The 60,948-nt window shown below is 44.6% G+C and overlaps 1 protein-coding gene across 1 annotated transcript; it reads right to left on the bottom strand.

Annotated features, from left to right (window-relative positions):
* Positions 1–656: 656 nt before the first annotated feature.
* LOC132833429 (immunoglobulin J chain-like) lies at positions 657–25,548 on the bottom strand. Its single transcript, XM_060851689.1, has 4 exons — positions 25,430–25,548; positions 20,175–20,301; positions 18,851–18,931; positions 657–1,064 (listed from the first exon to the last, which is right to left on the bottom strand). Exons 1-4 carry the CDS (start codon positions 25,494–25,496, stop codon positions 842–844), a joined length of 498 nt encoding a protein of 165 aa, XP_060707672.1. The 5' UTR covers positions 25,497–25,548; the 3' UTR covers positions 657–841.
* Between the last annotated feature and the right edge of the window lie 35,400 nt (positions 25,549–60,948).

The raw sequence follows: 60,948 nt of genomic DNA, 5'->3' as shown, positions 1-60,948 counted from the left end.
CACCTGTTGCTTCAGCACTCTCCTCATTGACCTTCTGTGATTCAACTGAACTTGTCTTTTGAATACTGACACCCACTCATTTATCACTGTTGTTTGTGCTGATCACTGATAGCTTCCTGCCTTCCATGCTTTGGTGTCAAAATCGTCTACCTCCCTCACTCATTTCTCCATGACCGTGCCCTATGCCTTAGAAACTCTGTTCTTTTGACTCTGGCGTACGCTGTCATCCTTCCCTCCATTTTCAGCTGCTGTGGTTTTCTGTTCCTGAATTCTTTTCTTTCAACCTTCCCATGTTGTTGCACCTCTCTCCACCTTCGTCTGACCTAGAAATAAAGTTGAGTGCTTCACGTGTAAGTACAATTGGAGTAAAGCTAATCCTGTGAGGAAACTAGCGCTTCTGACAATTATATGCTTGAACTCCATTGCTGGAAAGGAGAAGATTTGCTGACCCAATTGTTTCACAGCAGTCTCAATAGTTTGGATGAAGGTCTTGTCAGAAAGGATTGCATAGGGTCATGGAGGAAATGTGGTTGTTTGATGAACCAAATTGTTTAGTTCTTTTCTGAAAACATTCTTTACTATAGTTTTATATGTTTTAATTGTTGTAACATAGTTTTGTAGAAAACAATATTTAGTGCTATCATTTTCGCATTGTCTCAATTTTGTTTTGTTTCTGTGAAACAAACCATGATACATTTATACAGATGTTACATGATACAGAAAGCAGTGTTTATTATGAAGCCAGAGCTCAAGCTGTTATTTTCTGTTGGATGAAGGCATTATGGCAAAGGGAGGGCTGGAAAGAAACAGGAGCAATTATTTGTTACATCTTTAGAACAATTTATGGAGCATCTGAAAAAGAATTTGGATCAATTGTTGCATGAAGAGGCATCTCCGTAGGCTTCTGAGTCCAGCGTTCCTTGAAGTGTTGAACAGGTCCGAAGTGACGCCGATAATCACTGCATGATTTGTCATCATGGGCATAGCATTCATCTGTGGGCGGAGGTTTGGGTTTGCACTGGGGCTGTTCTGGAGATTGTTGTTTTTGACCACAATTCTTGCAGCTGTAACAAGATATTTATTAGAGATACAACTGTTATCAAATACATAGTAGTGACGGTGCACTATCATTAAATGTGCAAGAAAGACCAAATATGCAGTCAATATTTTTTCATATTAATATTCCAATTCATTTAGCATGTGCCAATACTCTTATATTAAGGAGGGGAAACATCCACAGCTAAGAGATGAATTTAGAGATAATATAAAGTCAAAAACTAAAGGATATCCTATTATAAAGGTAAGTGAAAGGCTGGAAGAATGGGAAACTTTGAAAGATCAACAAAGGGATCCCAAAAAAAGAGAAAAACAGAAGTAAATTATGAAAGAAAACAAGCACAAAATATGAAAATGGACAGCAAACACTTTTGTATATATGCTAAAGTCTATGTTGGTTCCTTGCAGGATAAGACTGGGGAGTTAATAGTAGGGAACACAAAAGGACAAAGTAACAAAATCAATATTTTTCCTCAGCTTTCATAGTGAAGCCAACCCAACGATAACAGGTAATACAGAGGTTATACAGAGTGAGACCTTGGAATGATCATCATCACTAGGGAAAGTGTACTGAGCAATCTATTGTGATTGAAGGTAGACAGATTCCCAAGGCTTGCAGGTTGACATCTTACAGTCTTAAAGGAAGTGGCAGCAGACATAGTGGGTCCATTGGTTATAAAATTCCAAAATTCCCTGGATGCATGAAAGGCTCCAGTGGAGTGGAAAAGTGCTAATAAAACACCTTATAGCAGAACATAGGAAACGACACACCAGTTGGTCATTGAGAAATCATTAGAATCCATTACTAACGAAGTAATAACAGCACATTTGGCAAGTCAAAATCCAATCCATTGAAGTCAGTGTGGCATTATGAAGGGTAAATCATGCTTGACTAATTTTCTAGAGTTCTTCGAAGATGTAACAAGCAAGGTGGATAATGGGGATCCTGTAGATGTAGCATATTTGGATTTCCAGAAACCATTTGTTAAGGTACTGCACAAGGTAAGATCAAATGGAGTTAGGGATAATTTACTACCTTGGAAAGAGGAATGGCTAACCAATTAAGTCAGAACGTTAGGATAAAAGGTTATTTTCTAGTCAGTAAGATGTAACTATTGAGGCACCACAGGTTTTGGTCTTTGTGCCCTTAGCTGTTTATGATCTATATTAATGATGCTGGATGTAGGTTTGCTCGCTGAGCTGGAAGGTTCATTTTCATTAATGACTCAGATGCAGGGATAGAAGATACACTAGCAATATTACATATGATGCTAAAATAGGTGGGAACGTAAGCTGCAATAAAGAAATAAGGAATTTACAAATGGATGTGGAGAGGTTAGGTCAATGGGCCAAAACCTGTTAGACTATAACCTGGTGCTGTGTGATTTCTAACTTTCTCCACCACCGGCATCTCCAAGACATAACACAGAGAGGTTTTTTTTAGATTCCCTACAGTGTGGAAACAGGCCCTTCAGCCCATCAAGTCCACACCCACCCTCCGAAGAGCAACCCACCCAACCCATTCCCCTACATTCACCCCTGACTAATGCACCTAAGACTATGGGCAATTTAGCACGGCCACTTCACCTGATCTGCACATCTTTGGACTGTGGGAAGAAACCGGAGCACCCGGAGGAAACCCACGCAGACACGGGGAGAACGTGCAAACTCCACACAGAGAGTTGCCCAAGGCTGGAATTGAACGCGGGTCCCTGGTACTGTGAGGCAGCAGTGCTAACCACTGAGCCACTGTGCCGCCCCAAGAAAAGCTCATTTTTCATTCCCTGGCTGAGGTTATCTATTTTGGTAGGAGGCAAATATTAGCTAAATGAAGAGAAACTTCAGAATGCTTCGGGTATCCACGTATAAGAACTATAGGAAACGTGTATGTAGAGACAGCAGGTAATAAGGAAGGCAAACAGAACTTTGGCATTTCGTGCTGAAAGGAGAGAGTATTTGAGTAGAATCACAGAATCCCTACAGGCCAATCGGCCCTACATGCCCACACTGACCCTCCGAAGAGTAACCCACCCAGATCCATTCCCCTACCCTATTACTCTACATTTACCCCTGACTAATACACATCCCTGAACACTATGGGCAATTTCGCATGGCCAATTCACCCTAACCTCCACATTTTTAGATTGTGGAAGGGAACCCACACAGACACAGGGAGAACATGCAAACTCCACACAGACAGTCGCCCAAGGCTGGAATTGAACCTGGGTCCCTGGTGCTGTGAGGTTGCAGTGCTAACCACTAAGCCACCATGCTACCCTATAAAGTAGGGAAATGTTGCAACAACTGTTCAGGGTATTAATGAGACTGCATCTGGAATATTGTGTCCTTTTACTTGAGGAAGGATGCAGTTGTATTGGAGGCAGTTCAGAGGAGATTTGCTAGGTTGATTCCAAAGTTGAGAGGGTTTGTCTTATGAAGAGAGAGTGAGCAATTAATGCCAGCACTCTCTGGAGCTTAAAGAATGAGAAGAGATGTAACAGAGGCATATAAGATGCTAAAGGAGATTGACAAAGTAGACATGGAAAGGATGTTTCCTCATGTAGGCACTCTACATAAGAACATAAGAAATAGGAGCAGGAGTAGGCCATCTGGCTATTTGGAGTGTTCCATGATTCAATTAGAGCTGATCTTTTCATTGACTCAGCTCCACTTACCCATCTAGAAAAAGAACAAGATCATCTAGAACACGAGTTAATAATTTAATAAGGTGTGGCAGATTTAAAACAGAGATCAAGGCACATTATTTCTCTCAAAAGAATCTGGAATTCTCTACCCCAGAATTCAGCGATCGCTGGACCATTGGAGTAAACTTGAGGAGGAGATAGATAGATTTTTAATTAGTAATGGTGAAAATTTGGGGAGAGGAAATGTTGATGTCGAGATGAGATCAGCCATGATCGTACTGAATGGTGGAACAGGCTTGATGGGCTGAATTGCCTGCTCCTGCTCTCGGTTCTTTCAATTTGTTATGAATTGAGGAGGGCAATCAGGTTACTGTCATCCACATGGTCCAAGCTAGAAAGTGGCTCACTGATACCAGCTTCCCAATGACAGCCAATGACAATACTGGCAGGAAAGTGATTCGAGAGAATCTATCAACATCTTTCCATTGGGAGAAGTGGCTGAAAGTCCAACTTCTATAGCTCTTTGGGCTCTGGCCAAATTCTCTAAAAATGATTCCATTGCTTTTCAGATCTTTCACTGTTGGCCTTCAGCTGATACAAGGCAGATCATGAGGGAACCCAGTTGTGATGGGGATTGAGTGCTGCTACTGCCTTTGATGGCATCTCTGAGTGATGCAGCTGGGAAAGACGAATGAATGGCACAGCAAGGACAACAGGCAAATCGAGTGAAGGAAAGGTGGGGGGGGGCAGGAATAACAGGTAGAAAGGAGACTAACTGATACTGAAAGTAAAAAGACACTTAATAACAACCACTTGTATTTTTATATTGTGCCTTTAAATTTATCAAATATCCCAAGGTGCTTCTTGTGACAGGTATAAGGTAAAACCCAGACAGCCAAAAGGAAATCATCGAGCTTTGAACTTTAGCAACTGAAGGCAATGGCGACCAATGGCAGAGTGATTTAAACTGGGGATGGTCAAGGTATCAGAACTAGAGGGGAGCAGGTATATTTGCAAGTTGTAGAGCTGAAGGAGATCGCAGAGATTGGGAAGGACAAGGCTTTAAAGGAAATCGAGAACAACAAAGAGAATTGTGAATTAAAGGTCGCTTATCCAGAGCCAATGCAAGCCAGCGAGCACACTATTAATGAGTGAACGAGAGTAAGGTCCCAAGCAGTATAGATTTGAATGATGTTGGATGGTGTGCAGTGTAAGATCAATCAGAAGTGCATTGGAGTAGTGAGGTCTTCAAATAAAGGGATGGATAAAGATTTTTAGCAACAGATGAGCTGAGGCAAAGCAGACTGAGCTGATGTTGGGAGCAGGGGATGGAATCAGTGTTGGGCAGGTAAGATGTCAGAAGCTCATCACAGATTCAAAGTTATGAACAGTTTTATTTAGCCTCAGAGAGGGCTAGGTTTGGAGCTAAGAAATGAAGCATGTAGTCAGGACTGAAAAGATCAGCTTTGGTTGCCCGGATTTGGAGGAAATATTTCCTCATTTAGCTCAGGATGTTGGACAAGCAGTTTAATAACTTCGCAGTAGTGAAGGAGTAGAGTGAGCTATTGGTGGGATAGAGCTGAAGTGTACAAGTGAAAACTAACACTGCATAGAAGAGCAACATGCACAAAAAAGGACAGGGGCAAGGACTGAACTTTGGACAACATCAGAGGTATCAGTGTGGGAGCAGTAAGAGAAACCTCTTTAAGTGATGCTCTGGCTCTGATAACATAGGTAAGGCTGGAGCCAAGCTGGTGTAATTTCATCGAGCTGTACTACAGCAGAGAGACATTGGAGGAGGGTGGTGTGGTTCATTATATCAAAGCTGCTGAGAAGTTGAGTAAGACCATAAAATGTAGGAGCAGGATTAGGCCATTTAGCCCCTCAGGCCCACTCTGCCATTCAATCATGGCTGATATGTTTTTCAACTCTAATCTCCTGCCTTGTCCTAGTAACCCTTGATCCCCTCACCAATCAAGAATCTATCCATCTCTATCATAAAGACACTCAAGGACTTGGCCTTCTGTGGCAATGCATTTCACAGCTTCACAAACCTCAGGCTGCAGAAATTCCTCCTCATCTCAGTTCTAAAAGATCATCCCTTCACTCTGAGGCTGTGCCCTCAGGCCCTAATCTCTCTTACATTTGGGAACATCTTTTCCACATTTATTCTATTCAGGTCTCTCAGTAATTTTTTTAGTTTCAGTGAAATTAAGTACAGACCCAGAGTCCTCAACCGCTCTACATATCGGGGCCCTTCATCCCCTGGATCATGACCGGAAAGCTGTGCTGGGTCCTCTCCAATGCCAGACATCATTCCTTAGATACCAGGGTCCAAAACTGCTCACAATATTCCAAATGTAGTCTGACCAGAGCCTTATGCAGCTTCAGCTGGACATTTTTGCCCTTGTATTTTGACCCTCTTGGTATGAATGTTAACAGAATGCATTTGTCTTTCATCTGCTGACTGAACTTGCACGTTAACTTTAAGAGGATCCTGAACCAAGACAAATTCCTTTGTGCTTCAGATTTATGTAGCCATTCCACATTTAGAAAATAGTATATGCTTCTATTCTTCCTACCAAAGTGCACAACCTCACTCGATCCCACACTGTATTCCATCTGCCTCTTTTTGCCCACTCTCAGAGTCTGTCCAAGTCCTTGTGCAGCCTGCCTGTTTCCTCAGCTCTCCCTGCCCATCCCCTATCCTTGTGCCATCTGCAAACATGGCAGCTATGCACTCAATTCCTACATTAATTCATAATGTGAATAGTTTTCCCAACACTGATGACTGCGGAACTTCTCCAGTCACTGTTTGCTATTCTGAAAAGACCCTGTTATCCCGACTTTCTGCCCTCTGCCAGGTAGCCAATCCTCTATCCACGCCCCTTGCCTCAAAACCATGGGCCCTTCGCTTATTTAGCAGCCTCCTGTGCAGAGGCTTATCCAAGGCTTTCTGGAAATCCACATAGAGCATGTTCATTAGCTCACCTTTGTCTAACTTGCTCAACACCAAGACAAGAAGGGAAAGTTTGCACTTGTCATTTTTACACAATATACCATTTATGATTTTGATAAGCACTGTCTTGTTAAGATGGCTCAGGCATAAACCCGATCAGGTTGATTCAACAGGATGTTCTGGAAAAGGTGAGGATGGATTTGGAGGTGATAACATAGGTGCTATGTTCCAGTTTCAGAGGTGGTGGGTTTGGATGTGAGAAGAACACTTAATTAGGTGGATGGTCTCTCGATAGGCATCAGATTGTGCAACACTGATGGACTGGACCTGGAGTAGGATGATTGCAGCTGAGAACCACCCTCTTGCCCTTGTTTCTGACACCCCCTGTATTCCTCTCTCCCTGATTCCCTACCCCAGAAACCACTCCCAAACATTTCCCTTATGGATCTTCCATCCTGGGAGTCCAGGAGATTTTTTCTGGTGTCAGCTACTGCCTTTGCTGAGTTGTCATTGAGTTCTGGAGTTGGCGGGCTCTGATTCGTCGGCTCCTCCAGTCAGGTGGGACTTCCTGATTCTGGCATAAAGCCTTATGGCAGCCAATCAGCTGCCTGCTTTCTGAAAAAAACCAACAGCCTTTGTCACCTTAGTAAGTCATGGATCTCCCTCTCGGAAGCTCTCCCAGTTTTTAATCTAGTCCAAAAGTACAAACACTTCAGCAAGTGTTCAGGAATTATAGAGCTAACAGGGAGAAAACAGGGAGATAGTTTGGAATGGTGGAGACGCAAAAAGATTGAATTTTTTGGTGAGAGTGGTGATAGGGCGGCATGGTGCCTCAGTGGTGCTCTGGTTTCCTCCCACAGTCCAAAGATGTGTAGGTCAGGTGAATTGGCCATGCTAAATTGCCCATAGTGTGAGGTGCATTAGTCAGAGGGAAATGGGTCTGGGTGGGTTACTCTTCGCTGGGTCGGTGTGGACTTGTTGGGCTGAAGGGCCTGTTTCCACACTGTAGGGAATCTAATCTAATGATGGAAGGTAAAAAGGAGGAACATACAGTACCTGAAGACAGAGAACAGTTAATTAGGATCAAGAGTCATCAGTTTATGAGAATAGGATTGAGGGAACCAGGAGTGATCTTTTGGCTATAAAAAGCAAAAACTACCAGAAAATAAACATTACATAGCAGATTAGTGATCAAAAATATTGCCATATTGTGTACAAAAGTCAACTAATCACACATGTGCAATCTTTTAGTGTCTGTCTTCCATGTACCATTACGTCTTAAAGCTCCCATGCAGTACTAATAGAAGTAACTAGTAGAAGTACTATCTAGTCGAAGTTGACAGCCCCAACCTCTTGCACAGCAAGTGTATTAGTAGTCACAGATAGATTGCTGCATCAGTCTCAGGTCGCCAAGTGTGTGACTACAATGGGCCATCACTGCCACGCTGGAAAGGATGGCCTCAGAAATCTGTGCAGGACCCTGCAATTTGCTGGTGTCTGACTCCATGCTCCTTGCCAATAGCTGTAACCTTTCAAGCAGGTTTCTTAAATCACCAGACATTTTGTTGGTCACTCCCAACAACATTCTCCAACTGAAAGCTCATCCCTTCAGCAGAGCACCCGAGTGACCTGTCCCTCTGCGGAGCTGCCATCTGCGTTCTCTTTGCCCCCTCACCCACTTACCCCTGATGTCTCACAACATGCAGTTCCCGCCTCAGGGTGCTTTCCTCGAAATGATGCACTCGGTCACTATCTGAGCTGCGAGTGTGAAATACTGATGATATGCCTTCACCATCATTTCTTTTTTGCTCTTTGTCTAACGTCTGCCTTGATCACGTTTTTTGAGTCTCAGAGAGAAGAAAACCAGAAGAGTGAAGTCATAGTCTGGGAGAAAGTAACAGCTACGTCTGGCAGGTCGTCATACAGAGGAAATTGAAGATCGAGGGGCCAGTGAGAAGTATTCAGTGAGGATACTTTCATCTTCAGTGCTTTCAACTCATCCTCTCTCCAGGGTCGCTGCTATGAAGCAGTCAGCTATCACCTCCAGGAGAATTAAAACTTGCAGATTTCCATGTTCCTTTCCGGTTAGCTCCTGGTACCTCTGGTTTCATTCCATCTTGTCCTGCTGGAGAGAGGAAGAGTGTTTGTGAGTGTGGTGCAGTTTATTTGGTTGATGTGGTTGTCATGCTTGAACAGTTGGCAGTTTGTGCCAGTTGTGAGATGTATACCTGAGGCTGGCTGCAGTGTTAAATGTATGAGGATGTGGTGCAGTGTATGAATGTCAGGATTGAGCCCTCAGTTACAGAGACTGTGTTGGTGGTGTGACAGACCAAACATTATTTGAGACAGGTGTGCAGCGTACAGGATAAGTCATTTGAAAATGCATGCATTGACATTGATCTCTTTTGTGAAATTTTGTGGTATAGCATCCATGTCCCTGAAAATGACTATTTAACTTTGATCCATGCCTACCTGTTCCCACTTCCTTCTGAGTACAATAGAACTTTGGTTACCCGAACGTCAATTATCTGAATTTTGGATTGTCCTAACAAGATCTCAAGATTGTAAAAATGCCATTAGACAACTCAGCATTCAGTAATCAGTCAAACGGCATTAAGGACTGCATTGTCTGATAACCGAGATATAGTGGGATAACCTAGAAATGAATAGGAAAACTGGCATTAAAATTACTGCTTGTTTCCAGTTATTCAACGATCAATTATCTGAACAAAATACTCCAAAGCCGTCTCGTTCAGATAACCGAGGGCCTACTGTATGTGTCTGGAGGGCACTGCAGACTAGCTTTAAACACTGCAGGCTGGCGTTAAACACTGCAGGCTAGTGTTAAACACTGCAGACTAGCGTTAAACACTGCAGGCTGGCTTTAAACACTGCAGGCTGGCTTTAAACACTGCAGACTAGTGTTAAACACTGCAGACTAGTGTTAAACACTGCAGACGAGCGTTAAACAATGCAGGCTAGTGTTAAACACTGCAGACTAGCGTTAAACAATGCAGGCTAGTGTTAAACACTGCAGACTAGTGTTAAACACTGCAGACGAGCGTTAAACACTGCAGGCTAGTGTTAAACACTGCAGGCTGGCTTTAAACACTGCAGGCTAGTGTTAAGCACTGCAGGCTAGAGTTAAACACTGCAGACTAGCGTTAAACACTGCAGACTAGTGTTAAACACTGCAGACTAGCGTTAAACAATGCAGGCTAGTGTTAAACACTGCAGACTAGCGTTAAACACTGCAGGCTAGTGTTAAACACTGCAGGCTAGTGTTAAACACTGCAGACTAGTGTTAAACACTGCAGACTAACGTTAAACACTGCAGACTAGTGTTAAACACTGCAGACTAGCGTTAAACAATGCAGGCTAGTGTTAAACACTGCAGGCTAGTGTTAAACACTGCAGGCTAGTGTTAAACACTGCAGACTAGTGTTAAACACTGCAGACTAGCGTTAAACAATGCAGGCTAGTGTTAAACACTGCAGACTAGCGTTAAACACTGCAGGCTCATGTTAAACACTGCAGACTAGCGTTAAACACTGCAGGCTAGTGTTAAACACTGCAGGCTAGTGTTAAACACTGCAGACTAGTGTTAAACACTGCAGACTAGCGTTAAACAATGCAGGCTAGAGTTAAACACTGCAGACTAGTGTTAAACACTGCAGGCTCATGTTAAACACTGCAGACGAGCTTTAAACACTGCAGGCTAACGTTACACAATACAGGCTAGTGTTAACCACTGCAGATTAGCGTTAAACACTGCAGGCTAGAGTTAAACACTGCAGACTAGTGTTAAACACTGCAGGCTCATGTTAAACACTGCAGGCTAGCTATAAACACTGCAGGCTAACGTTACACAATACAGGCTAGTGTTAAACACTGCAGATTAGCGTTAAACACTGCAGGCTAGCGATAAACACTTCAGACTGGCGTTAAACACTGCTGGCTAGCTTTAAACACTGCAGGCTAGCGTTAAACACTGCAGGCTGGCTTTAAACACTGCAGACTAGTGTTAAACACTGCAGGCTAGCAATAAACACTGCAGACTAGCTTTAAACGCTGCAGGCTAGCGTTAAACACTGCAGGCTAGCGTGAAACACTGCAGATTAGCGTTAAACACTGCAGACTAGTGTTAAACACTGCAGACTAGTGTTAAACACTGCAGGCTAGCGTTAAACGCTGCAGATTTGCTTTAAACACTGCAGACTAGCTTTAAACACTGCAGACTAGCTTTAAACACTGCAGGCTAGTGTTAAACACTGCAGATTAGCGTTAAACACTGCAGGCTAGTGTTAAACACTGCAGATTAGCGTTAAACACTGCAGTCTAGCGTTAAACACTGCAGACTAGCGTTAAACACTGCAGTCTAGCGTTAAACACTGCAGACTAGCTTTAAACACTGCAGACTAGCGTTAAACACTGCAGTCTAGCGTTAAACACTGCAGGCTAGTGTTAAACACTGCAGGCTAGCAATAAACACTGCAGAGTAGTGTTAAACACTGCAGGCTAGCGTTAAACGCTGCAGATTTGCTTTAAACACTGCAGGCTAGTGTTAAACACTGCAGGCTAGAAATAAACACTGCAGAGTAGTGTTAAACACTGCAGGCTAGCGTTAAACTCTGCAGATTTGCTTTAAACACTGCAGGCTAGTGTTAAACACTGCAGGCTCGCTTTAAACACTGCAGACTAGCTTTAAACACTGCAGATTAGCGTTAAACACTGCAGTCTAGCGTTAAACACTGCAGACTAGCTTTAAACACTGCAGGCTAGCAATAAACACTGCAGAGTAGTGTTAAACACTGCAGGCTAGCGTTAAACACTGCAGGCTAGTGTTAAACACTGCAGACTAGTGTTAAACACTGCAGGCTAGCGTTAAACGCTGCAGATTTGCTTTAAACACTGCAGACTAGCTTTAAACACTGCAGACTAGCTTTAAACACTGCAGGCTAGTGTTAAACACTGCAGATTAGCGTTAAACACTGCAGTCTAGCGTTAAACACTGCAGACTAGCGTTAAACACTGCAGTCTAGCGTTAAACACTGCAGACTAGCTTTAAACACTGCAGACTAGTGTTAAACACTGCAGTCTAGCGTTAAACACTGCAGACTAGCTTTAAACACTGCAGACTAGCGTTAAACACTGCAGTCTAGCGTTAAACACTGCAGACTAGCTTTAAACACTGCAGGCTAGCAATAAACACTGCAGAGTAGTGTTAAACACTGCAGGCTAGCGTTAAACGCTGCAGATTTGCTTTAAACACTGCAGGCTAGCGTTAAACACTGCAGGCTAGTGTTAAACACTGCAGGCTAGTGTTAAACACTGCAGACTAGTGTTAAACACTGCAGACTAACGTTAAACACTGCAGACTAGTGTTAAACACTGCAGACTAGCGTTAAACAATGCAGGCTAGTGTTAAACACTGCAGGCTAGTGTTAAACACTGCAGGCTAGTGTTAAACACTGCAGACTAGTGTTAAACACTGCAGACTAGCGTTAAACAATGCAGGCTAGTGTTAAACACTGCAGACTAGCGTTAAACACTGCAGGCTCATGTTAAACACTGCAGACTAGCGTTAAACACTGCAGGCTAGTGTTAAACACTGCAGGCTAGTGTTAAACACTGCAGACTAGTGTTAAACACTGCAGACTAGCGTTAAACAATGCAGGCTAGAGTTAAACACTGCAGACTAGTGTTAAACACTGCAGGCTCATGTTAAACACTGCAGACGAGCTTTAAACACTGCAGGCTAACGTTACACAATACAGGCTAGTGTTAACCACTGCAGATTAGCGTTAAACACTGCAGGCTAGAGTTAAACACTGCAGACTAGTGTTAAACACTGCAGGCTCATGTTAAACACTGCAGGCTAGCTATAAACACTGCAGGCTAACGTTACACAATACAGGCTAGTGTTAAACACTGCAGATTAGCGTTAAACACTGCAGGCTAGCGATAAACACTTCAGACTGGCGTTAAACACTGCTGGCTAGCTTTAAACACTGCAGGCTAGCGTTAAACACTGCAGGCTGGCTTTAAACACTGCAGACTAGTGTTAAACACTGCAGGCTAGCAATAAACACTGCAGACTAGCTTTAAACGCTGCAGGCTAGCGTTAAACACTGCAGGCTAGCGTGAAACACTGCAGATTAGCGTTAAACACTGCAGACTAGTGTTAAACACTGCAGACTAGTGTTAAACACTGCAGGCTAGCGTTAAACGCTGCAGATTTGCTTTAAACACTGCAGACTAGCTTTAAACACTGCAGACTAGCTTTAAACACTGCAGGCTAGTGTTAAACACTGCAGATTAGCGTTAAACACTGCAGGCTAGTGTTAAACACTGCAGATTAGCGTTAAACACTGCAGTCTAGCGTTAAACACTGCAGACTAGCGTTAAACACTGCAGTCTAGCGTTAAACACTGCAGACTAGCTTTAAACACTGCAGACTAGCGTTAAACACTGCAGTCTAGCGTTAAACACTGCAGACTAGTGTTAAACACTGCAGGCTAGCAATAAACACTGCAGAGTAGTGTTAAACACTGCAGGCTAGCGTTAAACGCTGCAGATTTGCTTTAAACACTGCAGGCTAGTGTTAAACACTGCAGGCTAGCAATAAACACTGCAGAGTAGTGTTAAACACTGCAGGCTAGCGTTAAACGCTGCAGATTTGCTTTAAACACTGCAGGCTAGTGTTAAACACTGCAGGCTAGCAATAAACACTGCAGAGTAGTGTTAAACACTGCAGGCTAGCGTTAAACTCTGCAGATTTGCTTTAAACACTGCAGGCTAGTGTTAAACACTGCAGGCTCGCTTTAAACACTGCAGACTAGCTTTAAACACTGCAGATTAGCGTTAAACACTGCAGTCTAGCGTTAAACACTGCAGACTAGCTTTAAACACTGCAGGCTAGCAATAAACACTGCAGAGTAGTGTTAAACACTGCAGGCTAGCGTTAAACACTGCAGGCTAGTGTTAAACACTGCAGACTAGTGTTAAACACTGCAGGCTAGCGTTAAACGCTGCAGATTTGCTTTAAACACTGCAGACTAGCTTTAAACACTGCAGACTAGCTTTAAACACTGCAGGCTAGTGTTAAACACTGCAGATTAGCGTTAAACACTGCAGGCTAGTGTTAAACACTGCAGATTAGCGTTAAACACTGCAGTCTAGCGTTAAACACTGCAGACTAGCGTTAAACACTGCAGTCTAGCGTTAAACACTGCAGACTAGCTTTAAACACTGCAGACTAGTGTTAAACACTGCAGTCTAGCGTTAAACACTGCAGACTAGCTTTAAACACTGCAGACTAGCGTTAAACACTGCAGTCTAGCGTTAAACACTGCAGACTAGCTTTAAACACTGCAGGCTAGCAATAAACACTGCAGAGTAGTGTTAAACACTGCAGGCTAGCGTTAAACGCTGCAGATTTGCTTTAAACACTGCAGGCTAGTGTTAAACACTGCAGGCTAGCAATAAACACTGCAGAGTAGTGTTAAACACTGCAGGCTAGCGTTAAACGCTGCAGATTTGCTTTAAACACTGCAGGCTAGTGTTAAACACTGCAGGCTCGCTTTAAACACTGCAGACTAGCTTTAAACACTGCAGATTAGCGTTAAACACTGCAGTCTAGCGTTAAACACTGCAGACTAGCTTTAAACACTGCAGGCTAGCAATAAACACTGCAGAGTAGTGTTAAACACTGCAGGCTAGTGTTAAACACTGCAGGCTAGTGTTAAACATTGCAGACTAGCGTTAAACACTGCAGGCTAGTGTTAAAGACTGCAGGCTAGTGTTAAACACTGCAGGCTAGTGTTAAACACTGCAGGCTGGTGTTAAACATTGCAGACTAGCGTTAAACACTGCAGGCTAGCTATAAACACTGCAGGCTAACGTTACACAATACAGGCTAGTGTTAAACACTGCAGATTAGCGTTAAACACTGCAGGCTAGCGATAAACACTTCAGACTGGCGTTAAACACTGCAGGCTAATGTTAAACACTGCTGGCTCGCTTTAAACACTGCAGGCTAGCGATAAACACTGCAGGCTAGTGTTAAACACTGCAGATTAGCGATAAACAATGCAAGCTAGCGTTAAACACTGCAGACTAGTGTTAAACACTGCAGGCTAGCGTTAAGCACTGCAGGCTAGCGATAAACACTTCAGACTGGCGTTAAACACTGCAGGCTAATGTTAAACACTGCTGGCTCGCTTTAAACACTGCAGGCTAGCGATAAACACTGCAGGCTAGTGTTAAACACTGCAGACTAGTGTTAAACACTGCAGGCTAGCAATAAACACTGCAGACTAGCTTTAAACGCTGCAGGCTAGTGTTAAACACTGCAGGCTAGCGTTAAACGCTGCAGATTAGCGTTAAACACTGCAGGCTAGTGTTAAACACTGCAGACTAGTGTTAAACACTGCAGGCTAGCGTTAAACGCTGCAGATTTGCTTTAAACACTGCAGACTAGCTTTAAACACTGCAGACTAGCTTTAAACACTGCAGGCTAGTGTTAAACACTGCAGATTAGAGTTAAACACTGCAGGCTAGCATTAAACACTGCAGACTAGCGTTAAACACTGCAGTCTAGCGTTAAACACTGCAGACTAGCTTTAAACACTGCAGGCTAGCGTTAAACACTGCAGTCTAGCGTTAAACACTGCAGACTAGCTTTAAACACTGCAGACTAGCGTTAAACACTGCAGTCTAGCGTTAAACACTGCAGACTAGCTTTAAACACTGCAGGCTAGCAATAAACACTGCAGAGTAGTGTTAAACACTGCAGGCTAGCGTTAAACGCTGCAGATTTGCTTTAAACACTGCAGGCTAGTGTTAAACACTGCAGGTTAGCAATAAACACTGCAGAGTAGTGTTAAACACTGCAGGCTAGCGTTAAACACTGCAGATTTGCTTTAAACACTGCAGGCTAGTGTTAAACACTGCAGGCTCGCTTTAAACACTGCAGACTAGCTTTAAACACTGCAGAGTAGTGTTAAACACTGCAGGCTAGTGTTAAACACTGCTGGCTGGTGTTAAACATTGCAGACTAGCGTTAAACACTGCAGGCTAGTGTTAAACACTGCAGGCTAGTGTTAAACACTGCTGGCTGGTGTTAAACATTGCAGACTAGCGTTAAACACTGCAGGCTAGCTTTAAACACTGCAGGCTAACGTTACACAATACAGGCTAGTGTTAAACACTGCAGATTAGCGTTAAACACTGCAGGCTAGCAATAAACACTTCAGACTGGCGTTAAACACTGCAGGCTAATGTTAAACACTGCTGGCTCGCTTTAAACACTGCAGGCTAGCGATAAACACTGCAGGCTAGCTTTAAACACTGCAGGCTAATGTTACACAATACAGGCTAGTGTTAAACACTGCAGATTAGCGTTAAACACTGCAGGCTAGCGATAAACACTTCAGACTGGCGTTAAACACTGCAGGCTAATGTTAAACACTGCTGGCTCGCTTTAAACACTGCAGGCTAGTGTTAAACACTGCAGACTAGCTTTAAACACTGCAGGCTAGCGATAAACACTGCAAGCTAGCGTTAAACACTGCAGACTAGTGTTAAACACTGCAGGCTAGCGTTAAACACTGCAGACTAGCTTTAAACGCTGCAGGCTAGCGATGAACACTGCAGGCTAGCGTTAACCACTGCAGACTAGCTTTAAACACTGCAGGCTAGCAATAAACACTGCAGACTAGTGTTAAACACTGCAGGCTAGCGTTAAAAGCTGCAGATTTGCTTTAAACACTGCAGACTAGCGTTAAACACTGCAGGCTGGCTTTAAACACTGCAGGCTAGCGTTAAACACTGCTGGCTAGTGTTAAACACTGCAGGCTAGTGTTAAACACTGCAGGCTGGCTTTAAACATTGCAGGCTAGTGTTAAACACTGCAGGCTAGAGTTAAACACTGCAGACTAGCTTCAAACACTGCAGATTAGCGTTAAACACTGCAGGCTGGCGTTAAACACTGCAGACTAGCTTTAAACACTGCAGGCTTGTGTTAAACACTGCAGGCTAGCGTTAAACACTGCTGGCTATTGTTAAACACTGCAGGCCGGCGTTAAACACTGCAGGCTAGCGTTAAACACTGCAGACTAGTGTTAAACACTGCAGGCTAGCGTTAAACACTGCAGGCTAGCGTTAAACACTGCAGACTAGCGTTAAACACTGCTGGCTAGCGTTAAACACTGCAGGCTAGCGTTAAACACTGCAAACTGGTGTTAAACACTGCAGGCTAACATTAAACACTGCAGACTAGCTTTAAACACTGCAGACTTGCGTTAAACACTGCAGATTAGCTTTAAGCACTGCTGTCTCGCTTTAAACACTGCAGTCTGACGTTAAACACTGCAGGCTAGTGTTAAACACTGCAGGCTAGCGTTAAACACTGCAGCCTAGCGATAAACACTGCAGGCTAGCGATAAACACTGCAGACTTGCGTTAAACTCTGCAGATTAGCTTTAAACACTGCTGGCTCGCTTTAAACACTGCAGGCTAGCGTTAAACACTGCAGGCTAGTGTTAAACACTGCAGGCTGGCGTTAAACACTGCAGGCTGGCGTTAAACACTGCAGACCAATGTTAAGTGGTGTCAGCTTCTCGTGTTATTTCCCTTTCTAATGCATCTGATCAATCAATTACATGATAAGCTGAGCATGATAATAATGAAACCATTGAACTCGCCAGGCAGTGCAACTTTGATCTGTTACATTGCAATTGCCAGGCGTGGGTTCCTCACGCAATCTGATTCCCTCTGCAGTTTATGGTTGCTCCAGGATGTAGTATCCCTAATGTACTACTCCACCTATAACCGATGCAGTTTTAATTTCCCACTGAACAATCTCGACAAGCTGGGAAAGCCATGATACAATCATACAGCTGCAGACAGTCTCTCTTCAGGCAATAGCTCTGTGGCGGCTGTCAGATGTTTGTTGTCTCCTACTTTCTCCCCTGGAATTCTTTTTAAGTTGCGCAGTGGCTGACCTCTTATTTATTATTTTCCAGGTTTCCCAAGTGCTTTTCTTTCTCATTTTCTCCAGCGCTTCCATTTTTCAGGCTTTTAAAACTGAATTTCTTCTGAAAGGTAAAGTCGCTGAAAATGTCCCAATCCCAGCAGGTGAACAGGGTCTCTGCCCCACCTCCAGCAAAGTTGCATCAATCGAGTTACAGTAAGAGCAGGTTTGAGGAGAATCCTGGCATTTTTGTCACCACTACTTCTTCATTCTTCAATCCTATTTCTCCTCTTCAATATTATCAGCTTGGCCCTCCATTAAACCAACATCCGAATATAGTAAATCATGGGCCGAATGGCCTGTGCTATATGAACCTATCACACTCTTTTGAAGTGTTGTCAAATTTCTTCGCATGGCTCAGTACTTTTTTCTATGACTTTAAAAATTAAGCTTCTTCAAGGACATGTGCAGTAGTTATTTTTGTTCCTGAGGAATCCGATTCCAGTGCCTTTGTTCAGATCTTAAAATCCTTGTGTGGAGAAATTTCTTCTGATTTCCTCTCTAGTTATTAATTAGATTAGATTACTTACAGTGTGGAAACAGGCCCTTCGGCCCAACAAGTCCACACCGACCCGCCGAAGTGCAACAAACCCATACCCCTACATTTACCCCTTACCTAACACTACGGGCGATTTAGCATGGCCAATTCACTAACCTGCACATCTTTGTGGGAGGAAACCGGAGCACCCGGAGGAAACCCACTCAGACACGGGGAGGACGTGCAAACTCCACACAGTCAGTCGCCTGAGTCGGGAATTGAACCCGGGTCTAAGGCGCTGTGAGACAGCAGTGCTAACCACTGTGCCACCGTGCCGCCCACTTTTGCAAATGGTTTGAAATCTATGATTTTCGGTTGCACTCTCCGATCAAGGCAGTTTCTCTCTATAGATTCTGTCAAAATACCTTTTCTTTTTCTTTACATTTCATCTCTCCCTAACCTTCCACAAAAAATACCCCATTAGAGCAATCATACAGTTATTTCTGAATGGTCTGACCCATTTGAAACTGGTAAAATTACTCCAAATAGCTATTGGTAGATTTTTGAATTGTTTTGTACACAATATGCATAACGTACAGCAAAGTCTGAATTGTTATGATGATCTCAACTCTATACAATCACACATTGCAAAAGTCACAAAAAAGAAGCAGTCATACAAATCTGAAATCTTGTAGACAAAATGGGTCCGAAGGGGGGATGTTGGATCTGAAATGTTCTGTCTGGTTCTCAAAGGAACTCTGCAATGAAAAAGCAATTAATATTCACTAAAGATTACCAGAAACTTTCAGTATATACTCCGAGAACAATAAAGGGTGAATATCTTTGTTTGCTGATGAGATTTTATCCCGGCATTTATTACAATCAATCTTTTAACATTTCTTAACAGTGAAGCACTGAAACAGAGAGGGGGCTGGATAATTAATAAAATGTAAGGTTAATTACAATTATATTACATTTACGTAATTTCACATTTCTCAATGTGTGGTGTAACTCAAACTGAACCAAAGTCAGTGGTTTTTTTCTTTCTGGCAAAGACTAAGAAGGTAGTTTTAAACCAACGGGACGACACATCACACAATTGAAACTGATTGACTGTGTAATTCTATGACTCAAAGCAGGCATTATAATATTAAAGAAAATGAATATATTTTGAATAATGTATTGAGGGAAAGAACTCTGTGCTGTCATAGGATGGATCAAACAGAGATATGCTGAATTGCTATCAACTGCCAGCAGAAGGTTTTTCCATGGTCTGGTATGTCTTAGAGTCACTACATCTTCCACACAGTGCTCATATAGCACCTGGACAATCATTAAATCAGCAAAGGCAATTGCGTACTTGCTTTTTATAGAAAAATTGAATCCCTGCAGTGTGGAAAGTGGCCATTCAGCCCATCTCATCCACACTAATCCTTTAAAGAGCATCCCCTCCCCCCCAAAACCAGCCTCCTACCCTATCCCCATATTTCAACTATCTAGCCTGTACACTACAGATATTTTACCATCACCAATCCACCTAAACCGCATATCTTTGGAAAGTGGGAGGAAACTGGAGTAAACACACACAGAAACAGGGAGAACGTGCAAACTCCACCTAGATAGTCAGCCGAGGGTGGAATCCAACCGAGGTCCCTCGTGCTGTGAGGTCACTGGTGCTAACCACTTAACCACCAGCCGCTCTATGTTCCAGGTTTTCCAAATGAAACTTTTTAACCAGGCAGTAAGATCGCCCAAGAATTTTAACTTTATTTTTGTATGAATAGAAGTAGAAATATAGGAGTAAATTTGACAGGTGTGTTTTGGCCTGCACAGGTTTGTGTGAAACAGGGCAGTGGGATGGTTTGTGTCCAATTTCCTATGTCCCTGACAGGAGACTCATGGCATCCAATCTGACTGATGTATACTTCCTACAATCAGTTCCTAACAGTAACTTATTTGACTGTATGGTGAATATAATCACAAATCAACAGTAACACTTACATAATTTTTATATCTCTCGCCAGTTGTTCCACTTTTTCACCGTTGGGCTGTTCAGTGATAATCATCTTGGATGACACCTCCAAAAGCTTACATTTCGACGAAACTAGAAGATTCGTTTCTGAATTAGCTGTAATGATAGAGATGGTTACAAACTCTCCAAATCTGAAGTACTAATCATTAAAAATGAGGAACTAGTGTTTCCTGTATTGGCAGCCCAGATGTAAGTTCAGTCAGATGTTAATCGCCAAAAACTGCAAATATTAATTTGTGAAAATCAGATAGCTCTGGGGTAGCAAATGCACATCACAAACCTCTCGTTATCCAAGTGAATCAGGAAGGAATACAACTATTTAATAGCTGCTGGTCTGGGGATAATGTCGTCAATGCACCAACAAAAGGGTCAGGGAGGAAAAGCAGCTGACCAGTGCTCTGCAAATACCAAGCCCCCTTGGTTTTATCAGCAACCTTAACAGGGAATTTGCTTTCGTTGAAGTTGCTGCGGTTCTAGAGTTACCTCACATTATCATCATGTCACAGGAGAAAAAATATACTAAGCTACATGAGATTAAAATTATAAACTTGTAACTAACTGATTTATCATTAAATTATTGTATCCTTCACAATCAAGACAACTGCAGTGTTGCTTAAGAAGAAGGTTAAAACCTTAAGAACCATGGAAGAAGTGAAATATTGGGCTTGTTATTAGCAGCAGCATATTGAAAGGATGCAATGTAAAATCACCAGGGTGTTGTTTGGTTTGAGGAAATACAAATTGTATAAAAGAAACATTTTGATTTAGCCACCTTGTTCTAAAGTGGGCGACATCACTACCGCTCACTTTGAACTCCATAAGCTTTGTCCACTCATCAATGTCCCTTTCTAACTTCCTATTGCCATCGATGTAACATGCCCTCTAACTTTCTGTAAACATTCTCCTTATGTTTTCATCTAAGTCCCTTCTTTATCTGAAATGAGTAATGCTTTGGCTTCAAAGTAAGCCTTAATTGAGATCTCTGGGCTATACCATTTGTTACCTCCACTTCGAGAATTTTTTTTTATTGCTACTCACAATGAACAACAAGTACACATTTATACAATATTTTATTCTAAAAACATGCAATTTTCCTCATAATTTCTTCCAGATAGACTAATCAGATGTTTTCTGGAAATTTAAATAAACCATCCCCATGGGTATCCTTCTAACCAGCACGTGGGCTTGCAATGTTCTCAAAAAAAAATTAACTGCTTTGTTCAATATAGCTTACAATTTATTATTGTTCCCAAGTGCCAGGTTTGGTGGTGGGGTTATTTAATCAGGTAGGAGGTTGGCAGATCGAGATCACATACCCTTCCCACTTCAACTATGATTATGTCTGCAGTAGGGGGGCTGTGAACAGTCTTTCCACCTTGTCACCAATTAAGGCCCTTCAGGAGGCAAATAATGCACCATTGACGAACCTCATTGCACTGCTCCTGGTATGAACCCAGCAGTACGCTGACCAGACGGAGAGTACATCAAGCAAATCGCCTGTGAGTTGCCATTGAGGGAAATGGTATGGAAGTCCTTTGTTTAAAGGAACTTGGTGCTATCAAGGGATTTAGCAGTAGGAAGCTTCTCCGCAACCAGCACAACGTTTAAACAATTCTCTTCAAAGAAACAACATAAATTGAATTTATTTTCAAGAACCGATACTTATTTATTCCACAATAAAAGAAAATAAAACGTAGCTTCTCTAAATGTGAACTAAAAACAGAAAGTGCTGGAAATACTCAGTAGCTATAGCAACATCTGTTAGAGAGAAACAGAATTAATGTTTCGAGTCGAATACTACCGTTCTTCAGAACTTTCTTATACTTTCTTATGCTCTGGACTCTCATGCTTTGGATTTACTGAATTGTATTTGTTTCCTTAACCTTAGAGAGACAACTTTGTTTTTTTTTACAGTTGTTTTATATGTAGCTTTAAAATCCAGTATTTTAGTTATGTGCGTTTCACTAAAAACTTGGGTTTTTTTAGTTTAATTCTGTGCACTTAAACCATTTTCCTTATTTTATTATCATTTCCTGATTTTTTTCACAAACCTTGATGGGGATTTTGTTGAAAGCCTTTTTTTAAAAAATGCTTTCATTTCGGTAAATTTGTATTAACCTTTCACTTCATCACCCTCATTTTAATTGCGACTTGTTAGAAATATTAGTTTGAATAGTTAATCATGAACATTGTGCTTTTATATCTAGAATTGCTCTTAAACTCAACTGAGCAGTTTTTATTCCATCACCAAATCACCCATGGCATTTTTAAAATCTATTAACTACCACCAGTAAGTCACTCACGTGTAAAAATAATTCTATATTTTATCATTAAAGATGTGTAAAAAGAATTAGTTCCTGAGCGTGTACCTTGCTCACGACAACTAGTTTTAAAGGCAATTGACTTGCCTGGACTGTAAGGAATTATGTTTTGGTCATATTTCTGTTGTCTTATCCTCCCATGTTTTGAGCAAACCACATAATCATGGTTGATCTTCGAGAATAGAATAGACATTTATTGTCACACGTACTTTTACAGTGAAAAGTTTTATAAGTCACCACACCATCAATGACAGAAGTAAACTTTAGACAAAGTTCATCGCAGTTCAATTGATGACTCCTGGGCCAGAGGGAAAGCCAATTAAGGAATAATGGAATAGACATCCTGAAGAGAGACCAGGGATGAGATTGCTGGGCCACGGGAATACAAAGGAGGAAACCACCGTCTCAGAAGACCATGGGGCTGAGACCATCCCTCTTGTATGAGACCACCTGCCGGGCTGCTGGAATAGCTGGTCACTGAAACAAAGGAAACCTTCACGCTGGAATAAGACTGCACATCTGCTCTTCTGCAAAGGCTCCATTTTTTTACCACAATCTCCCTGTTTTATCAATCCTGAAGAGATTAACAATCTATCCAGCCCTGAATATACCCAATAGTTCCAAACATTCACCACTCTCTGCATTTAGATATTTCTCCTTATCTAAATCCGAAATGATTGATCCTTTATCTTGAAACCGTATCCTGTGTTCAGGAGTACCCAACCATGGGACATAAAAATGCCAATGTCTACTTAGTCAAACCCTTCAAATGCTCTTTTAAAGTCTTGTATGCTTCAATGACATCTCCTCTGCTTCTTTCAGAGATAGGCTTAAAGGTATACTGCCTCTCTGACTAATGCACCTAACACTATGGGCAATTTAGCATGGCCAATTCACCTGACCTGCACATCTTTGGACTGTGGAGGAAACCGGAGCACCCGGAGGAAACCCACGCAGACACGGGGAGAACGTGCAAACTCCACACAGATAGCTCTTCTCAGAAATCCTCACATCCCAAGAATCAAACTTTGTCGCATTGCCTCCAAGACAAGTATATTCTTCCTGTGATTTTGAGACCAAAATGGCAAATAGTGTTCTCCAGATGTGATCTGACCAAAGTCCGAAGAAGTTATAACATGGTTTTATTATTCCTGTGCTCTAATCCCATCTTGATAGATGTTGAGAGTGTGGTGCTGGAAAAGCACAGCTAGTCAGGCAGCATCGAGGAGCAGGAAAATCGATGTTTCAGGCATAAGCCCTTCAAGTTTGAAATGTTGATGCTGCCTGAGCTGCTGTGCTTTTCCAGCTCCACACTCTCGACTCTGATCTCCAGCATCTGCAGTCTTCACTTCCAAGCATTTTGATAGATGCCAGAATGCCATTTTGCCTTCCTAATTACTTGCTGTTCCTGCATGCTAATTTTGTGTTTTATGCACAAGTGTACCCAGGTCTCTCAAGAGCAACATTTAAAAGTTTTTTGCTGAAGTTAAAAGAAAATGTTTTTCCACTTTCAAGGTGCTCTCCACCCAACATCTTGTGCACTCATTAAACCCTGTCCAGATCTCTTACATTAAACCCTGTCTTTATCTCTTACATTAAACCCTGTTTACATTGCTTTGCAGCGCCCATTATCTGTTTTGGGCTTTCCCAGGCCACTGCTTTTCTAGCTTGCCTTTGAGAACACAAAGAAAGAGAATGACAAGACTATTGGATAAAGTTAAAGTAACAAGTATCCTGTATTCTGATGAACTTGGCAGATTGGTCTGAGCCTACAAAAGAGATGGATGAATTTGATCACATTTGGCACATTTTGGAATTTAGGTGATTATAAACTACAATGGTTCATCAGCAGCTGTATCTTCTCTAGTTTTAAACTTTATCCAAGGCTTGGATATAGAACTGAATTAGACTATTCAGGACCTGAACTGATCATCTTGCTGGTAATTTTGTGTGATAATCAAGTGGAGGGCAATGAGTTGATGGAAGCAGTCTCCTCACATTGCAATCTTTAACTTCAGAAACTGGAGACATCCAGCAGAAGCTAAGTGTGAACCCAAAAGAGAGGGAATATCACGGAAGAACTGTACAAGCTCAGGACTACTTCTTTCATAATCGTTGTGGGTCTAAATATAACATACGCTCCTTCATTAAGAAAGTTTAAAATAATTTCAGAGCATGTCTTTTGGTGTGACCTACAATGTTGTACAAAGAGGTTCCCACTGTCATTTTCTTCTGTTGAACAGAAGTATTCTGCACTGGTTTATGCTCACAGCAGAAAAACAACTTTTTATGAAATTATTCAAAGATGAGCTGGGAGGTTTTCGCAGTGAGAAGATTAATAAGTGATATTAATATTAACCAACATCTTTGAAACAGCTCAGATATTAAAAGAATAGTTTCTACTGAAATGACTGTCCTTTTTTCTATTTTGAGATGCACAATGAAGTATAGTCACAGGAGCTTCTGCTTAATCTACACTTACTGAGCTGTGATGAAAAACTAAAATTATTTTAACAACTGGGCTAACAGATACATTTGACATGTATGTTTAGACATGGTAGAAATAGCTGTCAGGTAAATTAACAATTTTTCCTTGATGTTGTCTGCATCTTAATTACGTATAAAGGGGCCATTTTCTTTTTGCTTTCAAGAAAGCGGTCACATGATGTGATGCACCACATCGATGTTCATAGTCATTGAAAATTTAATCTGTACTGTTTATGGTGATGAGCTTTGACAAATTCCCATACAAGTATCCTTACAGCCCAAAGGTATCCTTACAGCTCAAAGATGCTGGGTGTAATTATCATATAGAAGGCTGTCCTCCTGTATCTCTGAGCTAACAAAACAGGAAGTATTTGCTCATCATAATGCCATAATTATAATGATAGTTAAAACCTTACCTGCCGAAAGAGCTGTATAAAATAGAATCGCTGTAAGTATCCTCAGCATATCCTTATTGTTCATCATGGGACTGTGGTCTGCGATGACCTTCCTTGACAGTGGCAGCTGCTCAATTGGCCTCAACAGCAGCTTAAGCAAAATGAAAGAGCAGACTGCTTTTGCCTGCCTTATGAGTTTGTTTCCTTTAATAACTCCAAGCTAGTTTCTGTTCCATTTTAAGAAATGGCTTCATTGTAGAAACAAGATGCCAGCTAACCTGTTTTTGATTGTGGACATTTTAAAAAACAAAATCTAGTATCATCCTCTCAAGTCTATTTTGTACCTTCATATCTATTTTATAACATGGAGACCAGAAATGTGCACAGGATTCAGTAAAGTGAGACTTAAATAAGCTTAATATAACTTCTCTGCTTCTCAATTTGAACCCTCAAAAAGTGAACTATTCAGAGAGGTAAACTTACTAATGATTACTAATGAGATAAATAAAGGAAACTCCATGGACCCCTACAAGGTTCTCATTGAGGATCAACAAAGAAAGGACGACAGGCAAAAATGAAAGTATGTGAAACTAGAGGCAGCCTATTAATATGGAATTAGTTCAAAGCTGTGAGGTAGAACTGTGGAGAATGGGAAAGCTGCCTATAGATTGTCAGCAATGGTGCAATGGTTCACACTCTTGCCTCTGTGATGGCATCACCATCAAACCCGCACAATTCTTCCGCCGCCTTCGCCTCCGTGCCTACTTTCACAACCAAGACTCCCGCCCACCCTCTGACGACCCCTTCTCCCGCCTCCAACACACCCCATCCACCTGGACACCCCGTGCAGGCCTCCTACCCGCCCTCGACCTCTTTATAGCCAACTGCCGCCGTGACATCAACCGACTCAACCTGTCCACCCCTCTCACCCACTCCAACCTCTCACCCTCAGAACGTGCAGCCCTCCACTCCCTCCGCTCCAATCCCAACCTCACCATCAAACCCGCAGACAAGGGAGGCGCGGTGGTAGTTTGGCGCACTGACCTGTACACCGCTGAAGCCAAACGCCAGCTCGCGGACGCCTCCTCTTATCGCCCCCTTGACCACGACCCCACCTCCCACCACCAAACCATCATCTCCCAGACCATCCAGGACCTCATCACCTCAGGGGATCTCCCATCCACCGCCTCCAACCTCATAGTCCCACAACCCCGCACCGCCCGTTTCTACCTCCTGCCCAAAATCCACAAACCTGCCTGCCCCGGCCGACCCATTGTCTCAGCCTGCTCCTGCCCCACCGAACTCATCTCCCAATACCTCGACACGGTCCTGTCCCCTTTAGTCCAAGAACTCCCCACCTACGTTCGGGACACCACCCACGCCCTCCACCTCCTCCAGGATTTTCGCTTCCCCGGTCCCCAACGCCTTATTTTCACTATGGACATCCAGTCCCTGTACACCTCCATCCCCCATCACGAAGGACTCAAAGCCCTCCGCTTCTTCCTTTCCCGCCGCACTAACCAGTACCCTTCCACTGACACCCTCCTTCGACTGACTGAACTGGTCCTCACCCTGAATAACTTCTCTTTTCAATCCTCCCACTTCCTCCAAACTAAAGGAGTTGCCATGGGCACCCGCATGGGCCCCAGCTATGCCTGCCTCTTCGTAGGATATGTGGAACAGTCCATCTTCCGCAACTACACTGGCACCACCCCCCACCTTTTCCTCCGCTACATCGATGACTGTATCGGCGCTGCCTCGTGCTCCCACGAGGAGGTTGAACAGTTCATCAACTTTACTAACACCTTCCATCCCGACCTGAAATTCACCTGGACTGTCTCAGACTCCTCCCTCCCCTTCCTAGACCTTTCCATTTCTATCTCGGGCGACCGACTCAACACAGACATCTATTATAAACCGACTGACTCCCACAGCTACCTGGACTACACCTCCTCCCACCCTGCCCCCTGTAAAAACGCCATCCCATATTCCCAATTCCTTCGTCTCCGCCGCATCTGCTCCCAGGAGGACCAATTCCAACACCGCACAACCCAGATGGCCTCCTTCTTCAAGGACCGCAGATTCCCCCCAGACGTGATCGACGATGCCCTCCACCGCATCTCCTCCACTTCCCGCTCCTCCGCCCTTGAGCCCCGCTCCTCCAACCGCCACCAAGACAGAACCCCACTGGTTCTCACCTACCACCCCACCAACCTGCGCATACAACGTATTATCCGCCGCCATTTCCGCCACCTCCAAACGGACCCCACCACCAAGGATATATTTCCCTCCCCTCCCCTATCAGCGTTCCGCAAGGACCACTCCCTCCGTGACTCCCTTGTCAGATCCACACCCCCCACCAACCCAACCTCCACCCCCGGCACCTTCCCCTGCAACCGCAGGAAATGTAAAACTTGCGCCCACACCTCCACACTCACTTCCCTCCAAGGCCCCAAGGGATCCTTCCATATCCGCCACAAGTTCACCTGTACCTCCACACACATCATCTATTGCATCCGCTGCACCCGATGTGGCCTCCTCTATATTGGTGAGACAGGCCGCTTACTTGCGGAACGCTTCAGAGAACACCTCTGGGCCGCCCGAACCAACCAACCCAATCACCCCGTGGCTCAACACTTTAACTCTCCCTCCCACTCCACCGAGGACATGCAGGTCCTTGGACTCCTCCACCGGCAGAACACAACTACACGACGGCTGGAGGAGGAGCGCCTCATCTTCCGCCTGGGAACCCTCCAACCACAAGGTATGAATTCAGATTTCTCCAGCTTCCTCATTTCCCCTCCCCCCACCTTGTCTCAGTCGGTTCCCTCAACTCAGCACCGCCCTCCTAACCTGCAATCCTCTTCCTGACCTCTCCGCCCCCACCCCACTCCGGCCTATCACCCTCACCTTGACCTCCTTCCACCTATCCCACCTCCATCGCCCCTCCCCCTAGTCCCTCCTCCCTACCTTTTATCTCAGCCTGCTTGGCTCTCTTTCTCTTATTCCTGATGAAGGGCTTATGCTCGAAACGTTGAATTCTCTATTCCTGAGATGCTGCCTAACCTGCTGTGCTTTGACCAGCAACACATTTGCATCTGTGATGGCAAGGTCCTTGGTTCAAGAACCGTTTTAAAGGCTTGAGCAGGTAGCCCAGCTAATGTTCCAGTGCAGAGGCAGGGAGCTGTTCTGCTGTGCTGTGGGAGGTACCAACCTTCAGATAGACATTAAACTGAGCTCCTATCTGCCCTTTTGTATGCGAGTAAAAATTTGCCATGGCACTATTGGGAGTAAAAGGGTAGAACGTACCCTAATGCCCTGCCCCTATCTGCTACTCAGCCAAGAGATTATGACCATATGTCTGTTTGTAGATCTGAGTATGTACAAATTGCTGGTGTGTTTCCCATATTATTCTAGTGACTACACTTCCAAGATTGTTTAGATTAGATTCCCTGTGGTGTGGAAACAGGCCCTTAGGCCCAGCCAGTCCACACCAATCCTCCAAAGAGTAACCCACCCAGACCCACTTCCCTCTGAAAGGTGCACCTAACACCATGGGCAACTCAGCATGGCCGATTCACCTGACCTGCACATCTTTGGACTGTGGGAAGAAACACAGACAGACACAGGGAGAAAGTGCAAACTCTGTGCAGACAGTCATCCAAGGCTGGAATCGAACCTGAGACCTGGTGCTGTGAGGCAGCAGTGCTAACCACTGAACCACTGTGCTGCCCTATTTAATTGGCTGCAATCTGCTTTGGGTTGTTGAGAGCTCATTGTGTTATATTAATGAAAACCTTTTCCTTCCTGCTTTCTTCAGAATGTGGTCAGTGCAGTCCCAAACAATTTGTACTGAGTCTTACTTTTTCAACTCCTGCAGCGAGAGTGGTCCTTGCTAAGCAGCTTGAGGATCAATGAGGCTCTCTGTCCACCCAGCTCCCACCGTGGGGCCTTGTGCATTGGAAAGAGACACAAACAATACGATACATTCCCGAGAAGTGGCCCTCTTCCTGATTTAGGTGGTGCCCAATCACCTAAACCCAGCAACTGTGGAGGTGATTGTTTGCCTCTGGGGATTTGAAGTTTACTAAATAATTACGTTTTAAAAGGCTGTGCATTCTGTCAATTGCTTTGCTCCTGCATCCTTTCAGCAATAGTTTGTCATCTTTCTCGTCTATATCTCTGTTAAGTGTAGTTAGCTATCTTCCTTCTATGTACCTATCTTGTGTTGTTAGCCACTTCCTTACATTTGCTAAAGATTTCACCTTCTGGTACATAACTTCCATTATGTGATTTCTTTCCAGCTCCACTACTTTATCACACATCTCATTATACCATTTCTCTTTAGAATTCCTAAAGGCTACGACAACGGATGAATGGGCACCGCACAACAATCAACAGACAGGAGGGTTCCCTCCCAGTTGGGGAACACTTCAGTGGTCCAGGACATTCGACCTCGGACCTTTGGGTGATCATCCTCCAATGTGGACTTTGGGACAGGCAACAACGAAAAGTGGCCGAGCAGAGGCTGATAGATACGTTCCATACCGATAGGGAGGGCCTCAATCGGGACCTCAGGTTCATGTCACATTACAGGTGACCACCGTTGCACTGTACACACACACACACACACGCACTCCTATACGCACACATACACACGTACATACAGACATGCACACTGATACTCACACACACTCCTACAGACATATACACTCTCACAGACACAGCCCTCTACCCCAGACACACCCACAAACACACACACTCCTACAGACACACACACTCCCACACTCATACATGCATCCTCTCACAGACTTAGACTCTTTACATACACATACACACTCTTTCTCACACTCACAATCCCCTAACTTAGACACACAGACACACACGCACACACAAACCCACATGCACACATACACAGATATGTTTGTGGGATGAATTTGTACTTGCAGAGTTATATTGTACTTTGCTCAAAAACTGCATGAAACCATGTAAGACTCTGTTAACTCACTTTTTAGATTAGAATCAGTCTAAACATTATGGCACAGACACAGGGACACCCCAAACACACACACACACACACACACACACACACACACACACACACACACACACACACACACACACACACACACACACATCCTCTCACAGACTTAGACACTTTACACTCATCCACACATATACACTCTTGCTCACAGACACCCACAACTCCCCACCTCAGACAAACAGACACCCACACACAAACACAAACAGACACACATACACATGCACACACACACACACCCACAGACACACATGCATCCTCTCACAGACTTAGACACTTTACTCTCATCGACACATATACATTCTCTCTCACAGACACCCACAACTCCCCACCTCAGACAAACACACACACACACAAACACAAACATACTCACACACACATATACACACAAAAAAAACCCTCATGCACAAATACACATATTGGTTTGTGGGATGAATTTGTACTTGCAGAGTTACATTGTACTTTGCTCAACAACTGCATGAATCCATGTAAAACTCACTTTTTAGATAAGAATCAATCTAAACATTATAGCACAGACAGGGAACACAGGGGGCTAACACGTTCAACATCTTAACCTCTTATCTGGCTGACCCCAATTGTTACAGTTAACCTGAGAATGTAACTTTTAAAATAAGTTTTGTGATTTACATATGAAAGAAGTGAAACTATCATGGTATTCGAACAGATGAGAGACTCAACAAACAACAAAGTATTTTTCAATGTATAATTTCAGTTACATCACACTGTAGACTTTTGCTATAAATCCTGTGTCTTACAATTGTATCCTCCACTATCACTTGATGAAGGAGTGTCGCTCTGAAAGCTAGTGCTTCCAACTAAACCTGTTGGACTATAACCTGGTGTTGTGTGATTTTTAACTTTGTACACCCCAATCCAACACCGGCATCTCCAAATCATGATATTTATATTTGTCATTCTCTTTTCAATTTCATCGTACTCAGCAAATTGTACAATGATTCAAATGGAGAGGGTCCTCAAGGTATTTGAAGAGAATTATGTTCCAAATATTATGTAATCAAAGGTGTAATCAAATGCTTTGAAACTGATGAGTACGATAAAAACTCCAGGTTAAATGGATGAAATAAGAGCAGAACGTCCAAAAGCTCTTAGAGAAAAGAATTAGAAATGAGAACAGAAATTTGTGATTAAATATGTACCAAAGAATTTATTCCAAGTAACCTTGAAATATTCACTATCTATTAATTATTTCAGAAACATGGAGTTTAGAACTGAAAGCTTCATCAGCCACCTCATTGAGGTGAGCTTGAAAATTACACTTTTAGCTAAGTGTGAAGTCATTCACTTTGGTAGGAGTAACAAGAAGATGGATTACTGGGCTAATGGTAGGCTACTTGGTAGTGTGGATGAGCAGAGGGATCTTGGTGTCCACGTACACAGATCTCTGAAAGTTGCCACCCAAGTAAATTGTGCTGTGAGGAAGGCATATGGAGTACTGGGCTTTATTGGTAGAGGAATTGTGTTCCGGAGTCCTGAGGTCATGTTGCAGTTGTATAAAACTCTGTTGCGGCCTCATCTGGAGTATTGTGTGCAGTTTTGGTCGCCATACTATAGGAAGGATGTGGAGACACTGGAGCGGGTGCAGAGGAGGTTTACCAGGATGTTGCCTGGTATGGTAGGAAGATCGTATGAGGAAAGGCTGAGGCAATTGGGCCTGTTCTCATTGGAGAAAAGAAGGTTTGGGGAGATTTGATAGAGGTGTACAAGATGATTAGGGGTTTAGATAGGGTTAATAGTGAGAACCTTTTTCCGCGTATGGAGTCAGCTGTTACTAGGGGACACAGCTTTAAATTAAGGGGAGGTTGGTATAGGACAGATGTTAGGGGTAGATTCTTTACTCAGCGAGTTGTGAGTTCATGGAATGCCCTGCCAGTAACAGTGGTGGACTCCCTTCGTGACTCCCTCGTCAGATCCACACCCCCCACCAACCCAACCTCCACCCCCGGCACCTTCCCCTGCAACCGCAGGAAATGTAAAACTTGCGCCCACACCTCCACACTCACTTCCCTCCAAGGCCCCAAGGGATCCTTCCATATCCGCCACAAGTTCACCTGTACCTCCACACACATCATCTATTGCATCCGCTGCACCCGATGTGGCCTCCTCTATATTGGTGAGACAGGCCGCTTACTTGCGGAACGCTTCAGAGAACACCTCCGGGCCGCCCGAACCAACCAACCCAATCACCCCGTGGCTCAACACTTTAACTCTCCCTCCCACTCCACCGAGGACATGCCGGTCCTTGGACTCCTCCACCGGCAGAACACAACTACATGACGGCTGGAGGAGGAGCGCCTCATCTTCCGCCTGGGAACCCTCCAACCACAAGGTATGAATTCAGATTTCTCCAGTTTCCTTATTTCCCCTCCCCCCACCTTGTCTCAGTCGGTTCCCTCAACTCAGCACCGCCCTCCTAACCTGCAATCCTCTTCCTGACCTCTCCGCCCCCACCCCACTCCGGCCTATCACCCTCACCTTGACCTCCTTCCACCTATCCCACCTCCATCGCCCCTCCCCCTAGTCCCTCCTCCCTACCTTTTATCTTAGCCTGCTTGGCTCTCTCTCTCTTATTCCTGATGAAGGGCTTATGCTCGAAACGTCGAATTCTCTATTCCTGAGATGCTGCCTGGCCTGCTGTGCTTTGACCAGCAACACATTTGCAGCTCTCCCTCTTTATGGTCATTTAAGCGGGCATTGGATAAGCATATGGAGGCCATTGGGCTAGTGTAGGTTAGGTAGGCTTCGGTCGGCGCAACATCGAGGGCCGAAGGGCCTGTACTGCGCTGTATTTTTCTATGTTCTATGTTCTATGATAATAGCGAGAAATATGAATAATAATAATAAGGGATTTGAAGCAGAAAATAATAAAATACAGCCTGGATTTGGACCTGGAGTGAAAATAAGAAGGAGGATCTTTAATCTCAGAACGATCTTCAATGACTACCCAGAAGTAAACAAGAATCGTTATATATCCTTCATAGATCATGAAAAAGCATTTGATTTTGTTTGTCATTAGAAGTCATAAGACATGTTACTGAAATGTGACTATGGTAGGTGTGTGTTTTATCCAGAGCCTATGTTCAGACTAAGTAGCAGCATCAGACTAGAAGAGGAAATATTGGATACATTTCAGACAAAGAGTTTATTAGATCTTCTAGTACCATTCAAGAAGAGAAGAGAGCGTTCTAGCCCAACATTAACTCCTCAGCAGTTCAGCTGTTAGTTACACTCACCTCTTACTTACACGGTCCTAGTTTGGAACTATATAAAATGATGGACTGACCACAACTACGGTAATGTAGGAAGTTCTGAAATTCATATTATAGGAGGGATGTGCTGGCACTGGAGAAGGTGCAGAGAAGATTTACCAAGGTGTTGCCTGGGTTGGAGAGTTTTAATTATGACGGAAGATTGGACAGGCTGATGTTGCTTTCCTTGGAGCAGAGGAAACTGAGTCACGGAAAATTATGAGAAGTCATAGATAGGGTAGAGAGGAAGAATCGTTTACCCTGGGTGGAGTGAGCAATGATCAGGGAGTATAAGTTTAAGGAGAAGATGTGAGGGGAAAAAAAATTCACTGAGGGTGATAAGAATCTGGAACTCAATGAGGCAGAAACTCTCAAAACATTTGAGAAGTGGTTAGATGTGAATGTTCAATGCCAAGACGTACAAAGCTATGAACCAAGTGCTGGGAAACGGGATAAGAATAATTAGATGTTTATTTGTGACAAAGTTTGGAGATGCCGATGTTGGAGTGAAGTTTACACCATTAAAAATCACACAACACCAGGTTATAGTCCAACAGGTTTATTTGGAAGCACGAACTTTCAGAGCACCGCTCCTCCACCTGTTGAAGGACGCTAGTGCTTCCAATTAAACCTGTTGGACTATAACCTGGTGTTGTGTGATTTTTAACTTTATTTTTGACAAATGCAGACTTGATAGGCTGAGGGACTTTTATCTTTCCTCTTTGACTCAAGGTTCAAATCCCTCTTTGGGTGTCAACCGGGAAATTCAGGGTAACCTAGAGCAACACTGAGAGTCTGTTAAAGATGTTGCCTTTTGGATGAAATGTTAAATTGAGACTCCATCTGCAAACTTGACTGGGTGAAAAATATTGTATTTTTGTACACTGCTGCTTTTCAGAGTTTGCTGCATTCAAATTAGCCGTCAAGTTTCCTGCATTACAACGGTGGTTGCAAAAAACTTTGAAAAGTGCTTCATTCTCAGTAAAGTGCTTAAAAATGTCCAGTAGTCATGAAAAGTGCTGTACAAATGTAGTTCTTTTTTTAAAAATAGCTTGTTATTATCTCTCGACATGACAAATTGCGGTTAAACATATTTATGAAGAGTTTAGCGATTTTCAAATGTTTTCTTCTCTCTTCTTTCTTCTCAGCTTTGGATGCTTGGCCTCAGCATTGACCCGGGTTCGATTCCAGCCTCAGGCGACTGTCTGTGTGGAGTTTGCACATTCTCCCTGTGGCTGCGTGGGTTTCCTCCGGGTGCTCCGGTTTCCTCCCACAATCCAAAGATGTGCATGTTAGGTGAATTGGCCGTGCGAAATTGCTCATAGTGTTCAGGGATGTGCAGATTAGGTGCATTGGTCATAGGATAATAGTGTAAGGGAATGAGTCTGGATGGTTTACTCTTTGGACGGTTGGTGTGGATTGAAGGGCCTGTTTCCACACTGTAGGGATTCTATGATTCTATGACCCAGCGAAGCATCCTCTCAGCCTGGCATGGCCATCTCTCCCAGCCTGGCATGGCCATCTCTCCCAGCCTGGCCTGGCCATCTCCCAGCCTGGCCTGGCCATCTCTCTGCCTGGTGTGGCCATCTGTCTGCCTGGTGTGGCCATCTCTCTGCCTGGTGTGGCTATCTCTCTGCCTGGCATGGCCATCTCCCAGCCTGGCCTGGCCATCTCTCTGCCTGGTGTGGCCATCTGTCTGCCTGGTGTGGCCATCTGTCTGCCTGGTGTGGCCATCTCTCCCAACCTGGTGTGGCCATCTCCCAGCCTGGTGTGGCTATCTCTCTGCCTGGCATGGCCATCTCCCAGCCTGGCCTGGCCATCTCTCTGCCTGGTGTGGCCATCTCTCTGCCTGGTGTGGCTATCTCTTTGCCTGGCATGGCCATCTCTCTGCCTGGTGTGGCCATCTCTCTGCCTGGTGTGGCTATCTCTCTGCCTGGCATGGCCATCTCTCTGCCTGGTGTGGCCATCTCTCTGCCTGGTGTGGCTATCTCTCTGCCTGGCATGGCCATCTCCCAGCCTGGGGTGGCCATTTCCCAGCCTGGTGTGGCCATCTCCCAGCCTGGCCTGGCCATCTCTCTGCCTCTTGTGGCCATCTCCCAGCCTGGGGTGGCCATCTGTCTGCCTGGTGTGGCCATCTCTCTGCCTCTTGTGGCCATCTCCCAGCCTGGCCTAGCCATCTCCCAGCCTGGCCTGGCCATCTCCCAGCCTGATGTGGCCATCTCCCAGCCTATTGTGGCCATCTCCCAGCCTGGCCTGGCCATCTCTCTGCCTGGTGTGGTAAGTTGCCATCCTGGTGTGGTGGACTTTCAGGCCAGCATGGCAGTCTCCTGGTCCGGTGCAGTGGTCATTTTGTAGCTCGTGGCAGTCTCTTGATGTGGATCTCTGGCCTCAACGTGTTCCCAGAGCGAGCTCCAGGCTTCGAGGGCATCGAGGTGAGCTCTGGCAGTCTGGGGTCAAGGCCTGGAGTAGGTGCTGCTAAGGATTGTTATTCCAAACTTTTTATTTCTTTATTTTCTAATTTATTCCTATAATCTGCAATGCTGGACTCTCTCTTTCTTTATTTTCCTAATATTTCTTTCCTAGTACTGAAGATTCTGTGTTTCGGTACTTTGTATCTAAGATGACGCCATAAGTGGAGACTTGTAAACTGTTCACTGTAGTCATTTGTGTACATGTAACAATAGAACTAATTCAATTCAATTATTGTTTTTGTGGTTTTTCTTTCTACTGAGTTTATGCCAGTGACTCATTGAATAAGGAAGAAGACAAGAAAATTAATATGGCACTAACTTTGAGTTTATGGGAGCTCATGTTATTTCACTTTCAGTCTCTGTCCCCTACTTTCCCAATGCTCTAGAGATGAGTTGGCCAGGGAGCAATTTGGAAGGAATAAAAAAGTGTAATCTGCACCCTCCTCCCCTTCTCGTCAGTTTTGATCCATCTTACATGAGAAACTTGGAAATGTTCAATGTAAAGTTATGAGATACTGGCAGATACCTTCTCACAAATATACTTTATTTAAGAGTGAACATGAAGCACAGGCAGACAAGAGCCCAGCGATATTACCACTAGACTATTAATCCAGAGACCCAGCTAATGTTCTGGGGACTCAGTGGAATCCCATCATGGCAGATCATGGAATTTGAATTCAGTACAAAGTTAAGTTAATGGTTTCATAGTCGTCATTAAACTTTATTGATATTGTAAAATCTAACTGGTTCACTAATGCCTTCTGGGGAAGGAAATCTGATATCCTTATCTGGATGTAGGTGACTCCAGACCCACAGCAATGTGGTTGACTATTAACTGCCCTTTGAAATGGCCGAGCAAACCTCTCAGTTGTGTGCCATTCTGGTCTCCTTCCTAACAGAAGGATGTTGAGAAAGCTGAAAGGGTTCAGAAAAGATTTACAAGGATGTTGCCAGGATTGGAGGGTTTGAGCTATAGGAAGAGACTAAATAGACTGGGGCTGTTTTCCCTGGAGCATCAGAGGCTGAGGTTTATAAAATCATAAGGGACATGGATAGGGATAATCATGATTTGGAGATGCCGGTGTTGGACTGGGGTGTACAAAGTTATAAATCATGCAACACCAGGTTATAGTCCAACAGGTTTAATTGGAAGCACTAGCTTTCGGAGCGCCACCCCTTCATCAGGTGATAGTGGAGGATACAATTGTAAGGCACAGAATTTATAGCAAAAATTTACAGTGTGATGTAACTGAAATTATACATTGAAAAATACCTTGTTGTCTATTGAGTCTTTCATCTGTTCGAATACCATGATAGTTTCACTTCTTTCATGTGTAAATCACAAAACCTATTTTTAAAAGTTGCATTCTCAGGTTAGCTGTAACAATGAGTGTTAGCTAGACAATATGTTGAAGGTGTTAGCCCCCTGTGTTCTCTGTCTATGCCATGATGTTTAGATTGATTCTAATCTAAAAAGTGAGATAACAGAGTTTTACATGGATTCATGCAGTTTTTGAGCAAAGTGCAATGTAACTCTGCAAGTACAAATTCACCCCACAAAATATATGCGTGCGTATGGGTCTTTGTGTCTGTCTGTGTGTGTGTGTCTGGGTTGGGGGTTGTGAGTGTGAGAGAGAGCGTATATGTGTGTGTAGTGAGTGTACAGTGTCTTAAGTCTGTGAGGGGATGCATGTGTGAGTGTGGCAGAGGGTGTGCGTGTCTGGGGTAGGGGCTTGCAAGTGTCTGTGAGAGAGAGTGCATACGTGCGTGCATGAATGTAGAGTGGTCTAAGCCTCTGAGAGGATGCATGTGTGAGTGTGGGAGCGTGTGTGTCAGTTTGGGTGTGTGAGAGTGTCTGTGTGCATGTCTGTGTATATGTGTGTCCGTGTGTATGTGTGTGTGTAGGAGTGTCTGTGTGTGTGTACAGTGCAATGGTGGTCACCTGTAATGTGACATGAACCCAAGGTCCCAGTTGAGGCCCTCCCTATGGGTACCGAACTTAGCTATCAGCCTTTGCTCGGCCACTTTTCTCTGCTGCCTGTACCGAAGTCCACCTTGGAGGGTGGTCACCCGAAGGTCTGAGGTCAAAATGTCCTGGACCACTGAAGTGTTCCCCAACTGGGAGGGAACCCTCCTGTCTGTTGATTGTTGTGCGGTGCCCATTCATCCATTGTCGTAGCCTTTGCTCGGTTGCCCCAATGTACCATGCCTCCGGGCATCCTTGCCTGCAACGTCCAGTCAAGCAACAACCCGATATAATCAGACTCACAGAATCATACCCTATAGACAATGTGCCAGACAGCACCATTACCATCCCTGGATATATCCTATCTCACTGGCACACCAGACCCAACAAAGGTGGTGGCAGAGTGATATACAGTTGGGGAGGAGTTACTCTAGGAGTCCTTAACATTGACTCCAAACCACATGCAGTCTAATGGCATCAAATTAGGTGCTAATTTTAAAACTAAGATAGATAATGTTTTGTTCACCAATGGTATGGATATGGATGAAAGGCAAATATATGGAGCTTGGCCACAGATCAGCCAGGATCTCATTGAATGGTTGAAGAGCCTCGAAGGGCTGAATGGTCGACTTTTGCTCCTATCTTCCTAACAAGTCAAATAGGGCAGGGAACGTGCTGCTGACTACTAGATAAGCCCCTCCCCCCAGCTGATGAAGCGGTCCTCCTGCATACTCCTGCAGATCATCACTTGGAGAAAGCACTGAGGATAGCAAAACCTGCTCTGGTTGGGAGATTTCAAAGTCGATCACCAGGATTGTCTAGTCAGCAGATAACTACTGACAAAGGTGGCCAAGTCCTGAAAAACATAGCTGCCAGACTGGGTCTGCAGGACCAACAAGAGAGACCTCATCCTCACCGATCTGCCTGCCACAGACACATCTGTCCAAGACAGTTTTGGCAAGAGTGACCACCACACGGCCCAGTGTGGATCCCACAAGGGCCACTCTTCTCTTGATCTCCTTAAAGCCTGAGTCCTAATGAAAAGACCTGAGTTCCAGAAATGAGGTGAGAGTGGCAGTCTTTGATATCGAGGCCACAAGTGTGGGATCAAGGAACCCTAGCAAAACCAGAATCAAAGGGAATCAGTGGAAAGGTCCTCAGCTGGTTGGAGTTATACCTGGAGTCTTCATTCCTGAAGAAGGGCTCGTGCCCGAATCGTCGATTCTCCTGCTCTTTGGATGCTGCCCGACCTGCTGCCCTTCACAAAAACAAATGGGTTGTATTTATTGGAGGTCAGGATATCTCTGCAGGAGTTCCTCAGGGTAGTGAACTCGGCCTGAACATTTTCAGCTGTTTCATCAATGACCTTCCCCATTCCTCATGCCCCCCCCCCCCATTATAAGGTCAGATAGTAAGGCTGATAATTACACAATGTTCAGCACCATTCATGACTTCTCAGATACTGAAGCAATCCATGTGTAAACACAACAAGGCTGGAACAATAGCCTAGCTTGGGCTGAAGATTAACAATTGTGCAAATGCCAGGCAATGACCATCTCCAATAAGAAACAATCTAACCACTGCTTCTTGACATTCAGTGGCATTATCATGACTGAATCCTCCACTATCATCATCCTGGGGGTTACCATTGACCAGAAACTCAACTGGACTCCCCAGATAAACACAAGGGCAGATTGGAGGTGAGGAATACTGCAGAGGGCTGTCCACCACCTACAAGTCACAGATCAGGAGTACCAGGATGGGTGCAGCTCCAACAACATGAGAGGTTCGACACTATCCAAGACAAAGCAACTGCTTGTTTGGTACATATGTTCGAATCAATCTCTCTCCACCATTGAAACTCAGTAGCACCATTTACAAGATGTACTGCAGAAATTCACCAAGAGTCCTCATACAACACCTTCCAAAAGCAGTTGGAATATATCAGATCCTGAAGGATCTTGGTTGAGTGAATATTGAAAGGTTTCCTCTTTTGGAAGAACCTAGAACTAGGACTTACTATTTAAAGATAAGTGGCCTGAAAATGTGTTGCTGGAGAAGCGCAGCAGTTCAGGCAGCATCCAAAGAGCAGGAGAATCGACGTTTCGGGCACGAGCCCTTCTTCAGGAATGAAGACTCCAGCATCTCCACCATCTGCAGTCCTCACTTTCTCCTAAAAGATAAGTGGCCACCCACTTAACACATAGATGAGCAGAACTTTTCTCACTGTGCCTCAGGGTGGAGGACAAGGCATCTTTGAATATTTTTAAAGCATAAATGGTAATTAAGGTGTGAAATGTTATTGGGGTATAGAATTATATACTAGTGGAAACAGAATATCTTTCTTTACCCTGTCAAAACTGTTCATAATTTTGAACACCTCAATAAGGTCACCCTTTAATCTTCTCTGCTCCAAGGAGAATAATCCCAACTTTTCCCATCTTTCTTTAGATCTAAAGTCCCTCATTCCTGGTATTATTCTGGTAAATCTCTCTCGGGCTTAAACATCCTTCCCTTCATAAAGTGCCCAGAACTGAAACCAATGCTCCAACTCAGGTCTGATCAATGATTTGTATAGGTACAACATCACTTCCTTGTTTTTGTACTCTATGCCTCTACTTATAAACCCAAGGATCTTATAAGCCTTGTTAAGAACTGTTTCAGCTTGCCTGTCCACCTTTAAAGAATTATGCATGTGAACCCTAGGGTGTCTCTGCTTCTGTACTCCCCTCACAGTTGTGTCATTGAGCCTGTACAGCCACTCTGTTACTTCTACCAAAATGTATCACCTCCCATTTCTCTGCACCGAAATTCATCTGCCAGGTGTCTGCCCATTTGGCCAACTTGTCAATGTCACTCTGAAGTTGCTTAGCATCATCATCACAATTCACTGTCCTCTTCTAGTTTGGTATCATTTGCAAATTGAAAGATTTTGCCCTCAACACCAATCTCCAAATCATGTATGTAAATTTAAAAAAAGCAAAGGTTCCTTCCCTGGGGAACACCACTTCCAATTCGTCGTGAATGTGAGAAATGTCCGTCTATACCTACCTTCGGTTTCCTTTGTTTCAATCATCTTCTAGCTCATGCTGCCAAGGACCCATCAATCCCAAACATTTCCAATTTACTAACCAACGTGCACTATATTGAATGCTCTCTACAAATCCAAATGTGGTACACCCACATCATTACCCTCACCCACTGCCGGTGTCACCTCATCAAAGAACTCAAGACTGGTTCAACCCTGGTTTGAATCCCACCATGACAGAGGGTGAAATTTGAAATTCAATAAAAATCTGGAATTCGGAGTCTAATAATAACAATGAATCTATTGTCAATTTTTGGAAGAAACAATCTGTTCACTACTGTACTTTAGAGCATTCTTACCCAGTCTGGCCTACATGTGACTCCAGACCCACAGCAATGTGGCTGACTTTTAATTTCCCTTGAGGCAACCATAAATGATGGCGTAGCCAGTGATGCCCACATCCCATGAATAAACACAAAATACCAAATTGTCAGGCATATCCCGCACTTGATAAAGCCATGTTGACTGTCTAGTATCAAAGCTAAAAATTTGTTGCTGGTTAAAGCACAGCAGGTCAGGCAGCATCCAAGGAACAGGAAATTCGACGTTTCGGGCATAAGCCCTTCATCAGTATCAAACTAATCTTCTCTAAGTGTAAATTGACTTTATTGTGTATTATAGCCTCCTTGAAGTTGCCCACTGTTGATGTCAAATGGATATTTTTGCAGTTTCTTGAGTTATCCTTTGCCCCGTTCTGAAACAGCAGTGTCACATGTGCAATCTCCCGGTCCCCGAGACTAGTTCGCTGTTCGGAAAGGTCTAGAAAGTTTCTGTCAACAGCTTTGCAATTTGCTGCCTTTCCTCTCTCAGCTATCTAGGCTGTAACCCATGCCTGCCTGGAGACTTCTCTACTTGGAGTGCTGCCAGTCTTTTAGGACCTCTTCATTATCTATCACTACGTGATCTTGGCTGTAAACTAGACTGTTTGTCCCTTGAACTATTGAGTCACCCAGAACTATACCTCAGCTAATCTGCCTACCAGTCTCTCACATAACACCTCCATTTTGAATGGGGCCATTGTCACCATTTTCTGATTTGGTAAAGACAGAGGTGAAGCATTCATTTAGTAACTCTCCTTGAGCAGCTTGCTCTGCTTATTCCCTCATGAATGTATTACTTTTAAATTGTTTGAAGAACATTGTACTGTTTGTTTTAATGCAGCGTGCCATCCTTTCCTCATGCTTCCTCATAGCTGTCCTTATTCCAGTCTTAGCCTGTCTGCTGCATAGAATTATAGAATCCCTATAGTGAAAAAAGAGGCCATTTGGCCCATTGAGTCTGCACCAATCCTCCGAAGAGCATCCCACTCAGACCTTTCTCCCCAGGCTACCCTCGGGTAATTGAAATCACCGACTATCACAACCCTGTTTGTCCTGCAGATTTCCATCTGCCTATGAATGTTCTCTTCTGCTCCCTCCCCACAAGTTGGAGGATTATAATGAACACCCGACAAAATCACTGCTCCAACCTCCAACCATTTAGATTTGATTTCCGGAAATGTATCTCATTCAAGGGTAGTGATACTCTCTTTGACCAAGACTGCTACAGTTCTTCCCTTTTTACCCACCTGGTTTCTACCAAAAGCCCTAGAGCCCAGTCCTGCGCTGGCTTGAGCTACATTTCTGTCAATGCTGCAATGTCATGTACCTCTGGAGAAATTTCTGCTTCCAGAACCCCAGTTCTTTTCACAATATTCTGTGCATTTACATACATACAATTTAACCTTGCCCTTTTTCTCTTTCTTGTCCATTGTGAGGCAATAATTTCTTTCTTCACTGCCAGCACTCAAACCTTCCTTCATTTCTTTTTCCCTGTTCCCCATCTTCTGTCTTTTGCAGTCTTTGGTACTTCCAAAACTAGGCCTATTAGTCAACCTACCCCTGCTTTACAAGTTTAAATCCATCCTCACCACACGATTTACTTTCTCAGCTAGGAGTTTTGTTCCGTTTTTGCTCAGGTGATCAGCTTTCTCCTTCCCAAAAATGATCCCAGTGTCCCCAAAAATATAAACCTTTCCCTTCTACACTATTCCTCAAGCCACACATTCATCACTCTGATTTGCCTGTGCTTACATCGTGAAGCACATAGCACAGGTAGTATTTCTGAGATTGCTGCCCATGTGGTCCTGCGTTTCAACCTACTCCCTGACTCCTGAAACTGATCCAGCAAGTCCTCCAAGCTGTCCCTATGAATGTTGTTAGTTCCCACATGAGTCACAACCATTGGTTGTTCGTCCTCCCTTTCTGGAAGTTTATCCAGTCATTTCATTAAATCCTGAACCCTTGCGCTGGAAAGTCAAAAGGGATTCAGGATCGCAGCTGCAAACTAGACTGTCTATCCCTTGAACTATTGAGTCACCCGCAACTACTACATTAACTAATCTGCTACCAGTCTCTCTATCTTTCCCCAAAGTAGCCTTGGCCACCATTGTACTGTGGTTTTCCCTCGAGTCATCCAGCCCCAACTCAGTTATGTTACTCACTAAATCCGCAACTAAAATTTTGTAGGAGAGGATGCGAAGTTGACTTTACAATCAGCAATAGTAAATGGCAGAATAGGTTTGAGGGACTAAGTGATCGACTGTTGCTCCTAACTTGTATGTTCATACACTCACAGGCCAAGCCAGGTGAGGTGAGCACATCTGAGGGAGAATGTTTACTTCAAAATACTCTTTCTCAAGTGCACAAATAAAGCTGCTTTGACGAATGTAAGAAGGAAATGGTATTCCCCGACTGGTACTGAAAGTATCACAGCACAGCTGTCTGCACAGCTGTAAGATTCATTGACATTGTCTCAGAAGGTGTTGCAAATCACTTACTGTGGTCAACCACATTTCCAGTTGGTTTGACTTATCAAGCGATTGGGAACAGATGTGTGAAACTGAGAGAGTGGGGTAGGTGAAGTTCAATCCATCCCCACTGTAATCATCTCACGCACAAGGTATTTCTGATGTGTACACTTTACTGGGTTCCTCACGCACATTTCCACTCTCCCCTGAAATGCACTCCTTTAGCATTTACTCATGCTCCACAGTATATTGTGAGTGTGACAAAACATGAAGAGGGAACTCCATGTGACTTTGTGGAATGTGCAAAATCTATTTGACAAAGACAAGAGCTCCTCAGTCCAGTGTTGAAGTACTCTAGCTTTCAGGAGGTATCACAATACTGCTTCACGTGAAACCCAACTAACAGAGAAGGCCTTCATTAATCAAGTTAGCAGTGGCTGCCTGTTCTCTGGACAGGCAACACAAACTGTGAGGTCTGAGAAGCCGGTGTTGGGTTTGCTATCACAGATTCATACAGCACAGAAACAAACTCTTCCATCCAACTCGTCCATTCGACCAGGTCTCCTAAATTAATCTCGTCCTTTTTGCCAGCACCCGGCCCATATCCCTCCAAACCCTTCCTCTTCATACACCCATCCAGATGCCTTTTAAATGTTGTAAATGTACCAGCCTCCATCACTTCCTCTGGCAGCTCATTCCACAGACACACCACCCTCTGTGTGAAAAAGTTACCCCTTAGGTCCATTTGAAGTCTTTCCCCTGTCACCTAAACCTATGACTCTAGTTTTGGACTGCCCCTACCCTGGGGAAAAGATCTTGACTATGCACCCTGTCTATGCCCCTTTGATTTTATAAACTTCTTTAAGGTCACCTCTCAGCCTCTCAGGGAAAACAGACTCAGCCTACCCAGCCTCCACTGGTAGTTCAACCCCTCCAACCCTGGTAATATCTTTACAAATCTTTTCTGAATCTTTTTAATTTTAACAACATCCTTCCTGTATCAGGGAGACCAGAATTGAACGCAGAATTCCAAAAGTGGTCTAACCAATGCCCTGTACAGCTGCAACATGACCTCCCAACCCCTATATTCAATGCACTAGCAAGTTGATATTTCAAGAAGTTGGGATATAACTCTGCCATCTGTGAAAAAGTATGCAACAAGGGTCAGTGAAAATATCCCAACAATCACTTACCCTTGGGATATTGAAGGACCTGGTCAAACTCTTGTGATGGGGCACTGCAGGGGTAGGAGCTTATTTATCATTTAACTCAAGAGGTTTGGAATATAAAAGCAACGATGTGCTTCTGAGACTTTATGAAGTTCTAGTTAGGCCCCATTTAGAATACTGTGTCCAATCTTAGGCCCCACACCTGAGGAAGGACATACTGCCACTGGAGCATGTCCAGCGGAAATTCACACGGATGATCCCTGGAGTGGTAGGCCTAACATACGATGAACGGCTGAGGATCCTGGGACTGTATTCATTAGAGTTTAGAAGGTTGAGGGGAGATCTAATAGAAACTTACAAGATAATGCATGGCTTATAAAGGGTGGATGCTGGGAAGTTGTTTACGTTAGGAGGGGAGACTAGGACCTGTGGGCTTAGCCTTAAAATTAGAGGGGGTCAATTTAGAACAGAAATGAGGAGACATTAAAGAGTGGTGGGCCTGCGGAATTCATTGGCATGGAGGTCAATGGAGGCCGGGGCGTTAAATATCTTCAAGGCAGAGATTGATAAATTCTTGATCTCACAAGGAATTAAGGGCTACGGGAGAGTGCAGGTAAGTGGCATTGAAATACCGATCAGCCATGATTAAATGGTGGAGTGGACTCAATGGGCCGAATGGCCTTGCTTCCATTCCTATGTTTTATGGTGTTATGGCCTTATTGCCAGGCCTAGGATGGTGCTCTTGGGTATCAGGGTTCATGGTAATGTAATGGCAATGCAGTTCTTGTCCTAAGACTTTGAAGCCACTGGAATAATGTCAATCCCAGCATAAACAGAAAGCCAAAGAACAAAAACACTTGCATGCTCCCAAGATCTAATCAGAGGCACCAGATTTCCTTTATTTTTATCCAGCAGAGCAACGTCAAAGATGTCATGATCACCTCATGAAAGGAGTGGAGTGCTCTACACGCCATGGACCCTGTGGACCTCTACGTCACGATGACATTTACTATTGCACCAAAATGAAGACCAATGTGCACTTGATCCCAAAAATTTAAATGTGCAGAAACTGGTATCTGTACAGTGCTGGGACCAATTCAAGTTCAGACATGAGGAATTACTGGGACTGAAGGAAACCCAAGTGTTGATGTTGAAGTGGCACAGTCAGCTGTCAGATCCACAATGCTGGAAGCTGGGAATGATGGCCTGAGATCATAGACTAGATTGTTTTGTTGAAAATGAGATCAAATTAAAGAACTGCTACAGAAAAGCAGCAAGCATGGCTAGGCACTAAGACACTGCTAAGAAATCGCTCCCAAGAGAACAAAAGGTTGGAACAGAAGCTGCATAGGACCCCAGACAGCTATAGACCAAGAGAGCCACACAGCTATGGTGACCATCACAGCTGGATCATATAGTGCTGTCGGCTGTGTACGGCTGTCATTCTCTCATGCTGTGGCTCTTCTGTTCTCAACACAGCTGGGAATCCCTCCTGACGGACAGGGAAGTTACCCAAGAGCACTGGGCTGAGTACTTCAGGGACAGACGTGCTTAACTGCCTCTCTATTCCCATGAATAGGAATGCTATACAAACTTCCAGATAATTCCAAATGTGAAAACCTGGACAGCAAACCCTGTCACTGAGCTTGACAAAGCTATCCTGTCCTGATTCTCAAGGAATGCTTCATACTTGGATGGGATCCCAGGAGTATTGTACAAATTAAGGGCGGCCTGGTGACACAGTGGTTAGCACTGCTGCCTCATAGCACCAGGGACTTGGGTTCGATTCCAGCCTTGGGTGACTGTCTGGCTGAAGTTTACACATTCTCACCATGTCTATGTGGGTTTCCTTCGGGTGCTATGGTTTCCTCCCACAGTCCAAAGATATGCAGGTTAGGTGGCTTAACCATGGGAAATGTGGGTTACAGGGGTAGGGTTGGGATCTGGGTCTGGGTGGGATGCCCTTTGGAGGGTTAATGCAGGACTCGATGGGCCGAATGACCTCTTTCTGCACTGGCGGGGTTTCATGAAATTTGGAAAATTTCCTGGAAATCTGTGAAAGGAATGCAAACACAAGTTCCCAAGCAGATTCTGAGAAGGAAGTGTAAAGTGTGGAAGTGAAAAGTCAACTTGGAGAGATCACTGAGGCATAAGACAGAGGCCTAGCAATATATGACAGTCTAAGCGCATGGCAAGCAAGACCATAGCTGTACATAGGAATAAGCTGTCAGCACCCTCAACTGACTGCATTGTCATTTGGTGGCACTGAAGGGGATAGATGTAGATGAGAGATAAGAGGTGACTGAAGAGATACTCAGGAACATCACAGCAGCAGGAAGGAAGTGGGTGACTCTCTGACTAGGACTAACCAGATAAACATGGGAGCAGTAGGAGGAAGTCCAATCCTGATAGGAGGGTGATGTCTCCAGATCTGTCCATGATTTCATCTCTTCTGGAAGTCTACCCTCCATGGCTTCCATCACCATAGGGTTCCAACTCAGTTTCTAACTCCTTCTCAAAATCTTCAAATTAGACTGCCTGGTAAACTCATTGTTTTTCATGTCCCTGCCCAATGAACTGATAAACTCCCGTCTTGACTCTTATTTCTTTCTCATTTGTCCAGTTTCTTCTCACCACTAGCTTCAGTTACTCTAATACTTTCCAATTTCCTGGGCCTAGCCATGCCTCTTTCACTATGGACATCCAATCCCTCTGTAAGCCCAACCAACACCAGGATAGTCTGGGCCTCTGCACTCCTTGGATAGACCTTCAACCAATTTCCAACATGCGTTCTGGTAGAACCCTTTCTTACATTGAACAACTTTTCCTTTAACTTCACTCCTCCCTCCAATAAATGGTGCTGTTATGGTTGCTCACATAGGTTGTGGATATGCCTATGTTTTTTGGTGGGATATGTGGACTCTTCTTTGATTCAGTGATATTTGGCCACACCTCAATGCTTTTTCTAAGATATTGATCGTATGTTGGTTCTATTTCCTGATTGTACCTGACCCAAACTGGAAATTGCATTAAATTTGCCTCCAATTTACACTCTTCACATGGTTTACCCCCTTTCTCTCAATTTCCCCAGAATGAAGGAAAAGCTGACCAACAAATATTCACTACAAATCTACCAACTTCCTTGGCTACACTTGTTTATACACTGCTTCCTGTCAAGGTTCTATTCCATTCTCCTAGTTTCAGCAAGTGTTTCTGGTTTGTAATCCTTTTACCTGGACTGAGGAAACTCCCTAACTGGTTGACAAGGTCCTCAACTGTGTCCTTTTGATTCCTGCACTTCCAATCTCATGCCACCCTCTCCCTTCCAGAACCACAATATGGTTGACCTCGCTCCCATCTTCAACTCCATCAGTATCTACATTGAAGGGAAGCCTCTACACACTATCGTTCCTCTTGCCTCCCCTTGCAGCATTCCCCATGCTGCAATCTTCAATCACCTCCCACCCCTTCCCCAGGAACCTTTCCATGGACGCAAAGGAAGGGATTCACCTGCTTGTTAATATCCTTTTTCTCCACATAGTTCAAGGCCGAATGTATTGCCCATTCCTAATTGCCTTGAAGAAGCTGCCTTCTTGAACCACTGTGGCCCATAGTGTATCGGGTCACCCACAGTGCTATTAACAATGGAGTTCCAGAACTTGGACTCATAGAACACAGAACATAGCGAAGTACAGCACAGACCAGGCCCTTTGGCCCACGATGTTGTGCCTAGGATTAATCCTAATGTAAAATAAAATAACTTAACCAACACACCTCTTAATTCAGTGCTATCCATGTGCATGTTGAGCAGTGCATGACTCAGTGACAGTGAGGGAACAGTTTCCAAGTCAGAATGGTGTGTGGCTTGGAGGGGAACTACAGGTGATGGTGCTCCATGTATTGCCCTTGGCATTCTAGGTGGTAGAGGTTCTGGGTTTTGAAGGTGCTGTCTAAAAAGAGTGGCAGGACTGCTGTAGTGCATCTTGAAGATTGTACACACGTCACTGCCACTGTGTGTTGGTGGTGAAACGACGAAGGCGGTGAAAGAGGTTCCAATCAAGCGGACTGCTTTGTTCTGTTTGTTGAGTGTTGTTGGAACTATGGTTACACAGGAAAGTGGAGAACAGTTCATCAAAGTCCTGATTTGTTCCTTGTAGATGGCGGACAGGCACCGGGAAGACCAAAGATGAGGTACTTTCTCCCGACTTCCTGGCGTCTAACCTGTTCTTGTTGTCACAACATATACATGGCTGGTCCAGTTCAATTTCTGGTCAAGAGTGATCCCCAAGATGTTGATTGTGTGGGATCCAATCATGGTAATGCAATTACTTGGTTAGATTTACTTTTAGCTGTGAAGGTGATTGTCTACTTGTATGGCTCAAATGTTACTTGTCATTTATTAACCCAAACCTACATGTTGTCTGGGTTTAATACATGTAGATATGGACTGCCTCAGAATCAGAGTAGTCACAAATATTGCTGAACATTGTACAGTCACCAACTGGACATCACCACTCTGACCTCATGATAGAGGGAAAGATTCTACTCTGAGAAACACCTGCAGTAATGTCATTGGACTAAGATGATTGACATCTAACAATCACAACCATCTCCCTTTGTACCAGGTATGACTCCAGTTACCAGAGTGGTTTCCCGGATTCCCATTGACAGTAGTTTTGTTGTGGCTCCTTGATACCCCACTTTGTCAAATGCAGCACTGATGTCAAGGGCAGGGACTCTCACCTCACCTCTCAAGTTCATTTATTTTGGACAAAGGCTGTAATGAAGTCAGGAGCTATATGGTCTGGCAGAACCCAACCTGAGCATCACTGAACAGGTTATCCCTTTGCAAGTGTTGTTTAACAGCATTGTTAATGACCCTATCCATCACTTTGCTGTGACAGCCAGTAGGCTGAGAGGATGGTAGGTGGGCCAGTTATATTTGTCCTGCTTTTTTGAGGACAAGACATGCCTGGGCAACTCTCCACATTATCAGATAGATGCCAATGTTGTAGCTGTAGTTGAATAGCTTGGCTAAGGGCATGGCTAGTTCTGGAACACAAAGACTTCGACACTATTGCTGGTGAGACCTCTTCAGGAGTACTGTGTGCAGTTCTGGTTACCCTGCTATCAGAAGGATATTATTAAAATGGAGTGTGCTCAGAAAACATTTACCAGGATGTTGGTGGGAATGGGAGGTTTGTATTACAAAAATAGACTGGAAAGACTGATACTTTTTTCACCTAAGTGTAAGAGATTGACGCGGTGACCTTATTGAGGTTTATAAGATTGTGAGGGCCATAAATAAGGTGAATGACAAGGGTATTTTCCCTTGGGAGGGGAAGTTCAAAATTACGGGGCGTATTTTTAAGGTGAGAGGAGAAAGATTTGGAAAGAACTTGAGGGGCAACTTTTTTTATACAGAGCGTGATTCATGTTTGGAATGAACTGCCAGAGAAAATGATGGATGTAGGTATGATTACAACACTTAAAAGACAATTGTATAAGTTTGTGAGTAGGAATGGTTTGGTGGGTTATGGGACTAGTTTAGTTTGGGAACATGGTCTCCATGGACTGGTTGGACCGAAGGGTCTGTTTCCATGCTATATGATTCTATAACTCTACGTCTGTATCTCTCTGTGGGACATCTCTCCTAATTTTGGCAAGAGTTTCCTCCCCTGATGTTGACAGGACTGAGACTGCTGTTGTCGTTTCTCATGCCCATGTCAATGCCAGGTGGATTGCCCGGATTCATTCCTTGCATTGGAATTTGTGCTGGTTTTGATGCAACTGAGTGACTTTTTAGGGCCATTTCAGAAGGCAATTAAGACTCAGCCATATATTACTGTGGGACTGGAGCCATATGTACTGGGTAGAGGATGGGTAAGGATGTTGGATTCCCTAGACTAAATTGAAATACTTAACAAAACAGAATTTTACAAAAAGGTTTATATAGTCACCATTAGCCGAGTGTTTAATTCCAGATTTTGTTGAATTCAAATTTCACCATTTGCCATGGGCAAGACTTGAAGTCATGATCCCCAGAACATTACCCTGCAGCTCAAATCACGACCTTAATGTGTTGCTGTTGGAAAATTCCAATAAGTTTGAGGGACAGCCATCCAATCTCAGCACTGAGTTCAACAATTTTAGATCATAACACTCGCCCCCATTTTGTTTCCTTTTACTTTGCAGCTTTCAGTTTGACTCTCATTTTTCTCTTGTTTTTGCTTTCAGCCAACAGCTGTTCACCACTGAGCCATTCAGCTTCGAGACACACATGTTTCATCGTTTGTTCCCATAATGTCACACTTTGGCCTTTCAGCACCAACTCTTTGATCATTAAACTCTCCCTTGTCTTCTGCTTTATTACAGCGATTCTCATTTTGATCTTTTTTCCATCTTCACCTCCACGTCCATTTTCACTTCTTCAAAACCTGCAAATGTTCAACTTTTTCTAGTTCTGATGAAAGGTCATTGACCTGCAATGTTGGAATGTAGTGGGCAGCTCAGGTCATACACATTCCAGACTCACTTCAGTGGAAAGATCCCTAAACGTTGCATTCTCCACTCCATTTTTTTTTCATTATGTTCCATTCTACATGGGTGGCTCAGTGGTTAGCACTGCTGCCTCATAGAGCCAGGCACTTGGGTTTGCTTGCTGCCTTGGGTGACTGCCTATTTGGAGTTTGCATGTTCTCCCCTTGTCTGCATGGGTTTCCTCCAGGTGCTCCAGTTACCTCCCATAATTCAAAAATCTGCGGATTAGGTAGATTGACCATGATAAATTGCCCATAGTGTCCAGGGATTTGCAAGCTTGGTGAATTAGCCATGGGAAATGCAGGGTTACAGGGATAGGATTTGGAGATGAGTCTGGGTGGGATGCTGTTTGGGGGGAAGGGGGGTGTCAGTGTGGGCTCAATGGGCCAAATGGCCTTCTTCCACACTGTAGGGATTCTATGATTCTACAACTATATACGAGTGGGGAAGCAGTGACCAACACCAGAAGCAGAGCATAAATGACTATAGTGGCGGTGTCAGAGTCCTTGCAAGGGCTGGTAGGAAGGCCTGACCCTGTTCTCTGAATGTAGTAAAGCCTGTTGAGCCTTCTATCCCTCATTCTTCATGGATGATCCCACGGTGTCAGTAAAATTGAATTCAATTGTGTGACCAGATGTGTTGGTAAGTTCAATGAATACTGATTGGCATATTGGGACTACTATAACATGAGTACTGTGAATATCGATAGCTATCTTGAGTGGGCCATTGGAGAGTAGGCCAGCGATGTCAAATGTGCACCATTCCAAAGGATGTGTCTGATTTGAAAACGCAACACAATTTTCGGGGCAGTGTCGTGAGGCCGCAAGGCCAACTTGGATTTACGGGACTGTAAACCCACCAAAGGAACAGGATTAGTCATCCTTAACAAAGCTGACCATGTCAGCAAAATTTGTGACACTCTGAATGATGATCCAAATTCCTATCTGTTGATCCTACTGCCCTACATGACCAGACAGCCATGCTCAGAAAGGAACTGCTGGGAAATATATTTGGTAGGGCTCATCTTACTGCGCCTGTGTTAGTATGGGTTGGGGAAGCCACACAAAAATGATTCCCACACTTACTTGTGCCTGGGCCTGCACAACATGAATTGCCCAAAACGTTGAGTGATTTGCTGCAATCAGTTTTATGCACGTTTTCCATGCAGAGTGAAGGTTTGTTTTCAAAGACTGTACTTGATTTGTATATCAATAGAAAGACTGCGCTCATTTAGTAGTGCTAGCCTATTCAGCAATGTACCACTTGAGACCATCAAAGACATCTGCCCCACAGCACTACATCATGTCAATCCAGACCCACCACTACTGTACGAAGCAGTATTCATTAAGCTGTGAACTCAGCAAATGAGTTTAATGATATGAGGAATTAGATTACTTACAGTGTGGAAACAGGCCCTTCGGCCCTACAAGTCCACACCGACCCACCGATGCGCAACCCACCCATTCCCCTACATTTTACCCCTTTACCTAACACTACGGACAATTTAGCATGGCCAATCCATCTGACCTGCACATCTTTGGACTGTGGGAGGAAACCGGAGCACCCGGAGGAAACCCACGCAGACACGGGGAGAACGTGTAAACTCCTGAGTCGGGAATTGAACCTGGGTCTCTGGCGCTGTGAGGCAGCAGTGCTAACCAATGTGCCACGGTGCCACCATGCCACCCACAATGGTGATGGGATTATCACTAGACTATTGATCCCGAAACTCTGGAGCTGAGTTCCAATTCAGCCATGCCAGATGGTCGATTTTGAGTTCAATAAAACAAAATCTGGAATTAAGAACCTATTGATAGCCGAGAAACCATTGTCGATTGTCGGAAAGACTCGTTTGGTTCAATATTAGCATTCAGGGAAGGAAATCTTCCATCCTCACCAAAATGTGACTCCAGACACACAGCTATGTTGTCATCTCTCAATTACCCTCTGAAATGGCCTAGCAAGCCACTCAGTTTGTACCAATCATTACAAAGTCACAAAGCAATGAAACTGGACGGATCACCTGGCATCTACCTAGCCACTGGAAAACCCAACAGTAGAAACAGCTCGGTCAACCCTGCAAGGTCCTCCTTACTAACATCTGGGGGCGAGTGCTAAGATTTGGAGAGCTATCTCACAGACGAGTCAAGCATGGTGATATTCACAGAGTCATATCTCATAGGTTATGTCCCAGACACCACAGTCACCATCCCCTGAATGTACCCTGTCCAATTGGCAGGACAGATTCAGCAAAGGTGGCAGCACAGTGGGACACAGTCCAGAGGGAGTTGCCCTGAGAGTCCTCAACACTGACTCCAGATCCCATGAAGTCTCATGGCCTCAGGTTAAACTTGGGCAAGGAAATCTCCCGCTGATTACCATGTACCATCCTCCCTCAGCTGATAAATCAGTACTCCTCCATGTTGAACAACACTTGGAGGAAGCATTGAGGATAGCAAGGGCACAAAATGTACTCTGGGTGGGGACTTTCAACGTCCACCACCAACAGTGGCCCGGTAGCAGTTCTACTGATCGAGTTGGTCAGATCCTCAAGGACATATCTGTTAGTCAGGGTCTGCAGCAGGTGGTAAGGGAACCAACAAGTAAAACATACTTGACCTCATCTTTACCAAGTTGCAGATGCATTCATTCCATGACAGTATCAGTAAGAGTGACCAACAAACAGTCCATGTGGAGTCAAAGTCCCACCTTCACATAGTATTGTATGACACGATCACTGTGCTAAATGGGACAGACTTCAAACAGAACTAGAAACTCAAGACTGAGCAATCATGAGGCACTGTAGTTCATCAACAGCAGCAGAACTGTACTCCAGCCCAATCTGTAACCTCATGGCCCAGTATATCCCTCACTCAACCATTACCATCAAGCCAGGGGATCAACCCTGGTTTAATGGAGATTACAGAACGGCATCCAGGGGCAGCGCAAAGTATACCTGAAAATGAGGTGTCAACCTGGTGAAGCTACCAAACAGGACTACTTGCATGCCAAACAGCATAAGCAGCAAGAGACAGACAGAAATAAGTGATTCCACAAGCAACAGATTAGATCTAAGCTCTCCAGTCCTGCCACACCCAGTGGTGAATGGTGGTAGACAATTAAACAACTCACTGGAGAAGGAGGCTCCACAAACATCCCCATCCTCAATGACAGAAAAACCCAATACATCAGTGCAAAAGATAAGGCTGAAGCCTTTGCAGCAAACTTTAGCCGGAAGTGCTGAGTGGATGAGCCATCTCGGCCACTCCAGTGGTCCCGAGCATCACAAATACTGGTCTTCAGCCAATTCCACTCACTCCATGTGCTATCAAGGAACAGTTGGAGTCACTGGACGCTGCAAAGGCTATGGGCCCTGGCAACATTCTGGCAATAGCACTGAAGACTTGTGCTCCAGAAATTGCCGCCCCCCCCCCAGCCAAGATGTTCCGGTACAGTCACAACACTGGCATCTACCCGACAACGTGGAAAATTGTACATAAGAAGCAGGACAAATCCAACCGGGCCAATTTCCACCCCATTCCGCCTGGACTCTCGATCGTCAATAAAGTGTTGGAAGAGGGTCATCAACAGTGATATCCAGCAGCATCTGCTCAGCAATAACCTGCTCAGTGATGCCCAGTTTGGGTTCTGCCAGGGCCACTCTGCTCCTGATCTCAATACAGCCTTGGTTCAAACATGGACAAAAGAGCTGAATTCCAGAGGGGAGGTGACAGTGACAGCCCTTGACCAAAAGGCTACATTTGACCGAGTGTATCATGGAGCCCTAGCAAAGCTGGAATCAATGGGTATCCGGGGCAAACTCTCCATGGGTTAGAGTCACGGATGATTACAGAGTGTTCAGTGCCATCATGTCTCCTCAGGTACTGAAGCAGTCCATGTCCGAATGCAACAATATCTGGACAATATCCAGGTTTGGACTGATAGGTGGCAAGTAGCATTTGGGCTACACAAATGCCAGGCCATGACAATCACAAATAAGAGACAATCTAAACATCGCCCTTTGACATTCACTGTCAATATCCTGGAGGTTACCATTGACCAGAAACTCAACTGGACTTGCCACATAAACACAGGAGCAGGTCAGAAGCCAGGAATGCTGAGTCGAGTAACTCACCTTCTGACTCCCAAAGCCCATCCATCATCTACAAAGAATAAGCCAGGATAGAATACTCCCCATTTGCCTGGATGGGTGCTGTTCAAACAACACTCAATAAACTTGATATCATCAAGGTCAAAGCAGTCCGTTTGATTGGCATTATCTCTACAAGATTTAGCTCCCTCCACCACCAAATCTCCATAGCAGCAGAATGTACTGTCTACAACATGCACTGCAGGAATTCACCAAAGATCTTCAGATTGCATTTTCCAAATCCACGACCACTTTCATCTAGAAAGACAAATTGTGGGCGGCACGGTGGCACAGCAGTTAGCACTGCTGCCTCACAGCGCCAGAGACCCGGGTTCAATTCCCGACTCAGGCGACTGAATGTGTGGAGTTTGCACGTTCTCCCCGTGTCTGCGTGGGTTTCCTCCGGGTGCTCCGGTTTCCTCCCACAGTCCAAAAGATGTGTGGGTCAGGTGAATTGGCCTTGCTAAATTGCCCGTAGTGTTAGGTAAGGGGTAAATGTAGGGGTATGGGTGGGTTGCGCTTCGGCGGGTCGGTGTGGACTTGTAGAGCCGAAGGACCTGTTTCCACACTGTAAGTAATCTAATCTAATCTAATCACAAGGGCACAGATATATGGGAACACCACCACCTTTAAGTTTCCCTCCAAGCTACTCTCCATCCTGACTTCGAAATATGTTGCCACTCTATCACTGTCACTGGATCAAAATCCTGGAATTCCTTCCCTAGTGGCATTGTGGGTCAACCCACAGCAGGTGGACTGCAGCAGCTCAAGAAGGCAGATTACCACCACCTCATGAGGGCAACAAGGGATGGGCAATAAACGTGGGTCAGTTGGCAATGCCTACATCCCATAAATGAATATAAAATACCATTTTTGCCCAAATAGCTGGCATTGACAGGGGCTCCCTTCTATCTCAATCCCAGAAACCCTTTTGTTGAGTTCCTTGAGAAACTTGTCTCCAAGGAAATGACACCTAATCTTCCAGCCCTCACATATTTACAATAAGAAGATGACACTTTTGCTCTCTTTGAATCCACAGCAACATATATGAACTTTCTTGTACGTTGTAATGATTTCCCTGCTATAGTCAAATCCAAATTTGAAATGGAGCAGCCAATTAAACTCCCTTTCCCAGGTGTGTCAGTAAATAATATTCCAGTTGGTGTTTGCAACTGCCTTGTGTAAACTTCCTTTTGCTGCTATGCTTTCATGATTTAGATCTATTTTTGGGAAGTTTTTTGTATCTTCTGCAGTGAAGGCCAGAATGTGTAGGGATTCCTATAGACCTACACACTATAAGGTTGTCCGTATTGATTAGAGTCCCTAAGTGTGGAAACAGGCCCTTTGACCCAACAGTGTCCACACCAACCCTCTGAAGAGCAACCCACCCAGACCCATTTCCCTCTGACTAATGCACCCCACACTATGGGCAATTTAGCATGGCCAAGCCACCTGACCTGCACATCTTTGGACTGTGGGAGGAAACCGGACCACCGAGAGGAAACCCACACAGATACGGGGAGAATGTGCAAACTCCACACAGACAGTCGCACAAGGCTGGAATTGAACCTAGGTCCCTGGCACTATGAGGCATCAGTGCTAACCACTGAACCACCGTGCCGCAATTGACAACTTTGTAAATAGGCTGGAGCCATTTACTGACTGTGCAAACTTGGTGTTAAAATGAGTTGGATCAAAGCCATCCTATGAGGTAATGGCTACCCTGATAAAGTCATGTCTCACTGTCTATTGCACAAACTCATGAACTGGCCTATGGCGCTACTTTCTGCCTTACTGGGTACTGACATGAACCAACCAGCCTACACTTGCAAAACTCAAAGCACAGTGTTGAACATTAAATGTGATTCTGTGATTAAACAACATTTGCTACATAATCTATAGGTCTTTTTAATTATTCATTCACAGGATATGGACATCGCTGGCTAGACGTCCAGCTCTACTTGCTGAGAAGGCAGTTAGGAATCAACACATGTCTGTAGGCTCTGGAGTCACATGTGAAGAATTATGCTGATTGCCAATTTAAGATTGTATTTCAGGTTCATGGTGTGATGCACTAATGTGTGCTAAAAGTTAGATATATTAAACCATGTGGCCTGCTGTTCTTTACAGACAGAAAGAACATGTGCACATTTGTGTCTGTTTCAGTTCTTCAAAATAACTAACCCAGCCATTCTCTGGATCATTCCTCAGGGAAATGCCTTGATCAATAAGAATCAATCTGCCTGGTTTAAATTTAAATAAAGTTTGGTAGATATTTGTCAGTCATCATCAAACTGGTACATTTTCTAAAAGTAGTGCCTCTTTCAGAGACTATTTCTGATCAATCAGTATGCTCTTCTGATACAGTATAGAACTAATGCTTAGTTTTCCGATGATATTTCTGTTACTGTCCTGTCCCTATGAGGAGAAAGTGAGGTCTGCAGATGCTGGAGATCAGAGCTGAAAATGTGTTGCTGGAAAAGCACAGCAGGTCAGGCAGCATCCAAGGAACAGGAGATTTGATGTTTCGGGCATAAGCCCTTCTTCAGGAATGAGGAAAATATGTCCAGCAGGCTAAGATAAAAGGTAGAGAGGAGGGACTTGGGGGAGGGGCGTTGGAGATGCGATAGGTGGAAGGAGGTCAAGGTGAGGGTGATAGGCCGGAGTGGGGTGGGGGCGGAGAGGTCAGGAAGAAGATTGCAGGTTAGGAAGGTGGTGCTGAGTTTGAGGGAATCAACTGAGACAAGGTGGGGGGAGGGGAAATGAGGAAACTGGAAAAATCTGAGTTCATCCCTTGTGGTTGGAGGGTTCCCAGGCAGACGATAAGGTGCTCTTCCTCCAACCATCGTGTTGTTATGGTCTGGCAATGGAGGAGTCCAAGGACCTGCATGTCCTTGGTGGAGTGGGAGGGAGAGTTAAAGTGTTGAGCCACGTAGTGGTTGGGTTGGTTGGTCCGGGTGTCCCAGAGGTGTTCTCTGAAACGTTCCGCAAGTAGGCGGCCTGTCTCCCCAATATAGAGGAGGCCACATCGGGTGCAGCGGATGCAGTAAATGATGTGTGTGGAGGTGCAGGTGAATTTGTGGCAGATATGGAAGGATCCCTTGGGGCCTTGGAGAGAAGTAAGGGAGGAGGAGTGGTGCAAGTTTTGTATTTCTTGCAGTTGCAGGAGAAGGTGCCGGGAGTGGAGGTTGGGTTGGTGGGGGGGGTGTGGACCTGACGAGGGAGTCACGGAGGGAGTGGTCTTTTCGGAATGCTGATAGGGGAGGGGAGGGAAATATATCCCTGGTGGTGGGGTGCGTTTGGAGGTGGCGGAAATGACAGCGGATGATACGCTGTATATGGAGGTTGGTGGATGTCCCTATGAGGACAAGGTATAAAGCTTGATGAAATGGGAATCCCATAGGGTCTGAGAGACATAGTCTGTGGTGAGCTGTGTGGAGAAATTGGGTGACAGGTGTGGCAAGGTCTGAGAGTCTCGCACTCCTCAGGATACGATCGCCTATGTGCAGGACAGAGGGTTGGACACCTGCCTGATCAGCCTGGACCAGGAGAAAGCCTTTGACAGGATATCACACACATATATAAGAGATGTTCCCTCCAAAATGGGCTTTGGGGAGGGAATCTGCAATTGGATCAGACTGCTCTACACCAACATTGTCAGTGCAGTCTCAATCAATGGGTGGGAATCAGATAGCTTCCCAGTCAGATCTGGAGTCAGGCAGGGCTGCCCTCTCTCTCCTGCCTTGTTTGTGTGCTGCATAGAGCCATTTGCCGAGGTACGTCAGGAAGGATGCGAGCCTGAGAGGGGTTACTATTCCTGGCAGCGGGGGCCTACAGGTTAAGGCCTCCCTGTACATGGATGACGCCGCCATTTTCTGCTCGGATCTGCTGTCCGTGCCCAGACTCATGTGCATTTGTGACCAGTTCGAACGGGTCTCGGGGGCCAAGGTAAACCGAGGCAAGAGCGAGGCCATGCTCTTCGGGAACTGGGCCGACCAATCCTCGATCCCCTTCACTGTCAGGACCGACCACCTGAAGGTGCTGGGTATTTGGTTCGGGGGGCTGGGGCATGCGCCAAGCCTTGGGAGGAGCATATCAGCAAAGTGAGGCAGAAACTGGGCAGATGGAAGCTACAGTCGCTCTCCATCACGGGAAAAAAACCTGGTCATCAGGTGTGAGGCACTGTCATTGCTAATATATGTGGCACAGGTCTGGCCTGTTCCCAGAACCTGTGCCGCTGCAGTCACCTGGGCCATCTTCCGATTTATATGGAGATCAAAGATGGACCCGGTCCGAAGGGACTCAATGTATAAAGATCTTGGCAATGGGGAAAAAAATACACCCAATGCCACCCTCACCCTGATGGCCACCTTTGTGTGTGGCTGCATCAAGCTGTGCATGGATCCCCGGTATGCAAACACCAAGTGTCACTATGTACTGAGGTTCTACCTGTCCCCGGTGTTGCCAAGGATGGGCCTGGCCCCGCTGCCGCGGAATGCTCCGAGTAGTTGGACAGTTCCGTATCACCTGTCCTTCGTGGAGAAGTTTATGAAGTAAAATACCTTTGACCACAAGTCCATCAGGAAGTGGTCAGCACGTAGTGTCCTTGAGACCCTTCGGGGAAAAGGAGAGGGCGGATCCTATGGAGTGGTTCCCTGAGCAGACTGTCAAAGCCATTTGGCAGAATGCCTCATCGCCAGAACTTTCCAACAAGCACCAAGACATGGCTTGGCTGGTGGTGAGAAGGGCTGTGCCTGTGAGATCCTTTATGCACGCCCAGACTCTCAGCCACACCGCACGCTGCCCTCGAAGCGGCTGCGGGGGGGACGAGACTGTCACACACCTCCTTCTGGAATGTGCCTATGCAGAAGAAGTCTGGAGAGGAATGCAGTGGTGTTTGTCGAGGTTCATCCCGAGCAGCGCCATGACGCGGGACTCCGTGCTCTATGGTCTGTTCCCGGGACACACACCGAGATGAACATCAACTGTGCCTGGAGGATCATCAACTCGGTGAAGGATGCTCTCTGGGCGGTCTGAAAC

The sequence above is a fragment of the Hemiscyllium ocellatum genome, chromosome 36 (assembly GCF_020745735.1).
Source record: "Hemiscyllium ocellatum isolate sHemOce1 chromosome 36, sHemOce1.pat.X.cur, whole genome shotgun sequence".
Taxonomy (NCBI): Eukaryota; Metazoa; Chordata; class Chondrichthyes; order Orectolobiformes; family Hemiscylliidae; genus Hemiscyllium; species Hemiscyllium ocellatum.
The sequence above is the reverse complement of the archived record's forward strand: the minus strand, read 5'-3'. Positions and strand labels throughout refer to the sequence as shown.

Excerpts from the sequence above, each read along its gene's own strand:
- LOC132833429 (XM_060851689.1), bottom strand. The coding sequence starts at position 25,496 with ATGATGAACAATAAGGATATGCTGAGGATACTTACAGCGATTCTATTT. Across the intron at positions 20,302-25,429 it reads TTATACAGCTCTTTCGGCAG|CTAATTCAGAAACGAATCTT; the intron begins GTAAGGTTTTAA and ends CTATCATTACAG. Across the intron at positions 1,065-18,850 it reads GTCTACAAGATTTCAGATTT|CTGCAAGAATTGTGGTCAAA; the intron begins GTATGACTGCTT and ends ATCTTGTTACAG.